Genomic DNA, 72,089 nt, shown 5'->3' on the forward strand with positions numbered 1-72,089 from the left:
ACCCTGAGATTAAATCTTATGACTTTAACCCTAAGACTTAATATTAATACTTAACCTTAAGACAACACCCTAAGACTTAACCCTAAGACAATAAACCTAAGACGTAACCTTAAATACTTAACTCTAAGTCTTAACCTTAAGACTTAACCCTAAGACATAACTCTAAGACTTAATCTTAAGTCTCAACCTTAAGACCTAACCCTAAGATTTAACCTTAAGACGTGATCTTTAGGACATAACCCTAAGAATTAACCCTAAGACTTAAATTTAATACTTAACCCTAAGACTTAATCCTAAGACATAACCCTGAGACTGAAACCTAAGACTTAACCTTAATGCTTAACCCTAAGTCATAACCCTGAGACTTAACATTGAAACTTAGCCTTGAAACTTAACCCTGAGACTTAACCCTAAGCCATATCCCCAAGACTTAACTCTAAGACGTAAACCTAAGACTCAATCCATAAGACTTAACCTTAAGACTTAACCCTAAGTCTCAGCCTTAAGACAGAACCTTACGACTTAACCCTGGGACTTAACCTTGAGACCTTACCTTGAGCCTTAACCCTGAGACTTATCCCTAAGACTTAACCATGAGACTTAACCTTCAGATTTACCGTTAAGTCTTAACTACAAGACTAAACCTTAAAACATAACCTTAAGACTTAACCGTAAGACATAAACCTGAGACTTAACCCTAAGACTTGACTAGAAGACTTAACCCTAAAACTTAACCTTAAGACTTAACCATAAAAATTAAGCCTAAGACTTAACCCTAAAACTTAACCTTAAGGCTCAACCTTAAGACTTGACGTTAAGACTTAAGTTTAAGACTTAACCTTAATACTTTACCCTAAGACGTAAGCCAAAAACTTAACCCTAAGACTTAACCCTAAAGACTTAACTATAAGACTTAACCCTAAGTCTTAACCTTAAGACCTAACTTTAATATTCAAACTTAACACTTAACCTTAGGAGTTAACCCTTAGACTTAACCTTATAACTTAACCCTAAGACATAACATTAAGAGGTAACCATAAGACTTAACTGTAAGACTTAACCTGACACTTAACATTAAGACTTAACCCTAAGAAACAATCCTAAAACTTAACCCTAAGGATTAACATAATGACTTCACCTTAAGACTTGATCCTAAGACTTCACCTTAAGACTTATCCCTAAGACATAACCCTAAGACTTAAATTTACGACTTAACCATAAGACTTAACCCTAAGACTTATCCCTAAGACATAACCCTAAGACTTAAATTTAGGACTTAACCACAAGACTTAACCCTAAGACTTAATACTAATACTTAACCTAAGACTTAACCCTGAGACTTAACCTTAAGACTTAACCCTAAGATTTAACCTTAAGACTTAACCCTAAGACTTATCCCTGAGACTTAACCCTAAGACTTATCCCTGAGACTTAACCCTAAGACTTATCCCCAAACCTTAACCTTAAGACTTATTATTAAGATTTAAATTTAAGACTGAATCTTAAGACATAATACTAAGGCTTAACCTTAAGACTTATCCCTAAGACTTAACCCTGAGAATTTAATATAAGACTGAACCTTAGGATGTAACCCTAAGACTTAACACTATAACTTAACCGAAGACAACACTAAGACTTAAATTTAAGACTAAACTTTTAGACTTAACCCTAAGACGTAAACTTAAGAATTAAACATAAATCTTAACCCTGACACTTAACCCTAAGACGTATCCCAAAGACTTAAATTTAAGACTTAAACCTAAGACTCAAACCCTAGGACTTAAGATTTAACCTTAAGACTTAACACAAAGATTTAACCCTAAGATTTAGATTTATGAGTTAACCTTAAGACTTAATCCTAAGACTTAACACTAAGACTTAACCTTAAGACATAACCATAACACTTAAATCTAAGACTTAACCTTAACACTTAACCGTAAGACATAACCTTAAGATTTAACGCTAAGACTCAAATTTACGTCTTATCCTTAAGGCTTAACCCTAAGACTTAAATTTAGGTCTTAACCTTAACAGTTAACCCTAAGACTTAACCCTGAGACTTAAACCTAAGACTTAACCCTAAGACATAACCCTGAGACTTAACCTTAAGACTTAACCTTAAAACTTAACCCTAGGACTTGAATTTAAGACTTAACCTTAAGACTTATCCCTAAGACTTAACCCTGAGACTTAAACCTAATACTTAATCTTAGAGACTTAACCCTTAGACTTAACCTTAAGACTTAACCCTAACACTTATAATTAAGACTTAACCTTAAGACTTAACCTTGTGACTTAACCTTAAAAACTAAACCTGAGACTTAACCCTAAGACTTAAACTTAAAACTTAACCCTAAGACTTAACCCTATGATTTAAACCTAAGACTTAACTTAAACATAAGACTTAACCCTAAGGCATAACCCTGAGACTTAACCCTACGACTGAACCCTAAGACTAAACCCTAAGACTTAACCTTAAGACTTAACCCTAAGTCTTAACCCTGAGATTAACCGTGAGACTTAACCCAAGGATTTATCCCCAAGACTTAAAATTAAGACTTAAACTTATGACATAACCATAAGAGTTAACCCTGAGATTAAATCTTATGACTTTAACCCTAAGACTTAATATTAATACTTAACCTTAAGACAACACCCTAAGACTTAACCCTAAGACAATAAACCTAAGACGTAACCTTAAATACTTAACTCTAAGTCTTAACCTTAAGACTTAACCCTAAGACATAACTCTAAGACTTAATCTTAAGTCTCAACCTTAAGACCTAACCCTAAGATTTAACCTTAAGACGTGATCTTTAGGACATAACCCTAAGAATTAACCCTAAGACTTAAATTTAATACTTAACCCTAAGACTTAACCCTAAGACTTAATCCTAAGACATAACCCTGAGACTGAAACCTAAGACTTAACCTTAATGCTTAACCCTAAGTCATAACCCTGAGACTTAACATTGAAACTTAGCCTTGAAACTTAACCCTGAGACTTAACCCTAAGCCATATCCCCAAGACTTAACTCTAAGACGTAAACCTAAGACTCAATCCATAAGACTTAACCTTAAGACTTAACCCTAAGTCTCAGCCTTAAGACAGAACCTTACGACTTAACCCTGGGACTTAACCTTGAGACCTTACCTTGAGCCTTAACCCTGAGACTTATCCCTAAGACTTAACCATGAGACTTAACCTTCAGATTTACCGTTAAGTCTTAACTACAAGACTAAACCTTAAGACTTAACCGTAAGACATAAACCTGAGACTTAACCCTAAGACTTAACTAGAAGACTTAACCCTAAAACTTAACCTTAAGACTTAACCATAAAAATTAAGCCTAAGACTTAACCCTAAAACTTAACCTTAAGGCTCAACCTTAAGACTTGACGTTAAGACTTAAGTTTAAGACTTAACCTTAATACTTTACCCTAAGACGTAAGCCAAAAACTTAACCCTAAGACTTAACCCTAAAGACTTAACTATAAGACTTAACCCTAAGTCTTAACCTTAAGACCTAACTTTAATATTCAAACTTAACACTTAACCTTAGGAGTTAACCCTTAGACTTAACCTTATAACTTAACCCTAAGACATAACATTAAGAGGTAACCATAAGACTTAACTGTAAGACTTAACCTGACACTTAACATTAAGACTTAACCCTAAGAAACAATCCTAAAACTTAACCCTAAGGATTAACATAATGACTTCACCTTAAGACTTGATCCTAAGACTTCACCTTAAGACTTATCCCTAAGACATAACCCTAAGACTTAAATTTACGACTTAACCATAAGACTTAACCCTAAGACTTATCCCTAAGACATAACCCTAAGACTTAAATTTAGGACTTAACCACAAGACTTAACCCTAAGACTTAATACTAATACTTAACCTAAGACTTAACCCTGAGACTTAACCTTAAGACTTAACCCTAAGATTTAACCTTAAGACTTAACCCTAAGACTTATCCCTGAGACTTAACCCTAAGACTTATCCCTGAGACTTAACCCTAAGACTTATCCCCAAACCTTAACCTTAAGACTTATTATTAAGATTTAAATTTAAGACTGAATCTTAAGACATAATACTAAGGCTTAACCTTAAGACTTATCCCTAAGACTTAACCCTGAGAATTTAATATAAGACTGAACCTTAGGATGTAACCCTAAGACTTAACACTATAACTTAACCGAAGACAACACTAAGACTTAAATTTAAGACTAAACTTTTAGACTTAACCCTAAGACGTAAACTTAAGAATTAAACATAAATCTTAACCCTGACACTTAACCCTAAGACGTATCCCAAAGACTTAAATTTAAGACTTAAACCTAAGACTCAAACCCTAGGACTTAAGATTTAACCTTAAGACTTAACACAAAGATTTAACCCTAAGATTTAGATTTATGAGTTAACCTTAAGACTTAATCCTAAGACTTAACACTAAGACTTAACCTTAAGACATAACCATAACACTTAAATCTAAGACTTAACCTTAACACTTAACCGTAAGACATAACCTTAAGATTTAACGCTAAGACTCAAATTTACGTCTTATCCTTAAGGCTTAACCCTAAGACTTAAATTTAGGTCTTAACCTTAACAGTTAACCCTAAGACTTAACCCTGAGACTTAAACCTAAGACTTAACCCTAAGACATAACCCTGAGACTTAACCTTAAGACTTAACCTTAAAACTTAACCCTAGGACTTGAATTTAAGACTTAACCTTAAGACTTATCCCTAAGACTTAACCCTGAGACTTAAACCTAATACTTAATCTTAGAGACTTAACCCTTAGACTTAACCTTAAGACTTAACCCTAACACTTATAATTAAGACTTAACCTTAAGACTTAACCTTGTGACTTAACCTTAAAAACTAAACCTGAGACTTAACCCTAAGACTTAAACTTAAAACTTAACCCTAAGACTTAACCCTATGATTTAAACCTAAGACTTAACTTAAACATAAGACTTAACCCTAAGGCATAACCCTGAGACTTAACCCTACGACTGAACCCTAAGACTAAACCCTAAGACTTAACCTTAAGACTTAACCCTAAGTCTTAACCCTGAGATTAACCGTGAGACTTAACCCAAGGATTTATCCCCAAGACTTAAAATTAAGACTTAAACTTATGACATAACCATAAGAGTTAACCCTGAGATTAAATCTTATGACTTTAACCCTAAGACTTAATATTAATACTTAACCTTAAGACAACACCCTAAGACTTAACCCTAAGACAATAAACCTAAGACGTAACCTTAAATACTTAACTCTAAGTCTTAACCTTAAGACTTAACCCTAAGACATAACTCTAAGACTTAATCTTAAGTCTTAACCTTAAGACCTAACCCTAAGATTTAACCTTAAGACGTGATCTTTAGGACATAACCCTAAGAATTAACCCTAAGACTTAAATTTAATACTTAACCCTAAGACTTAACCCTAAGACTTAATCCTAAGACATAACCCTGAGACTGAAACCTAAGACTTAACCTTAATGCTTAACCCTAAGTCATAACCCTGAGACTTAACATTGAAACTTAGCCTTGAAACTTAACCCTGAGACTTAACCCTAAGCCATATCCCCAAGACTTAACTCTAAGACGTAAACCTAAGACTCAATCCATAAGACTTAACCTTAAGACTTAACCCTAAGTCTCAGCCTTAAGACAGAACCTTACGACTTAACCCTGGGACTTAACCTTGAGACCTTACCTTGAGCCTTAACCCTGAGACTTATCCCTAAGACTTAACCATGAGACTTAACCTTCAGATTTACCGTTAAGTCTTAACTACAAGACTAAACCTTAAGACTTAACCGTAAGACATAAACCTGAGACTTAACCCTAAGACTTAACTAGAAGACTTAACCCTAAAACTTAACCTTAAGACTTAACCATAAAAATTAAGCCTAAGACTTAACCCTAAAACTTAACCTTAAGGCTCAACCTTAAGACTTGACGTTAAGACTTAAGTTTAAGACTTAACCTTAATACTTTACCCTAAGACGTAAGCCAAAAACTTAACCCTAAGACTTAACCCTAAAGACTTAACTATAAGACTTAACCCTAAGTCTTAACCTTAAGACCTAACTTTAATATTCAAACTTAACACTTAACCTTAGGAGTTAACCCTTAGACTTAACCTTATAACTTAACCCTAAGACATAACATTAAGAGGTAACCATAAGACTTAACTGTAAGACTTAACCTGACACTTAACATTAAGACTTAACCCTAAGAAACAATCCTAAAACTTAACCCTAAGGATTAACATAATGACTTCACCTTAAGACTTGATCCTAAGACTTCACCTTAAGACTTATCCCTAAGACATAACCCTAAGACTTAAATTTACGACTTAACCACAAGACTTAACCCTAAGACTTAATACTAATACTTAACCTAAGACTTAACCCTGAGACTTAACCTTAAGACTTAACCCTAAGATTTAACCTTAAGACTTAACCCTAAGACTTATCCCTGAGACTTAACCCTAAGACTTATCCCTGAGACTTAACCCTAAGACTTATCCCCAAACCTTAACCTTAAGACTTATTATTAAGATTTAAATTTAAGACTGAATCTTAAGACATAATACTAAGGCTTAACCTTAAGACTTATCCCTAAGACTTAACCCTGAGAATTTAATATAAGACTGAACCTTAGGATGTAACCCTAAGACTTAACACTATAACTTAACCGAAGACAACACTAAGACTTAAATTTAAGACTAAACTTTTAGACTTAACCCTAAGACGTAAACTTAAGAATTAAACATAAATCTTAACCCTGACACTTAACCCTAAGACGTATCCCAAAGACTTAAATTTAAGACTTAAACCTAAGACTCAAACCCTAGGACTTAAGATTTAACCTTAAGACTTAACACAAAGATTTAACCCTAAGATTTAGATTTATGAGTTAACCTTAAGACTTAATCCTAAGACTTAACACTAAGACTTAACCTTAAGACATAACCATAACACTTAAATCTAAGACTTAACCTTAACACTTAACCGTAAGACATAACCTTAAGATTTAACGCTAAGACTCAAATTTACGTCTTATCCTTAAGGCTTAACCCTAAGACTTAAATTTAGGTCTTAACCTTAACAGTTAACCCTAAGACTTAACCCTGAGACTTAAACCTAAGACTTAACCCTAAGACATAACCCTGAGACTTAACCTTAAGACTTAACCTTAAAACTTAACCCTAGGACTTGAATTTAAGACTTAACCTTAAGACTTATCCCTAAGACTTAACCCTGAGACTTAAACCTAATACTTAATCTTAGAGACTTAACCCTTAGACTTAACCTTAAGACTTAACCCTAACACTTATAATTAAGACTTAACCTTAAGACTTAACCTTGTGACTTAACCTTAAAAACTAAACCTGAGACTTAACCCTAAGACTTAAACTTAAAACTTAACCCTAAGACTTAACCCTATGATTTAAACCTAAGACTTAACTTAAACATAAGACTTAACCCTAAGGCATAACCCTGAGACTTAACCCTACGACTGAACCCTAAGACTAAACCCTAAGACTTAACCTTAAGACTTAACCCTAAGTCTTAACCCTGAGATTAACCGTGAGACTTAACCCAAAGATTTATCCCCAAGACTTAAAATTAAGACTTAAACTTATGACATAGCCATAAGAGTTAACCCTGAGATTAAATCTTATGACTTTAACCCTAAGACTTAATATTAATACTTAACCTTAAGACAACACCCTAAGACTTAACCCTAAGACAATAAACCTAAGACGTAACCTTAAATACTTAACTCTAAGTCTTAACCTTAAGACTTAACCCTAAGACATAACTCTAAGACTTAATCTTAAGTCTTAACCTTAAGACCTAACCCTAAGATTTAACCTTAAGACGTGATCTTTAGGACATAACCCTAAGAATTAACCCTAAGACTTAAATTTAATACTTAACCCTGAGACTTAAGCCTAAGCCATATCCCCAAGACTTAACTCTAAGACGTAAACCTAAGACTCAATCCATAAGACTTAACCTTAAGACTTAACCCTAAGTCTCAGCCTTAAGACAGAACCTTACGACTTAACCCTGGGACTTAACCTTGAGACCTTACCTTGAGCCTTAACCCTGAGACTTATCCCTAAGACTTAACCATGAGACTTAACCTTCAGATTTACCGTTAAGTCTTAACTACAAGACTAAACCTTAAAACATAACCTTAAGACTTAACCGTAAGACATAAACCTGAGACTTAACCCTAAGACTTAACTAGAAGACTTAACCCTAAAACTTAACCTTAAGACTTAACCATAAAAATTAAGCCTAAGACTTAACCCTAAAACTTAACCTTAAGGCTCAACCTTAAGACTTGACGTTAAGACTTAAGTTTAAGACTTAACCTTAATACTTTACCCTAAGACGTAAGCCAAAAACTTAACCCTAAGACTTAACCCTAAAGACTTAACTATAAGACTTAACCCTAAGTCTTAACCTTAAGACCTAACTTTAATATTCAAACTTAACACTTAACCTTAGGAGTTAACCCTTAGACTTAACCTTATAACTTAACCCTAAGACATAACATTAAGAGGTAACCATAAGACTTAACTGTAAGACTTAACCTGACACTTAACATTAAGACTTAACCCTAAGAAACAATCCTAAAACTTAACCCTAAGGATTAACATAATGACTTCACCTTAAGACTTATCCCTAAGACATAACCCTAAGACTTAAATTTACGACTTAACCATAAGACTTAACCCTAAGACTTATCCCTAAGACATAACCCTAAGACTTAAATTTAGGACTTAACCACAAGACTTAACCCTAAGACTTAATACTAATACTTAACCTAAGACTTAACCCTGAGACTTAACCTTAAGACTTAACCCTAAGATTTAACCTTAAGACTTAACCCTAAGACTTATCCCTGAGACTTAACCCTAAGACTTATCCCTGAGACTTAACCCTAAGACTTATCCCCAAACCTTAACCTTAAGACTTATTATTAAGATTTAAATTTAAGACTGAATCTTAAGACATAATACTAAGGCTTAACCTTAAGACTTATCCCTAAGACTTAACCCTGAGAATTTAATATAAGACTGAACCTTAGGATGTAACCCTAAGACTTAACACTATAACTTAACCGAAGACAACACTAAGACTTAAATTTAAGACTAAACTTTTAGACTTAACCCTAAGACGTAAACTTAAGAATTAAACATAAATCTTAACCCTGACACTTAACCCTAAGACGTATCCCAAAGACTTAAATTTAAGACTTAAACCTAAGACTCAAACCCTAGGACTTAAGATTTAACCTTAAGACTTAACACAAAGATTTAACCCTAAGATTTAGATTTATGAGTTAACCTTAAGACTTAATCCTAAGACTTAACACTAAGACTTAACCTTAAGACATAACCATAACACTTAAATCTAAGACTTAACCTTAACACTTAACCGTAAGACATAACCTTAAGATTTAACGCTAAGACTCAAATTTACGTCTTATCCTTAAGGCTTAACCCTAAGACTTAAATTTAGGTCTTAACCTTAACAGTTAACCCTAAGACTTAACCCTGAGACTTAAACCTAAGACTTAACCCTAAGACATAACCCTGAGACTTAACCTTAAGACTTAACCTTAAAACTTAACCCTAGGACTTGAATTTAAGACTTAACCTTAAGACTTATCCCTAAGACTTAACCCTGAGACTTAAACCTAATACTTAATCTTAGAGACTTAACCCTTAGACTTAACCTTAAGACTTAACCCTAACACTTATAATTAAGACTTAACCTTAAGACTTAACCTTGTGACTTAACCTTAAAAACTAAACCTGAGACTTAACCCTAAGACTTAAACTTAAAACTTAACCCTAAGACTTAACCCTATGATTTAAACCTAAGACTTAACTTAAACATAAGACTTAACCCTAAGGCATAACCCTGAGACTTAACCCTACGACTGAACCCTAAGACTAAACCCTAAGACTTAACCTTAAGACTTAACCCTAAGTCTTAACCCTGAGATTAACCGTGAGACTTAACCCAAGGATTTATCCCCAAGACTTAAAATTAAGACTTAAACTTATGACATAACCATAAGAGTTAACCCTGAGATTAAATCTTATGACTTTAACCCTAAGACTTAATATTAATACTTAACCTTAAGACAACACCCTAAGACTTAACCCTAAGACAATAAACCTAAGACGTAACCTTAAATACTTAACTCTAAGTCTTAACCTTAAGACTTAACCCTAAGACATAACTCTAAGACTTAATCTTAAGTCTTAACCTTAAGACCTAACCCTAAGATTTAACCTTAAGACGTGATCTTTAGGACATAACCCTAAGAATTAACCCTAAGACTTAAATTTAATACTTAACCCTAAGACTTAACCCTAAGACTTAATCCTAAGACATAACCCTGAGACTGAAACCTAAGACTTAACCTTAATGCTTAACCCTAAGTCATAACCCTGAGACTTAACATTGAAACTTAGCCTTGAAACTTAACCCTGAGACTTAACCCTAAGCCATATCCCCAAGACTTAACTCTAAGACGTAAACCTAAGACTCAATCCATAAGACTTAACCTTAAGACTTAACCCTAAGTCTCAGCCTTAAGACAGAACCTTACGACTTAACCCTGGGACTTAACCTTGAGACCTTACCTTGAGCCTTAACCCTGAGACTTATCCCTAAGACTTAACCATGAGACTTAACCTTCAGATTTACCGTTAAGTCTTAACTACAAGACTAAACCTTAAAACATAACCTTAAGACTTAACCGTAAGACATAAACCTGAGACTTAACCCTAAGACTTAACTAGAAGACTTAACCCTAAAACTTAACCTTAAGACTTAACCATAAAAATTAAGCCTAAGACTTAACCCTAAAACTTAACCTTAAGGCTCAACCTTAAGACTTGACGTTAAGACTTAAGTTTAAGACTTAACCTTAATACTTTACCCTAAGACGTAAGCCAAAAACTTAACCCTAAGACTTAACCCTAAAGACTTAACTATAAGACTTAACCCTAAGTCTTAACCTTAAGACCTAACTTTAATATTCAAACTTAACACTTAACCTTAGGAGTTAACCCTTAGACTTAACCTTATAACTTAACCCTAAGACATAACATTAAGAGGTAACCATAAGACTTAACTGTAAGACTTAACCTGACACTTAACATTAAGACTTAACCCTAAGAAACAATCCTAAAACTTAACCCTAAGGATTAACATAATGACTTCACCTTAAGACTTGATCCTAAGACTTCATCTTAAGACTTATCCCTAAGACATAACCCTAAGACTTATCCCTAAGACATAACCCTAAGACTTAAATTTAGGACTTAACCACAAGACTTAACCCTAAGACTTAATACTAATACTTAACCTAAGACTTAACCCTGAGACTTAACCTTAAGACTTAACCCTAAGATTTAACCTTAAGACTTAACCCTAAGACTTATCCCTGAGACTTAACCCTAAGACTTATCCCTGAGACTTAACCCTAAGACTTATCCCCAAACCTTAACCTTAAGACTTATTATTAAGATTTAAATTTAAGACTGAATCTTAAGACATAATACTAAGGCTTAACCTTAAGACTTATCCCTAAGACTTAACCCTGAGAATTTAATATAAGACTGAACCTTAGGATGTAACCCTAAGACTTAACACTATAACTTAACCGAAGACAACACTAAGACTTAAATTTAAGACTAAACTTTTAGACTTAACCCTAAGACGTAAACTTAAGAATTAAACATAAATCTTAACCCTGACACTTAACCCTAAGACGTATCCCAAAGACTTAAATTTAAGACTTAAACCTAAGACTCAAACCCTAGGACTTAAGATTTAACCTTAAGACTTAACACAAAGATTTAACCCTAAGATTTAGATTTATGAGTTAACCTTAAGACTTAATCCTAAGACTTAACACTAAGACTTAACCTTAAGACATAACCATAACACTTAAATCTAAGACTTAACCTTAACACTTAACCGTAAGACATAACCTTAAGATTTAACGCTAAGACTCAAATTTACGTCTTATCCTTAAGGCTTAACCCTAAGACTTAAATTTAGGTCTTAACCTTAACAGTTAACCCTAAGACTTAACCCTGAGACTTAACCCTAAGACATAACCCTGAGACTTAACCTTAAGACTTAACCTTAAAACTTAACCCTAGGACTTGAATTTAAGACTTAACCTTAAGACTTATCCCTAAGACTTAACCCTGAGACTTAAACCTAATACTTAATCTTAGAGACTTAACCCTTAGACTTAACCTTAAGACTTAACCCTAACACTTATAATTAAGACTTAACCTTAAGACTTAACCTTGTGACTTAACCTTAAAAACTAAACCTGAGACTTAACCCTAAGACTTAAACTTAAAACTTAACCCTAAGACTTAACCCTATGATTTAAACCTAAGACTTAACTTAAACATAAGACTTAACCCTAAGGCATAACCCTGAGACTTAACCCTACGACTGAACCCTAAGACTAAACCCTAAGACTTAACCTTAAGACTTAACCCTAAGTCTTAACCCTGAGATTAACCGTGAGACTTAACCCAAGGATTTATCCCCAAGACTTAAAATTAAGACTTAAACTTATGACATAACCATAAGAGTTAACCCTGAGATTAAATCTTATGACTTTAACCCTAAGACTTAATATTAATACTTAACCTTAAGACAACACCCTAAGACTTAACCCTAAGACAATAAACCTAAGACGTAACCTTAAATACTTAACTCTAAGTCTTAACCTTAAGACTTAACCCTAAGACATAACTCTAAGACTTAATCTTAAGTCTTAACCTTAAGACCTAACCCTAAGATTTAACCTTAAGACGTGATCTTTAGGACATAACCCTAAGAATTAACCCTAAGACTTAAATTTAATACTTAACCCTAAGACTTAACCCTAAGACTTAATCCTAAGACATAACCCTGAGACTGAAACCTAAGACTTAACCTTAATGCTTAACCCTAAGTCATAACCCTGAGACTTAACATTGAAACTTAGCCTTGAAACTTAACCCTGAGACTTAACCCTAAGCCATATCCCCAAGACTTAACTCTAAGACGTAAACCTAAGACTCAATCCATAAGACTTAACCTTAAGACTTAACCCTAAGTCTCAGCCTTAAGACAGAACCTTACGACTTAACCCTGGGACTTAACCTTGAGACCTTACCTTGAGCCTTAACCCTGAGACTTATCCCTAAGACTTAACCATGAGACTTAACCTTCAGATTTACCGTTAAGTCTTAACTACAAGACTAAACCTTAAAACATAACCTTAAGACTTAACCGTAAGACATAAACCTGAGACTTAACCCTAAGACTTAACTAGAAGACTTAACCCTAAAACTTAACCTTAAGACTTAACCATAAAAATTAAGCCTAAGACTTAACCCTAAAACTTAACCTTAAGGCTCAACCTTAAGACTTGACGTTAAGACTTAAGTTTAAGACTTAACCTTAATACTTTACCCTAAGACGTAAGCCAAAAACTTAACCCTAAGACTTAACCCTAAAGACTTAACTATAAGACTTAACCCTAAGTCTTAACCTTAAGACCTAACTTTAATATTCAAACTTAACACTTAACCTTAGGAGTTAACCCTTAGACTTAACCTTATAACTTAACCCTAAGACATAACATTAAGAGGTAACCATAAGACTTAACTGTAAGACTTAACCTGACACTTAACATTAAGACTTAACCCTAAGAAACAATCCTAAAACTTAACCCTAAGGATTAACATAATGACTTCACCTTAAGACTTGATCCTAAGACTTCATCTTAAGACTTATCCCTAAGACATAACCCTAAGACTTATCCCTAAGACATAACCCTAAGACTTAAATTTAGGACTTAACCACAAGACTTAACCCTAAGACTTAATACTAATACTTAACCTAAGACTTAACCCTGAGACTTAACCTTAAGACTTAACCCTAAGATTTAACCTTAAGACTTAACCCTAAGACTTATCCCTGAGACTTAACCCTAAGACTTATCCCCAAACCTTAACCTTAAGACTTATTATTAAGATTTAAATTTAAGACTGAATCTTAAGACATAATACTAAGGCTTAACCTTAAGACTTATCCCTAAGACTTAACCCTGAGAATTTAATATAAGACTGAACCTTAGGATGTAACCCTAAGACTTAACACTATAACTTAACCGAAGACAACACTAAGACTTAAATTTAAGACTAAACTTTTAGACTTAACCCTAAGACGTAAACTTAAGAATTAAACATAAATCTTAACCCTGACACTTAACCCTAAGACGTATCCCAAAGACTTAAATTTAAGACTTAAACCTAAGACTCAAACCCTAGGACTTAAGATTTAACCTTAAGACTTAACACAAAGATTTAACCCTAAGATTTAGATTTATGAGTTAACCTTAAGACTTAATCCTAAGACTTAACACTAAGACTTAACCTTAAGACATAACCATAACACTTAAATCTAAGACTTAACCTTAACACTTAACCGTAAGACATAACCTTAAGATTTAACGCTAAGACTCAAATTTACGTCTTATCCTTAAGGCTTAACCCTAAGACTTAAATTTAGGTCTTAACCTTAACAGTTAACCCTAAGACTTAACCCTGAGACTTAACCCTAAGACATAACCCTGAGACTTAACCTTAAGACTTAACCTTAAAACTTAACCCTAGGACTTGAATTTAAGACTTAACCTTAAGACTTATCCCTAAGACTTAACCCTGAGACTTAAACCTAATACTTAATCTTAGAGACTTAACCCTTAGACTTAACCTTAAGACTTAACCCTAACACTTATAATTAAGACTTAACCTTAAGACTTAACCTTGTGACTTAACCTTAAAAACTAAACCTGAGACTTAACCCTAAGACTTAAACTTAAAACTTAACCCTAAGACTTAACCCTATGATTTAAACCTAAGACTTAACTTAAACATAAGACTTAACCCTAAGGCATAACCCTGAGACTTAACCCTACGACTGAACCCTAAGACTAAACCCTAAGACTTAACCTTAAGACTTAACCCTAAGTCTTAACCCTGAGATTAACCGTGAGACTTAACCCAAAGATTTATCCCCAAGACTTAAAATTAAGACTTAAACTTATGACATAGCCATAAGAGTTAACCCTGAGATTAAATCTTATGACTTTAACCCTAAGACTTAATATTAATACTTAACCTTAAGACAACACCCTAAGACTTAACCCTAAGACAATAAACCTAAGACGTAACCTTAAATACTTAACTCTAAGTCTTAACCTTAAGACTTAACCCTAAGACATAACTCTAAGACTTAATCTTAAGTCTTAACCTTAAGACCTAACCCTAAGATTTAACCTTAAGACGTGATCTTTAGGACATAACCCTAAGAATTAACCCTAAGACTTAAATTTAATACTTAACCCTAAGACTTAATCCTAAGACATAACCCTGAGACTGAAACCTAAGACTTAACCTTAATGCTTAACCCTAAGTCATAACCCTGAGACTTAACATTGAAACTTAGCCTTGAAACTTAACCCTGAGACTTAACCCTAAGCCATATCCCCAAGACTTAACTCTAAGACGTAAACCTAAGACTCAATCCATAAGACTTAACCTTAAGACTTAACCCTAAGTCTCAGCCTTAAGACAGAACCTTACGACTTAACCCTGGGACTTAACCTTGAGACCTTACCTTGAGCCTTAACCCTGAGACTTATCCCTAAGACTTAACCATGAGACTTAACCTTCAGATTTACCGTTAAGTCTTAACTACAAGACTAAACCTTAAGACTTAACCGTAAGACATAAACCTGAGACTTAACCCTAAGACTTAACTAGAAGACTTAACCCTAAAACTTAACCTTAAGACTTAACCATAAAAATTAAGCCTAAGACTTAACCCTAAAACTTAACCTTAAGGCTCAACCTTAAGACTTGACGTTAAGACTTAAGTTTAAGATTTAACCTTAATACTTTACCCTAAGACGTAAGCCAAAAACTTAACCCTAAGACTTAACCCTAAAGACTTAACTATAAGACTTAACCCTAAGTCTTAACCTTAAGACCTAACTTTAATATTCAAACTTAACACTTAACCTTAGGAGTTAACCCTTAGACTTAACCTTATAACTTAACCCTAAGACATAACATTAAGAGGTAACCATAAGACTTAACTGTAAGACTTAACCTGACACTTAACATTAAGACTTAACCCTAAGAAACAATCCTAAAACTTAACCCTAAGGATTAACATAATGACTTCACCTTAAGACTTGATCCTAAGACTTCACCTTAAGACTTATCCCTAAGACATAACCCTAAGACTTAAATTTACGACTTAACCATAAGACTTAACCCTAAGACTTATCCCTAAGACATAACCCTAAGACTTAAATTTAGGACTTAACCACAAGACTTAACCCTAAGACTTAATACTAATACTTAACCTAATACTTAACCCTGAGACTTAACCTTAAGACTTAACCCTAAGATTTAACCTTAAGACTTAACCCTAAGACTTATCCCTGAGACTTAACCCTAAGACTTATCCCCAAACCTTAACCTTAAGACTTATTATTAAGATTTAAATTTAAGACTGAATCTTAAGACATAATACTAAGGCTTAACCTTAAGACTTATCCCTAAGACTTAACCCTGAGAATTTAATATAAGACTGAACCTTAGGATGTAACCCTAAGACTTAACACTATAACTTAACCGAAGACAACACTAAGACTTAAATTTAAGACTAAACTTTTAGACTTAACCCTAAGACGTAAACTTAAGAATTAAACATAAATCTTAACCCTGACACTTAACCCTAAGACGTATCCCAAAGACTTAAATTTAAGACTTAAACCTAAGACTCAAACCCTAGGACTTAAGATTTAACCTTAAGACTTAACACAAAGATTTAACCCTAAGATTTAGATTTATGAGTTAACCTTAAGACTTAATCCTAAGACTTAACACTAAGACTTAACCTTAAGACATAACCATAACACTTAAATCTAAGACTTAACCTTAACACTTAACCGTAAGACATAACCTTAAGATTTAACGCTAAGACTCAAATTTACGTCTTATCCTTAAGGCTTAACCCTAAGACTTAAATTTAGGTCTTAACCTTAACAGTTAACCCTAAGACTTAACCCTGAGACTTAACCCTAAGACATAACCCTGAGACTTAACCTTAAGACTTAACCTTAAAACTTAACCCTAGGACTTGAATTTAAGACTTAACCTTAAGACTTATCCCTAAGACTTAACCCTGAGACTTAAACCTAATACTTAATCTTAGAGACTTAACCCTTAGACTTAACCTTAAGACTTAACCCTAACACTTATAATTAAGACTTAACCTTAAGACTTAACCTTGTGACTTAACCTTAAAAACTAAACCTGAGACTTAACCCTAAGACTTAAACTTAAAACTTAACCCTAAGACTTAACCCTATGATTTAAACCTAAGACTTAACTTAAACATAAGACTTAACCCTAAGGCATAACCCTGAGACTTAACCCTACGACTGAACCCTAAGACTAAACCCTAAGACTTAACCTTAAGACTTAACCCTAAGTCTTAACCCTGAGATTAACCGTGAGACTTAACCCAAAGATTTATCCCCAAGACTTAAAATTAAGACTTAAACTTATGACATAGCCATAAGAGTTAACCCTGAGATTAAATCTTATGACTTTAACCCTAAGACTTAATATTAATACTTAACCTTAAGACAACACCCTAAGACTTAACCCTAAGACAATAAACCTAAGACGTAACCTTAAATACTTAACTCTAAGTCTTAACCTTAAGACTTAACCCTAAGACATAACTCTAAGACTTAATCTTAAGTCTTAACCTTAAGACCTAACCCTAAGATTTAACCTTAAGACGTGATCTTTAGGACATAACCCTAAGAATTAACCCTAAGACTTAAATTTAATACTTAACCCTAAGACTTAATCCTAAGACATAACCCTGAGACTGAAACCTAAGACTTAACCTTAATGCTTAACCCTAAGTCATAACCCTGAGACTTAACATTGAAACTTAGCCTTGAAACTTAACCCTGAGACTTAACCCTAAGCCATATCCCCAAGACTTAACTCTAAGACGTAAACCTAAGACTCAATCCATAAGACTTAACCTTAAGACTTAACCCTAAGTCTCAGCCTTAAGACAGAACCTTACGACTTAACCCTGGGACTTAACCTTGAGACCTTACCTTGAGCCTTAACCCTGAGACTTATCCCTAAGACTTAACCATGAGACTTAACCTTCAGATTTACCGTTAAGTCTTAACTACAAGACTAAACCTTAAGACTTAACCGTAAGACATAAACCTGAGACTTAACCCTAAGACTTAACTAGAAGACTTAACCCTAAAACTTAACCTTAAGACTTAACCATAAAAATTAAGCCTAAGACTTAACCCTAAAACTTAACCTTAAGGCTCAACCTTAAGACTTGACGTTAAGACTTAAGTTTAAGATTTAACCTTAATACTTTACCCTAAGACGTAAGCCAAAAACTTAACCCTAAGACTTAACCCTAAAGACTTAACTATAAGACTTAACCCTAAGTCTTAACCTTAAGACCTAACTTTAATATTCAAACTTAACACTTAACCTTAGGAGTTAACCCTTAGACTTAACCTTATAACTTAACCCTAAGACATAACATTAAGAGGTAACCATAAGACTTAACTGTAAGACTTAACCTGACACTTAACATTAAGACTTAACCCTAAGAAACAATCCTAAAACTTAACCCTAAGGATTAACATAATGACTTCACCTTAAGACTTGATCCTAAGACTTCACCTTAAGACTTATCCCTAAGACATAACCCTAAGACTTAAATTTACGACTTAACCATAAGACTTAACCCTAAGACTTATCCCTAAGACATAACCCTAAGACTTAAATTTAGGACTTAACCACAAGACTTAACCCTAAGACTTAATACTAATACTTAACCTAATACTTAACCCTGAGACTTAACCTTAAGACTTAACCCTAAGATTTAACCTTAAGACTTAACCCTAAGACTTATCCCTGAGACTTAACCCTAAGACTTATCCCCAAACCTTAACCTTAAGACTTATTATTAAGATTTAAATTTAAGACTGAATCTTAAGACATAATACTAAGGCTTAACCTTAAGACTTATCCCTAAGACTTAACCCTGAGAATTTAATATAAGACTAAACCTTAGGATGTAACCCTAAGACTTAACACTATAACTTAACCGAAGACAACACTAAGACTTAAATTTAAGACTAAACTTTTAGACTTAACCCTAAGACGTAAACTTAAGAATTAAACATAAATCTTAACCCTGACACTTAACCCTAAGACGTATCCCAAAGACTTAAATTTAAGACTTAAACCTAAGACTCAAACCCTAGGACTTAAGATTTAACCTTAAGACTTAACACAAAGATTTAACCCTAAGATTTAGATTTATGAGTTAACCTTAAGACTTAATCCTAAGACTTAACACTAAGACTTAACCTTAAGACATAACCATAACACTTAAATCTAAGACTTAACCTTAACACTTAACCGTAAGACATAACCTTAAGATTTAACGCTAAGACTCAAATTTACGTCTTATCCTTAAGGCTTAACCCTAAGACTTAAATTTAGGTCTTAACCTTAACAGTTAACCCTAAGACTTAACCCTGAGACTTAAACCTAAGACTTAACCCTAAGACATAACCCTGAGACTTAACCTTAAGACTTAACCTTAAAACTTAACCCTAGGACTTGAATTTAAGACTTAACCTTAAGACTTATCCCTAAGACTTAACCCTGAGACTTAAACCTAATACTTAATCTTAGAGACTTAACCCTTAGACTTAACCTTAAGACTTAACCCTAACACTTATAATTAAGACTTAACCTTAAGACTTAACCTTGTGACTTAACCTTAAAAACTAAACCTGAGACTTAACCCTAAGACTTAAACTTAAAACTTAACCCTAAGACTTAACCCTATGATTTAAACCTAAGACTTAACTTAAACATAAGACTTAACCCTAAGGCATAACCCTGAGACTTAACCCTACGACTGAACCCTAAGACTAAACCCTAAGACTTAACCTTAAGACTTAACCCTAAGTCTTAACCCTGAGATTAACCGTGAGACTTAACCCAAAGATTTATCCCCAAGACTTAAAATTAAGACTTAAACTTATGACATAGCCATAAGAGTTAACCCTGAGATTAAATCTTATGACTTTAACCCTAAGACTTAATATTAATACTTAACCTTAAGACAACACCCTAAGACTTAACCCTAAGACAATAAACCTAAGACGTAACCTTAAATACTTAACTCTAAGTCTTAACCTTAAGACTTAACCCTAAGACATAACTCTAAGATTTAATCTTAAGTCTTAACCTTAAGACCTAACCCTAAGATTTAACCTTAAGACGTGATCTTTAGGACATAACCCTAAGAATTAACCCTAAGACTTAAATTTAATACTTAACCCTAAGACTTAACCCTAAGACTTAATCCTAAAACATAACCCTGAGACTGAAACCTAAGACTTAACCTTAATGCTTAACCCTAAGTCATAACCCTGAGACTTAACATTGAAACTTAGCCTTGAAACTTAACCCTGAGACTTAACCCTAAGCCAAATCCCCAAGACTTAACCCTAAGACGTAAACCTAAGACTCAATCCATAAGACTTAACCTTAAGACTTAACCCTAAGTTTCAGCCTTAAGACAGAACCTTACGACTTAACCCTGGGACTTAACCTTGAGACCTTACCTTGAGCCTTAACCCTGAGACTTATCCCTAAGACTTAACCATGAGACTTAACCTTCAGATTTACCGTTAAGTCTTAACTACAAGACTAAACCTTAAAACATAACCTTAAGACTTAACCGTAAGACATAAACCTGAGACTTAACCCTAAGACTTAACTAGAAGACTTAACCCTAAAACTTAACCTTAAGACTTAACCATAAAAATTAAGCGTAAGACTTAACCCTAAAACTTAACCTTAAGGCTCAACCTTAAGACTTGACGTTAAGACTTAAGTTTAAGACTTAACCTTAATACTTTACCCTAAGACGTAAGCCAAAAACTTAACCCTAAGACTTAACCCTAAAGACTTAACTATAAGACTTAACCCTAAGTCTTAACCTTAAGACCTAACTTTAATATTCAAACTTAACACTTAACCTTAGGAGTTAACCCTTAGACTTAACCTTATAACTTAACCCTAAGACATAACATTAAGAGGTAACCATAAGACTTAACTGTAAGACTTAACCTGACACTTAACATTAAGACTTAACCCTAAGAAACAATCCTAAAACTTAACCCTAAGGATTAACATAATGACTTCACCTTAAGACTTGATCCTAAGACTTCACCTTAAGACTTATCCCTAAGACATAACCCTAAGACTTAAATTTACGACTTAACCATAAGACTTAACCCTAAGACTTATCCCTAAGACATAACCCTAAGACTTAAATTTAGGACTTAACCACAAGACTTAACCCTAAGACTTAATACTAATACTTAACCTAAGACTTAACCCTGAGACTTAACCTTAAGACTTAACCCTAAGATTTAACCTTAAGACTTAACCCTAAGACTTATCCCTGAGACTTAACCCTAAGACTTATCCCTGAGACTTAACCCTAAGACTTATCCCCAAACCTTAACCTTAAGACTTATTATTAAGATTTAAATTTAAGACTGAATCTTAAGACATAATACTAAGGCTTAACCTTAAGACTTATCCCTAAGACTTAACCCTGAGAATTTAATATAAGACTGAACCTTAGGATGTAACCCTAAGACTTAACACTATAACTTAACCGAAGACAACACTAAGACTTAAATTTAAGACTAAACTTTTAGACTTAACCCTAAGACGTAAACTTAAGAATTAAACATAAATCTTAACCCTGACACTTAACCCTAAGACGTATCCCAAAGACTTAAATTTAAGACTTAAACCTAAGACTCAAACCCTAGGACTTAAGATTTAACCTTAAGACTTAACACAAAGATTTAACCCTAAGATTTAGATTTATGAGTTAACCTTAAGACTTAATCCTAAGACTTAACACTAAGACTTAACCTTAAGACATAACCATAACACTTAAATCTAAGACTTAACCTTAACACTTAACCGTAAGACATAACCTTAAGATTTAACGCTAAGACTCAAATTTACGTCTTATCCTTAAGGCTTAACCCTAAGACTTAAATTTAGGTCTTAACCTTAACAGTTAACCCTAAGACTTAACCCTGAGACTTAAACCTAAGACTTAACCCTAAGACATAACCCTGAGACTTAACCTTAAGACTTAACCTTAAAACTTAACCCTAGGACTTGAATTTAAGACTTAACCTTAAGACTTATCCCTAAGACTTAACCCTGAGACTTAAACCTAATACTTAATCTTAGAGACTTAACCCTTAGACCTAACCTTAAGACTTAACCTAACACTTATAATTAAGACTTAACCTTAAGACTTAACCTTGTGACTTAACCTTAAAAACTAAACCTGAGACTTAACCCTAAGACTTAAACTTAAAACTTAACCCTAAGACTTAACCCTATGATTTAAACCTAAGACTTAACTTAAACATAAGACTTAACCCTAAGGCATAACCCTGAGACTTAACCCTACGACTGAACCCTAAGACTAAACCCTAAGACTTAACCTTAAGACTTAACCCTAAGTCTTAACCCTGAGATTAACCGTGAGACTTAACCCAAAGATTTATCCCCAAGACTTAAAATTAAGACTTAAATTTATGACATAGCCATAAGAGTTAACCCTGAGATTAAATCTTATGACTTTAACCCTAAGACTTAATATTAATACTTAACCTTAAGACAACACCCTAAGACTTAACCCTAAGACAATAAACCTAAGACGTAACCTTAAATACTTAACTCTAAGTCTTAACCTTAAGACTTAACCCTAAGACATAACTCCAAGGCTTAATCTTAAGTCTTAACCTTAAGACCTAACCCTAAGATTTAACCTTAAGACGTGATCTTTAGGACATAACCCTAAGAATTAACCCTAAGACTTAAATTTAATACTTAACCCTAAGACTTAACCCTAAGACTTAATCCTAAGACATAACCCTGAGACTGAAACCTAAGACTTAACCTTAATGCTTAACCCTAAGTCATAACCCTGAGACTTAACATTGAAACTTAGCCTTGAAACTTAACCCTGAGACTTAACCCTAAGCCATATCCCCAAGACTTAACTCTAAGACGTAAACCTAAGACTCAATCCATAAGACTTAACCTTAAGACTTAACCCTAAGTCTCAGCCTTAAGACAGAACCTTACGACTTAACCCTGGGACTTAACCTTGAGACCTTACCTTGAGCCTTAACCCTGAGACTTATCCCTAAGACTTAACCATGAGACTTAACCTTCAGATTTACCGTTAAGTCTTAACTACAAGACTAAACCTTAAAACATAACCTTAAGACTTAACCGTAAGACATAAACCTGAGACTTAACCCTAAGACTTAACTAGAAGACTTAACCCTAAAACTTAACCTTAAGACTTAACCATAAAAATTAAGCCTAAGACTTAACCCTAAAACTTAACCTTAAGGCTCAACCTTAAGACTTGACGTTAAGACTTAAGTTTAAGACTTAACCTTAATACTTTACCCTAAGACGTAAGCCAAAAACTTAACCCTAAGACTTAACCCTAAAGACTTAACTATAAGACTTAACCCTAAGTCTTAACCTTAAGACCTAACTTTAATATTCAAACTTAACACTTAACCTTAGGAGTTAACCCTTAGACTTAACCTTATAACTTAACCCTAAGACATAACATTAAGAGGTAACCATAAGACTTAACTGTAAGACTTAACCTGACACTTAACATTAAGACTTAACCCTAAGAAACAATCCTAAAACTTAACCCTAAGGATTAACATAATGACTTCACCTTAAGACTTGATCCTAAGACTTCACCTTAAGACTTATCCCTAAGACATAACCCTAAGACTTAAATTTACGACTTAACCATAAGACTTAACCCTAAGACTTATCCCTAAGACATAACCCTAAGACTTAAATTTAGGACTTAACCACAAGACTTAACCCTAAGACTTAATACTAATACTTAACCTAAGACTTAACCCTGAGACTTAACCTTAAGACTTAACCCTAAGATTTAACCTTAAGACTTAACCCTAAGACTTATCCCTGAGACTTAACCCTAAGACTTATCCCTGAGACTTAACCCTAAGACTTATCCCCAAACCTTAACCTTAAGACTTATTATTAAGATTTAAATTTAAGACTGAATCTTAAGACATAATACTAAGGCTTAACCTTAAGACTTATCCCTAAGACTTAACCCTGAGAATTTAATATAAGACTGAACCTTAGGATGTAACCCTAAGACTTAACACTATAACTTAACCGAAGACAACACTAAGACTTAAATTTAAGACTAAACTTTTAGACTTAACCCTAAGACGTAAACTTAAGAATTAAACATAAATCTTAACCCTGACACTTAACCCTAAGACGTATCCCAAAGACTTAAATTTAAGACTTAAACCTAAGACTCAAACCCTAGGACTTAAGATTTAACCTTAAGACTTAACACAAAGATTTAACCCTAAGATTAAATTTATGAGTTAACCTTAAGACTTAATCCTAAGACTTAACACTAAGACTTAACCTTAAGACATAACCATAACACTTAAATCTAAGACTTAACCTTAACACTTAACCGTAAGACATAACCTTAAGATTTAACGCTAAAGCTCAAATTTACGTCTTATCCTTAAGGCTTAACCCTAAGACTTAAATTTAGGTCTTAACCTTAACAGTTAACCCTAAGACTTAACCCTGAGACTTAAACCTAAGACTTAACCCTAAGACATAACCCTGAGACTTAACCTTAAGACTTAACCTTAAAACTTAACCCTAGGACTTGAATTTAAGACTTAACCTTAAGACTTATCCCTAAGACTTAACCCTGAGACTTAAACCTAATACTTAATCTTAGAGACTTAACCCTTAGACTTAACCTTAAGACTTAACCCTAACACTTATAATTAAGACTTAACCTTAAGACTTAACCTTGTGACTTAACCTTAAAAACTAAACCTGAGACTTAACCCTAAGACTTAAACTTAAAACTTAACCCTAAGACTTAACCCTATGATTTAAACCTAAGACTTAACTTAAACATAAGACTTAACCCTAAGGCATAACCCTGAGACTTAACCCTACGACTGAACCCTAAGACTAAACCCTAAGACTTAACCTTAAGACTTAACCCTAAGTCTTAACCCTGAGATTAACCGTGAGACTTAACCCAAAGATTTATCCCCAAGACTTAAAATTAAGACTTAAACTTATGACATAGCCATAAGAGTTAACCCTGAGATTAAATCTTATGACTTTAACCCTAAGACTTAATATTAATACTTAACCTTAAGACAACACCCTAAGACTTAACCCTAAGACAATAAACCTAAGACGTAACCTTAAATACTTAACTCTAAGTCTTAACCTTAAGACTTAACCCTAAGACATAACTCCAAGGCTTAATCTTAAGTCTTAACCTTAAGACCTAACCCTAAGATTTAACCTTAAGACGTGATCTTTAGGACATAACCCTAAGAATTAACCCTAAGACTTAAATTTAATACTTAACCCTAAGACTTAACCCTAAGACTTAATCCTAAGACATAACCCTGAGACTGAAACCTAAGACTTAACCTTAATGCTTAACCCTAAGTCATAACCCTGAGACTTAACATTGAAACTTAGCCTTGAAACTTAACCCTGAGACTTAACCCTAAGCCATATCCCCAAGACTTAACTCTAAGACGTAAACCTAAGACTCAATCCATAAGACTTAACCTTAAGACTTAACCCTAAGTCTCAGCCTTAAGACAGAACCTTACGACTTAACCCTGGGACTTAACCTTGAGACCTTACCTTGAGCCTTAACCCTGAGACTTATCCCTAAGACTTAACCATGAGACTTAACCTTCAGATTTACCATTAAGTCTTAACTACAAGACTAAACCTTAAAACATAACCTTAAGACTTAACCGTAAGACATAAACCTGAGACTTAACCCTAAGACTTAACTAGAAGACTTAACCCTAAAACTTAACCTTAAGACTTAACCATAAAAATTAAGCCTAAGACTTAACCCTAAAACTTAACCTTAAGGCTCAACCTTAAGACTTGACGTTAAGACTTAAGTTTAAGACTTAACCTTAATACTTTACCCTAAGACGTAAGCCAAAAACTTAACCCTAAGACTTAACCCTAAAGACTTAACTATAAGACTTAACCCTAAGTCTTAACCTTAAGACCTAACTTTAATATTCAAACTTAACACTTAACCTTAGGAGTTAACCCTTAGACTTAACCTTATAACTTAACCCTAAGACATAACATTAAGAGGTAACCATAAGACTTAACTGTAAGACTTAACCTGACACTTAACATTAAGACTTAACCCTAAGAAACAATCCTAAAACTTAACCCTAAGGATTAACATAATGACTTCACCTTAAGACTTGATCCTAAGACTTCACCTTAAGACTTATCCCTAAGACATAACCCTAAGACTTAAATTTACGACTTAACCACAAGACTTAACCCTAAGACTTAATACTAATACTTAACCTAAGACTTAACCCTGAGACTTAACCTTAAGACTTAACCCTAAGATTTAACCTTAAGACTTAACCCTAAGACTTATCCCTGAGACTTAACCCTAAGACTTATCCCTGAGACTTAACCCTAAGACTTATCCCCAAACCTTAACCTTAAGACTTATTATTAAGATTTAAATTTAAGACTGAATCTTAAGACATAATACTAAGGCTTAACCTTAAGACTTATCCCTAAGACTTAACCCTGAGAATTTAATATAAGACTGAACCTTAGGATGTAACCCTAAGACTTAACACTATAACTTAACCGAAGACAACACTAAGACTTAAATTTAAGACTAAACTTTTAGACTTAACCCTAAGACGTAAACTTAAGAATTAAACATAAATCTTAACCCTGACACTTAACCCTAAGACGTATCCCAAAGACTTAAATTTAAGACTTAAACCTAAGACTCAAACCCTAGGACTTAAGATTTAACCTTAAGACTTAACACAAAGATTTAACCCTAAGATTAAATTTATGAGTTAACCTTAAGACTTAATCCTAAGACTTAACACTAAGACTTAACCTTAAGACATAACCATAACACTTAAATCTAAGACTTAACCTTAACACTTAACCGTAAGACATAACCTTAAGATTTAACGCTAAAGCTCAAATTTACGTCTTATCCTTAAGGCTTAACCCTAAGACTTAAATTTAGGTCTTAACCTTAACAGTTAACCCTAAGACTTAACCCTGAGACTTAAACCTAAGACTTAACCCTAAGACATAACCCTGAGACTTAACCTTAAGACTTAACCTTAAAACTTAACCCTAGGACTTGAATTTAAGACTTAACCTTAAGACTTATCCCTAAGACTTAACCCTGAGACTTAAACCTAATACTTAATCTTAGAGACTTAACCCTTAGACTTAACCTTAAGACTTAACCCTAACACTTATAATTAAGACTTAACCTTAAGACTTAACCTTGTGACTTAACCTTAAAAACTAAACCTGAGACTTAACCCTAAGACTTAAACTTAAAACTTAACCCTAAGACTTAACCCTATGATTTAAACCTAAGACTTAACTTAAACATAAGACTTAACCCTAAGGCATAACCCTGAGACTTAACCCTACGACTGAACCCTAAGACTAAACCCTAAGACTTAACCTTAAGACTTAACCCTAAGTCTTAACCCTGAGATTAACCGTGAGACTTAACCCAAAGATTTATCCCCAAGACTTAAAATTAAGACTTAAATTTATGACATAGCCATAAGAGTTAACCCTGAGATTAAATCTTATGACTTTAACCCTAAGACTTAATATTAATACTTAACCTTAAGACAACACCCTAAGACTTAACCCTAAGACAATAAACCTAAGACGTAACCTTAAATACTTAACTCTAAGTCTTAACCTTAAGACTTAACCCTAAGACATAACTCTAAGACTTAATCTTAAGTCTTAACCTTAAGACCTAACCCTAAGATTTAACCTTAAGACGTGATCTTTAGGACATAACCCTAAGAATTAACCCTAAGACTTAAATTTAATACTTAACCCTAAGACTTAACCCTAAGACTTAATCCTAAGACATAACCCTGAGACTGAAACCTAAGACTTAACCTTAATGCTTAACCCTAAGTCATAACCCTGAGACTTAACATTGAAACTTAGCCTTGAAACTTAACCCTGAGACTTAACCCTAAGCCATATCCCCAAGACTTAACTCTAAGACGTAAACCTAAGACTCAATCCATAAGACTTAACCTTAAGACTTAACCCTAAGTCTCAGCCTTAAGACAGAACCTTACGACTTAACCCTGGGACTTAACCTTGAGACCTTACCTTGAGCCTTAACCCTGAGACTTATCCCTAAGACTTAACCATGAGACTTAACCTTCAGATTTACCGTTAAGTCTTAACTACAAGACTAAACCTTAAAACATAACCTTAAGACTTAACCGTAAGACATAAACCTGAGACTTAACCCTAAGACTTGACTAGAAGACTTAACCCTAAAACTTAACCTTAAGACTTAACCATAAAAATTAAGCCTAAGACTTAACCCTAAAACTTAACCTTAAGGCTCAACCTTAAGACTTGACGTTAAGACTTAAGTTTAAGACTTAACCTTAATACTTTACCCTAAGACGTAAGCCAAAAACTTAACCCTAAGACTTAACCCTAAAGACTTAACTATAAGACTTAACCCTAAGTCTTAACCTTAAGACCTAACTTTAATATTCAAACTTAACACTTAACCTTAGGAGTTAACCCTTAGACTTAACCTTATAACTTAACCCTAAGACATAACATTAAGAGGTAACCATAAGACTTAACTGTAAGACTTAACCTGACACTTAACATTAAGACTTAACCCTAAGAAACAATCCTAAAACTTAACCCTAAGGATTAACATAATGACTTCACCTTAAGACTTGATCCTAAGACTTCACCTTAAGACTTATCCCTAAGACATAACCCTAAGACTTAAATTTACGACTTAACCATAAGACTTAACCCTAAGACTTATCCCTAAGACATAACCCTAAGACTTAAATTTAGGACTTAACCACAAGACTTAACCCTAAGACTTAATACTAATACTTAACCTAAGACTTAACCCTGAGACTTAACCTTAAGACTTAACCCTAAGATTTAACCTTAAGACTTAACCCTAAGACTTATCCCTGAGACTTAATCCTAAGACATAACCCTGAGACTGAAACCTAAGACTTAACCTTAATGCTTAACCCTAAGTCATAACCCTGAGACTTAACATTGAAACTTAGCCTTGAAACTTAACCCTGAGACTTAACCCTAAGCCATATCCCCAAGACTTAACTCTAAGACGTAAACCTAAGACTCAATCCATAAGACTTAACCTTAAGACTTAACCCTAAGTCTCAGCCTTAAGACAGAACCTTACGACTTAACCCTGGGACTTAACCTTGAGACCTTACCTTGAGCCTTAACCCTGAGACTTATCCCTAAGACTTAACCATGAGACTTAACCTTCAGATTTACCGTTAAGTCTTAACTACAAGACTAAACCTTAAAACATAACCTTAAGACTTAACCGTAAGACATAAACCTGAGACTTAACCCTAAGACTTGACTAGAAGACTTAACCCTAAAACTTAACCTTAAGACTTAACCATAAAAATTAAGCCTAAGACTTAACCCTAAAACTTAACCTTAAGGCTCAACCTTAAGACTTGACGTTAAGACTTAAGTTTAAGACTTAACCTTAATACTTTACCCTAAGACGTAAGCCAAAAACTTAACCCTAAGACTTAACCCTAAAGACTTAACTATAAGACTTAACCCTAAGTCTTAACCTTAAGACCTAACTTTAATATTCAAACTTAACACTTAACCTTAGGAGTTAACCCTTAGACTTAACCTTATAACTTAACCCTAAGACATAACATTAAGAGGTAACCATAAGACTTAACTGTAAGACTTAACCTGACACTTAACATTAAGACTTAACCCTAAGAAACAATCCTAAAACTTAACCCTAAGGATTAACATAATGACTTCACCTTAAGACTTGATCCTAAGACTTCACCTTAAGACTTATCCCTAAGACATAACCCTAAGACTTAAATTTACGACTTAACCATAAGACTTAACCCTAAGACTTATCCCTAAGACATAACCCTAAGACTTAAATTTAGGACTTAACCACAAGACTTAACCCTAAGACTTAATACTAATACTTAACCTAAGACTTAACCCTGAGACTTAACCTTAAGACTTAACCCTAAGATTTAACCTTAAGACTTAACCCTAAGACTTATCCCTGAGACTTAACCCTAAGACTTATCCCTGAGACTTAACCCTAAGACTTATCCCCAAACCTTAACCTTAAGACTTATTATTAAGATTTAAATTTAAGACTGAATCTTAAGACATAATACTGAGGCTTAACCTTAAGACTTATCCCTAAGACTTAACCCTGAGAATTTAATATAAGACTGAACCTTAGGATGTAACCCTAAGACTTAACACTATAACTTAACCGAAGACAACACTAAGACTTAAATTTAAGACTAAACTTTTAGACTTAACCCTAAGACGTAAACTTAAGAATTAAACATAAATCTTAACCCTGACACTTAACCCTAAGACGTATCCCAAAGACTTAAATTTAAGACTTAAACCTAAGACTCAAACCCTAGGACTTAAGATTTAACCTTAAGACTTAACACAAAGATTTAACCCTAAGAATAAATTTATGAGTTAACCTTAAGACTTAATCCTAAGACTTAACACTAAGACTTAACCTTAAGACATAACCATAACACTTAAATCTAAGACTTAACCTTAACACTTAACCGTAAGACATAACCTTAAGATTTAACGCTAAAGCTCAAATTTACGTCTTATCCTTAAGGCTTAACCCTAAGACTTAAATTTAGGTCTTAACCTTAACAGTTAACCCTAAGACTTAACCCTGAGACTTAAACCTAAGACTTAACCCTAAGACATAACCCTGAGACTGAACCTTAAGACTTAACCTTAAAACTTAACCCTAGGACTTGAATTTAAGACTTAACCTTAAGACTTATCCCTAAGACTTAACCCTGAGACTTAAACCTAATACTTAATCTTAGAGACTTAACCCTTAGACTTAACCTTAAGACTTAACCCTAACACTTATAATTAAGACTTAACCTTAAGACTTAACCTTGTGACTTAACCTTAAAAACTAAACCTGAGACTTAACCCTAAGACTTAAACTTAAAACTTAACCCTAAGACTTAACCCTATGATTTAAACCTAAGACTTAACTTAAACATAAGACTTAACCCTAAGGCATAACCCTGAGACTTAACCCTACGACTGAACCCTAAGACTAAACCCTAAGACTTAACCTTAAGACTTAACCCTAAGTCTTAACCCTGAGATTAACCGTGAGACTTAACCCAAAGATTTATCCCCAAGACTTAAAATTAAGACTTAAATTTATGACATAGCCATAAGAGTTAACCCTGAGATTAAATCTTATGACTTTAACCCTAAGACTTAATATTAATACTTAACCTTAAGACAACACCCTAAGACTTAACCCTAAGACAATAAACCTAAGACGTAACCTTAAATACTTAACTCTAAGTCTTAACCTTAAGACTTAACCCTAAGACATAACTCTAAGACTTAATCTTAAGTCTTAACCTTAAGACCTAACCCTAAGATTTAACCTTAAGACGTGATCTTTAGGACATAACCCTAAGAATTAACCCTAAGACTTAAATTTAATACTTAACCCTAAGACTTAACCCTAAGACTTAATCCTAAGACATAACCCTGAGACTGAAACCTAAGACTTAACCTTAATGCTTAACCCTAAGTCATAACCCTGAGACTTAACATTGAAACTTAGCCTTGAAACTTAACCCTGAGACTTAAGCCTAAGCCATATCCCCAAGACTTAACTCTAAGACGTAAACCTAAGACTCAATCCATAAGACTTAACCTTAAGACTTAACCCTAAGTCTCAGCCTTAAGACAGAACCTTACGACTTAACCCTGGGACTTAACCTTGAGACCTTACCTTGAGCCTTAACCCTGAGACTTATCCCTAAGACTTAACCATGAGACTTAACCTTCAGATTTACCGTTAAGTCTTAACTACAAGACTAAACCTTAAAACATAACCTTAAGACTTAACCGTAAGACATAAACCTGAGACTTAACCCTAAGACTTGACTAGAAGACTTAACCCTAAAACTTAACCTTAAGACTTAACCATAAAAATTAAGCCTAAGACTTAACCCTAAAACTTAACCTTAAGGCTCAACCTTAAGACTTGACGTTAAGACTTAAGTTTAAGACTTAACCTTAATACTTTACCCTAAGACGTAAGCCAAAAACTTAACCCTAAGACTTAACCCTAAAGACTTAACTATAAGACTTAACCCTAAGTCTTAACCTTAAGACCTAACTTTAATATTCAAACTTAACACTTAACCTTAGGAGTTAACCCTTAGACTTAACCTTATAACTTAACCCTAAGACATAACATTAAGAGGTAACCATAAGACTTAACTGTAAGACTTAACCTGACACTTAACATTAAGACTTAACCCTAAGAAACAATCCTAAAACTTAACCCTAAGGATTAACATAATGACTTCACCTTAAGACTTGATCCTAAGACTTCACCTTAAGACTTATCCCTAAGACATAACCCTAAGACTTAAATTTACGACTTAACCACAAGACTTAACCCTAAGACTTAATACTAATACTTAACCTAAGACTTAACCCTGAGACTTAACCTTAAGACTTAACCCTAAGATTTAACCTTAAGACTTAACCCTAAGACTTATCCCTGAGACTTAACCCTAAGACTTATCCCTGAGACTTAACCCTAAGACTTATCCCCAAACCTTAACCTTAAGACTTATTATTAAGATTTAAATTTAAGACTGAATCTTAAGACATAATACTAAGGCTTAACCTTAAGACTTATCCCTAAGACTTAACCCTGAGAATTTAATATAAGACTGAACCTTAGGATGTAACCCTAAGACTTAACACTATAACTTAACCGAAGACAACACTAAGACTTAAATTTAAGACTAAACTTTTAGACTTAACCCTAAGACGTAAACTTAAGAATTAAACATAAATCTTAACCCTGACACTTAACCCTAAGACGTATCCCAAAGACTTAAATTTAAGACTTAAACCTAAGACTCAAACCCTAGGACTTAAGATTTAACCTTAAGACTTAACACAAAGATTTAACCCTAAGATTTAGATTTATGAGTTAACCTTAAGACTTAATCCTAAGACTTAACACTAAGACTTAACCTTAAGACATAACCATAACACTTAAATCTAAGACTTAATCTTAACACTTAACCGTAAGACATAACCTTAAGATTTAACGCTAAGACTCAAATTTACGTCTTATCCTTAAGGCTTAACCCTAAGACTTAAATTTAGGTCTTAACCTTAACAGTTAACCCTAAGACTTAACCCTGAGACTTAAACCTAAGACTTAACCCTAAGACATAACCCTGAGACTTAACCTTAAGACTTAACCTTAAAACTTAACCCTAGGACTTGAATTTAAGACTTAACCTTAAGACTTATCCCTAAGACTTAACCCTGAGACTTAAACCTAATACTTAATCTTAGAGACTTAACCCTTAGACTTAACCTTAAGACTTAACCCTAACACTTATAATTAAGACTTAACCTTAAGACTTAACCTTGTGACTTAACCTTAAAAACTAAACCTGAGACTTAACCCTAAGACTTAAACTTAAAACTTAACCCTAAGACTTAACCCTATGATTTAAACCTAAGACTTAACTTAAACATAAGACTTAACCCTAAGGCATAACCCTGAGACTTAACCCTACGACTGAACCCTAAGACTAAACCCTAAGACTTAACCTTAAGACTTAACCCTAAGTCTTAACCCTGAGATTAACCGTGAGACTTAACCCAAAGATTTATCCCCAAGACTTAAAATTAAGACTTAAACTTATGACATAGCCATAAGAGTTAACCCTGAGATTAAATCTTATGACTTTAACCCTAAGACTTAATATTAATACTTAACCTTAAGACAACACCCTAAGACTTAACCCTAAGACAATAAACCTAAGACGTAACCTTAAATACTTAACTCTAAGTCTTAACCTTAAGACTTAACCCTAAGACATAACTCCAAGGCTTAATCTTAAGTCTTAACCTTAAGACCTAACCCTAAGATTTAACCTTAAGACGTGATCTTTAGGACATAACCCTAAGAATTAACCCTAAGACTTAAATTTAATACTTAACCCTAAGACTTAACCCTAAGACTTAATCCTAAGACATAACCCTGAGACTGAAACCTAAGACTTAACCTTAATGCTTAACCCTAAGTCATAACCCTGAGACTTAACATTGAAACTTAGCCTTGAAACTTAACCCTGAGACTTAACCCTAAGCCATATCCCCAAGACTTAACTCTAAGACGTAAACCTAAGACTCAATCCATAAGACTTAACCTTAAGACTTAACCCTAAGTCTCAGCCTTAAGACAGAACCTTACGACTTAACCCTGGGACTTAACCTTGAGACCTTACCTTGAGCCTTAACCCTGAGACTTATCCCTAAGACTTAACCATGAGACTTAACCTTCAGATTTACCGTTAAGTCTTAACTACAAGACTAAACCTTAAAACATAACCTTAAGACTTAACCGTAAGACATAAACCTGAGACTTAACCCTAAGACTTGACTAGAAGACTTAACCCTAAAACTTAACCTTAAGACTTAACCATAAAAATTAAGCCTAAGACTTAACCCTAAAACTTAACCTTAAGGCTCAACCTTAAGACTTGACGTTAAGACTTAAGTTTAAGACTTAACCTTAATACTTTACCCTAAGACGTAAGCCAAAAACTTAACCCTAAGACTTAACCCTAAAGACTTAACTATAAGACTTAACCCTAAGTCTTAACCTTAAGACCTAACTTTAATATTCAAACTTAACACTTAACCTTAGGAGTTAACCCTTAGACTTAACCTTATAACTTAACCCTAAGACATAACATTAAGAGGTAACCATAAGACTTAACTGTAAGACTTAACCTGACACTTAACATTAAGACTTAACCCTAAGAAACAATCCTAAAACTTAACCCTAAGGATTAACATAATGACTTCACCTTAAGACTTGATCCTAAGACTTCACCTTAAGACTTATCCCTAAGACATAACCCTAAGACTTAAATTTACGACTTAACCACAAGACTTAACCCTAAGACTTAATACTAATACTTAACCTAAGACTTAACCCTGAGACTTAACCTTAAGACTTAACCCTAAGATTTAACCTTAAGACTTAACCCTAAGACTTATCCCTGAGACTTAACCCTAAGACTTATCCCTGAGACTTAACCCTAAGACTTATCCCCAAACCTTAACCTTAAGACTTATTATTAAGATTTAAATTTAAGACTGAATCTTAAGACATAATACTAAGGCTTAACCTTAAGACTTATCCCTAAGACTTAACCCTGAGAATTTAATATAAGACTGAACCTTAGGATGTAACCCTAAGTCTTAACACTATAACTTAACCGAAGACAACACTAAGACTTAAATTTAAGACTAAACTTTTAGACTTAACCCTAAGACGTAAACTTAAGAATTAAACATAAATCTTAACCCTGACACTTAACCCTAAGACGTATCCCAAAGACTTAAATTTAAGACTTAAACCTAAGACTCAAACCCTAGGACTTAAGATTTAACCTTAAGACTTAACACAAAGATTTAACCCTAAGATTTAGATTTATGAGTTAACCTTAAGACTTAATCCTAAGACTTAACACTAAGACTTAACCTTAAGACATAACCATAACACTTAAATCTAAGACTTAACCTTAACACTTAACCGTAAGACATAACCTTAAGATTTAACGCTAAGACTCAAATTTACGTCTTATCCTTAAGGCTTAACCCTAAGACTTAAATTTAGGTCTTAACCTTAACAGTTAACCCTAAGACTTAACCCTGAGACTTAAACCTAAGACTTAACCCTAAGACATAACCCTGAGACTTAACCTTAAGACTTAACCTTAAAACTTAACCCTAGGACTTGAATTTAAGACTTAACCTTAAGACTTATCCCTAAGACTTAACCCTGAGACTTAAACCTAATACTTAATCTTAGAGACTTAACCCTTAGACTTAACCTTAAGACTTAACCCTAACACTTATAATTAAGACTTAACCTTAAGACTTAACCTTGTGACTTAACCTTAAAAACTAAACCTGAGACTTAACCCTAAGACTTAAACTTAAAACTTAACCCTAAGACTTAACCCTATGATTTAAACCTAAGACTTAACTTAAACATAAGACTTAACCCTAAGGCATAACCCTGAGACTTAACCCTACGACTGAACCCTAAGACTAAACCCTAAGACTTAACCTTAAGACTTAACCCTAAGTCTTAACCCTGAGATTAACCGTGAGACTTAACCCAAAGATTTATCCCCAAGACTTAAAATTAAGACTTAAACTTATGACATAGCCATAAGAGTTAACCCTGAGATTAAATCTTATGGCTTTAACCCTAAGACTTAATATTAATACTTAACCTTAAGACAACACCCTAAGACTTAACCCTAAGACAATAAACCTAAGACGTAACCTTAAATACTTAACTCTAAGTCTTAACCTTAAGACTTAACCCTAAGACATAACTCTAAGACTTAATCTTAAGTCTTAACCTTAAGACCTAACCCTAAGATTTAACCTTAAGACGTGATCTTTAGGACATAACCCTAAGAATTAACCCTAAGACTTAAATTTAATACTTAACCCTAAGACTTAACCCTAAGACTTAATCCTAAGACATAACCCTGAGACTGAAACCTAAGACTTAACCTTAATGCTTAACCCTAAGTCATAACCCTGAGACTTAACATTGAAACTTAGCCTTGAAACTTAACCCTGAGACTTAACCCTAAGCCATATCCCCAAGACTTAACTCTAAGACGTAAACCTAAGACTCAATCCATAAGACTTAACCTTAAGACTTAACCCTAAGTCTCAGCCTTAAGACAGAACCTTACGACTTAACCCTGGGACTTAACCTTGAGACCTTACCTTGAGCCTTAACCCTGAGACTTATCCCTAAGACTTAACCATGAGACTTAACCTTCAGATTTACCGTTAAGTCTTAACTACAAGACTAAACCTTAAAACATAACCTTAAGACTTAACCGTAAGACATAAACCTGAGACTTAACCCTAAGACTTGACTAGAAGACTTAACCCTAAAACTTAACCTTAAGACTTAACCATAAAAATTAAGCCTAAGACTTAACCCTAAAACTTAACCTTAAGGCTCAACCTTAAGACTTGACATTAAGACTTAAGTTTAAGACTTAACCTTAATACTTTACCCTAAGACGTAAGCCAAAAACTTAACCCTAAGACTTAACCCTAAAGACTTAACTATAAGACTTAACCCTAAGTCTTAACCTTAAGACCTAACTTTAATATTCAAACTTAACACTTAACCTTAGGAGTTAACCCTTAGACTTAACCTTATAACTTAACCCTAAGACATAACATTAAGAGGTAACCATAAGACTTAACTGTAAGACTTAACCTGACACTTAACATTAAGACTTAACCCTAAGAAACAATCCTAAAACTTAACCCTAAGGATTAACATAATGACTTCACCTTAAGACTTGATCCTAAGACTTCACCTTAAGACTTATCCCTAAGACATAACCCTAAGACTTAAATTTACGACTTAACCACAAGACTTAACCCTAAGACTTAATACTAATACTTAACCTAAGACTTAACCCTGAGACTTAACCTTAAGACTTAACCCTAAGATTTAACCTTAAGACTTAACCCTAAGACTTATCCCTGAGACTTAACCCTAAGACTTATCCCTGAGACTTAACCCTAAGACTTATCCCCAAACCTTAACCTTAAGACTTATTATTAAGATTTAAATTTAAGACTGAATCTTAAGACATAATACTAAGGCTTAACCTTAAGACTTATCCCTAAGACTTAACCCTGAGAATTTAATATAAGACTGAACCTTAGGATGTAACCCTAAGACTTAACACTATAACTTAACCGAAGACAACACTAAGACTTAAATTTAAGACTAAACTTTTAGACTTAACCCTAAGACGTAAACTTAAGAATTAAACATAAATCTTAACCCTGACACTTAACCCTAAGACGTATCCCAAAGACTTAAATTTAAGACTTAAACCTAAGACTCAAACCCTAGGACTTAAGATTTAACCTTAAGACTTAACACAAAGATTTAACCCTAAGATTTAGATTTATGAGTTAACCTTAAGACTTAATCCTAAGACTTAACACTAAGACTTAACCTTAAGACATAACCATAACACTTAAATCTAAGACTTAATCTTAACACTTAACCGTAAGACATAACCTTAAGATTTAACGCTAAGACTCAAATTTACGTCTTATCCTTAAGGCTTAACCCTAAGACTTAAATTTAGGTCTTAACCTTAACAGTTAACCCTAAGACTTAACCCTGAGACTTAAACCTAAGACTTAACCCTAAGACATAACCCTGAGACTTAACCTTAAGACTTAACCTTAAAACTTAACCCTAGGACTTGAATTTAAGACTTAACCTTAAGACTTATCCCTAAGACTTAACCCTGAGACTTAAACCTAATACTTAATCTTAGAGACTTAACCCTTAGACTTAACCTTAAGACTTAACCCTAACACTTATAATTAAGACTTAACCTTAAGACTTAACCTTGTGACTTAACCTTAAAAACTAAACCTGAGACTTAACCCTAAGACTTAAACTTAAAACTTAACCCTAAGACTTAACCCTATGATTTAAACCTAAGACTTAACTTAAACATAAGACTTAACCCTAAGGCATAACCCTGAGACTTAACCCTACGACTGAACCCTAAGACTAAACCCTAAGACTTAACCTTAAGACTTAACCCTAAGTCTTAACCCTGAGATTAACCGTGAGACTTAACCCAAAGATTTATCCCCAAGACTTAAAATTAAGACTTAAACTTATGACATAGCCATAAGAGTTAACCCTGAGATTAAATCTTATGACTTTAACCCTAAGACTTAATATTAATACTTAACCTTAAGACAACACCCTAAGACTTAACCCTAAGACAATAAACCTAAGACGTAACCTTAAATACTTAACTCTAAGTCTTAACCTTAAGACTTAACCCTAAGACATAACTCCAAGGCTTAATCTTAAGTCTTAACCTTAAGACCTAACCCTAAGATTTAACCTTAAGACGTGATCTTTAGGACATAACCCTAAGAATTAACCCTAAGACTTAAATTTAATACTTAACCCTAAGACTTAACCCTAAGACTTAATCCTAAGACATAACCCTGAGACTGAAACCTAAGACTTAACCTTAATGCTTAACCCTAAGTCATAACCCTGAGACTTAACATTGAAACTTAGCCTTGAAACTTAACCCTGAGACTTAAGCCTAAGCCATATCCCCAAGACTTAACTCTAAGACGTAAACCTAAGACTCAATCCATAAGACTTAACCTTAAGACTTAACCCTAAGTCTCAGCCTTAAGACAGAACCTTACGACTTAACCCTGGGACTTAACCTTGAGACCTTACCTTGAGCCTTAACCCTGAGACTTATCCCTAAGACTTAACCATGAGACTTAACCTTCAGATTTACCGTTAAGTCTTAACTACAAGACTAAACCTTAAAACATAACCTTAAGACTTAACCGTAAGACATAAACCTGAGACTTAACCCTAAGACTTGACTAGAAGACTTAACCCTAAAACTTAACCTTAAGACTTAACCATAAAAATTAAGCCTAATACTTAACCCTAAAACTTAACCTTAAGGCTCAACCTTAAGACTTGACGTTAAGACTTAAGTTTAAGACTTAACCTTAATACTTTACCCTAAGACGTAAGCCAAAAACTTAACCCTAAGACTTAACCCTAAAGACTTAACTATAAGACTTAACCCTAAGTCTTAACCTTAAGACCTAACTTTAATATTCAAACTTAACACTTAACCTTAGGAGTTAACCCTTAGACTTAACCTTATAACTTAACCCTAAGACATAACATTAAGAGGTAACCATAAGACTTAACTGTAAGACTTAACCTGACACTTAACATTAAGACTTAACCCTAAGAAACAATCCTAAAACTTAACCCTAAGGATTAACATAATGACTTCACCTTAAGACTTGATCCTAAGACTTCACCTTAAGACTTATCCCTAAGACATAACCCTAAGACTTAAATTTACGACTTAACCACAAGACTTAACCCTAAGACTTAATACTAATACTTAACCTAAGACTTAACCCTGAGACTTAACCTTAAGACTTAACCCTAAGATTTAACCTTAAGACTTAACCCTAAGACTTATCCCTGAGACTTAACCCTAAGACTTATCCCTGAGACTTAACCCTAAGACTTATCCCCAAACCTTAACCTTAAGACTTATTATTAAGATTTAAATTTAAGACTGAATCTTAAGACATAATACTAAGGCTTAACCTTAAGACTTATCCCTAAGACTTAACCCTGAGAATTTAATATAAGACTGAACCTTAGGATGTAACCCTAAGTCTTAACACTATAACTTAACCGAAGACAACACTAAGACTTAAATTTAAGACTAAACTTTTAGACTTAACCCTAAGACGTAAACTTAAGAATTAAACATAAATCTTAACCCTGACACTTAACCCTAAGACGTATCCCAAAGACTTAAATTTAAGACTTAAACCTAAGACTCAAACCCTAGGACTTAAGATTTAACCTTAAGACTTAACACAAAGATTTAACCCTAAGATTTAGATTTATGAGTTAACCTTAAGACTTAATCCTAAGACTTAACACTAAGACTTAACCTTAAGACATAACCATAACACTTAAATCTAAGACTTAATCTTAACACTTAACCGTAAGACATAACCTTAAGATTTAACGCTAAGACTCAAATTTACGTCTTATCCTTAAGGCTTAACCCTAAGACTTAAATTTAGGTCTTAACCTTAACAGTTAACCCTAAGACTTAACCCTGAGACTTAAACCTAAGACTTAACCCTAAGACATAACCCTGAGACTTAACCTTAAGACTTAACCTTAAAACTTAACCCTAGGACTTGAATTTAAGACTTAACCTTAAGACTTATCCCTAAGACTTAACCCTGAGACTTAAACCTAATACTTAATCTTAGAGACTTAACCCTTAGACTTAACCTTAAGACTTAACCCTAACACTTATAATTAAGACTTAACCTTAAGACTTAACCTTGTGACTTAACCTTAAAAACTAAACCTGAGACTTAACCCTAAGACTTAAACTTAAAACTTAACCCTAAGACTTAACCCTATGATTTAAACCTAAGACTTAACTTAAACATAAGACTTAACCCTAAGGCATAACCCTGAGACTTAACCCTACGACTGAACCCTAAGACTAAACCCTAAGACTTAACCTTAAGACTTAACCCTAAGTCTTAACCCTGAGATTAACCGTGAGACTTAACCCAAAGATTTATCCCCAAGACTTAAAATTAAGACTTAAACTTATGACATAGCCATAAGAGTTAACCCTGAGATTAAATCTTATGACTTTAACCCTAAGACTTAATATTAATACTTAACCTTAAGACAACACCCTAAGACTTAACCCTAAGACAATAAACCTAAGACGTAACCTTAAATACTTAACTCTAAGTCTTAACCTTAAGACTTAACCCTAAGACATAACTCCAAGGCTTAATCTTAAGTCTTAACCTTAAGACCTAACCCTAAGATTTAACCTTAAGACGTGATCTTTAGGACATAACCCTAAGAATTAACCCTAAGACTTAAATTTAATACTTAACCCTAAGACTTAACCCTAAGACTTAATCCTAAGACATAACCCTGAGACTGAAACCTAAGACTTAACCTTAATGCTTAACCCTAAGTCATAACCCTGAGACTTAACATTGAAACTTAGCCTTGAAACTTAACCCTGAGACTTAACCCTAAGCCATATCCCCAAGACTTAACTCTAAGACGTAAACCTAAGACTCAATCCATAAGACTTAACCTTAAGACTTAACCCTAAGTCTCAGCCTTAAGACAGAACCTTACGACTTAACCCTGGGACTTAACCTTGAGACCTTACCTTGAGCCTTAACCCTGAGACTTATCCCTAAGACTTAACCATGAGACTTAACCTTCAGATTTACCGTTAAGTCTTAACTACAAGACTAAACCTTAAAACATAACCTTAAGACTTAACCGTAAGACATAAACCTGAGACTTAACCCTAAGACTTGACTAGAAGACTTAACCCTAAAACTTAACCTTAAGACTTAACCATAAAAATTAAGCCTAATACTTAACCCTAAAACTTAACCTTAAGGCTCAACCTTAAGACTTGACGTTAAGACTTAAGTTTAAGACTTAACCTTAATACTTTACCCTAAGACGTAAGCCAAAAACTTAACCCTAAGACTTAACCCTAAAGACTTAACTATAAGACTTAACCCTAAGTCTTAACCTTAAGACCTAACTTTAATATTCAAACTTAACACTTAACCTTAGGAGTTAACCCTTAGACTTAACCTTATAACTTAACCCTAAGACATAACATTAAGAGGTAACCATAAGACTTAACTGTAAGACTTAACCTGACACTTAACATTAAGACTTAACCCTAAGAAACAATCCTAAAACTTAACCCTAAGGATTAACATAATGACTTCACCTTAAGACTTGATCCTAAGACTTCACCTTAAGACTTATCCCTAAGACATAACCCTAAGACTTAAATTTACGACTTAACCACAAGACTTAACCCTAAGACTTAATACTAATACTTAACCTAAGACTTAACCCTGAGACTTAACCTTAAGACTTAACCCTAAGATTTAACCTTAAGACTTAACCCTAAGACTTATCCCTGAGACTTAACCCTAAGACTTATCCCTGAGACTTAACCCTAAGACTTATCCCCAAACCTTAACCTTAAGACTTATTATTAAGATTTAAATTTAAGACTGAATCTTAAGACATAATACTAAGGCTTAACCTTAAGACTTATCCCTAAGACTTAACCCTGAGAATTTAATATAAGACTGAACCTTAGGATGTAACCCTAAGTCTTAACACTATAACTTAACCGAAGACAACACTAAGACTTAAATTTAAGACTAAACTTTTAGACTTAACCCTAAGACGTAAACTTAAGAATTAAACATAAATCTTAACCCTGACACTTAACCCTAAGACGTATCCCAAAGACTTAAATTTAAGACTTAAACCTAAGACTCAAACCCTAGGACTTAAGATTTAACCTTAAGACTTAACACAAAGATTTAACCCTAAGATTTAGATTTATGAGTTAACCTTAAGACTTAATCCTAAGACTTAACACTAAGACTTAACCTTAAGACATAACCATAACACTTAAATCTAAGACTTAACCTTAACACTTAACCGTAAGACATAACCTTAAGATTTAACGCTAAGACTCAAATTTACGTCTTATCCTTAAGGCTTAACCCTAAGACTTAAATTTAGGTCTTAACCTTAACAGTTAACCCTAAGACTTAACCCTGAGACTTAAACCTAAGACTTAACCCTAAGACATAACCCTGAGACTTAACCTTAAGACTTAACCTTAAAACTTAACCCTAGGACTTGAATTTAAGACTTAACCTTAAGACTTATCCCTAAGACTTAACCCTGAGACTTAAACCTAATACTTAATCTTAGAGACTTAACCCTTAGACTTAACCTTAAGACTTAACCCTAACACTTATAATTAAGACTTAACCTTAAGACTTAACCTTGTGACTTAACCTTAAAAACTAAACCTGAGACTTAACCCTAAGACTTAAACTTAAAACTTAACCCTAAGACTTAACCCTATGATTTAAACCTAAGACTTAACTTAAACATAAGACTTAACCCTAAGGCATAACCCTGAGACTTAACCCTACGACTGAACCCTAAGACTAAACCCTAAGACTTAACCTTAAGACTTAACCCTAAGTCTTAACCCTGAGATTAACCGTGAGACTTAACCCAAAGATTTATCCCCAAGACTTAAAATTAAGACTTAAACTTATGACATAGCCATAAGAGTTAACCCTGAGATTAAATCTTATGGCTTTAACCCTAAGACTTAATATTAATACTTAACCTTAAGACAACACCCTAAGACTTAACCCTAAGACAATAAACCTAAGACGTAACCTTAAATACTTAACTCTAAGTCTTAACCTTAAGACTTAACCCTAAGACATAACTCTAAGACTTAATCTTAAGTCTTAACCTTAAGACCTAACCCTAAGATTTAACCTTAAGACGTGATCTTTAGGACATAACCCTAAGAATTAACCCTAAGACTTAAATTTAATACTTAACCCTAAGACTTAACCCTAAGACTTAATCCTAAGACATAACCCTGAGACTGAAACCTAAGACTTAACCTTAATGCTTAACCCTAAGTCATAACCCTGAGACTTAACATTGAAACTTAGCCTTGAAACTTAACCCTGAGACTTAACCCTAAGCCATATCCCCAAGACTTAACTCTAAGACGTAAACCTAAGACTCAATCCATAAGACTTAACCTTAAGACTTAACCCTAAGTCTCAGCCTTAAGACAGAACCTTACGACTTAACCCTGGGACTTAACCTTGAGACCTTACCTTGAGCCTTAACCCTGAGACTTATCCCTAAGACTTAACCATGAGACTTAACCTTCAGATTTACCGTTAAGTCTTAACTACAAGACTAAACCTTAAAACATAACCTTAAGACTTAACCGTAAGACATAAACCTGAGACTTAACCCTAAGACTTAACTAGAAGACTTAACCCTAAAACTTAACCTTAAGACTTAACCATAAAAATTAAGCCTAAGACTTAACCCTAAAACTTAACCTTAAGGCTCAACCTTAAGACTTGACGTTAAGACTTAAGTTTAAGACTTAACCTTAATACTTTACCCTAAGACGTAAGCCAAAAACTTAACCCTAAGACTTAACCCTAAAGACTTAACTATAAGACTTAACCCTAAGTCTTAACCTTAAGACCTAACTTTAATATTCAAACTTAACACTTAACCTTAGGAGTTAACCCTTAGACTTAACCTTATAACTTAACCCTAAGACATAACATTAAGAGGTAACCATAAGACTTAACTGTAAGACTTAACCTGACACTTAACATTAAGACTTAACCCTAAGAAACAATCCTAAAACTTAACCCTAAGGATTAACATAATGACTTCACCTTAAGACTTGATCCTAAGACTTCACCTTAAGACTTATCCCTAAGACATAACCCTAAGACTTAAATTTACGACTTAACCATAAGACTTAACCCTAAGACTTATCCCTAAGACATAACCCTAAGACTTAAATTTAGGACTTAACCACAAGACTTAACCCTAAGACTTAATACTAATACTTAACCTAAGACTTAACCCTGAGACTTAACCTTAAGACTTAACCCTAAGATTTAACCTTAAGACTTAACCCTAAGACTTATCCCTGAGACTTAACCCTAAGACTTATCCCCAAACCTTAACCTTAAGACTTATTATTAAGATTTAAATTTAAGACTGAATCTTAAGACATAATACTAAGGCTTAACCTTAAGACTTATCCCTAAGACTTAACCCTGAGAATTTAATATAAGACTGAACCTTAGGATGTAACCCTAAGACTTAACACTATAACTTAACCGAAGACAACACTAAGACTTAAATTTAAGACTAAACTTTTAGACTTAACCCTAAGACGTAAACTTAAGAATTAAACATAAATCTTAACCCTGACACTTAACCCTAAGACGTATCCCAAAGACTTAAATTTAAGACTTAAACCTAAGACTCAAACCCTAGGACTTAAGATTTAACCTTAAGACTTAACACAAAGATTTAACCCTAAGATTTAGATTTATGAGTTAACCTTAAGACTTAATCCTAAGACTTAACACTAAGACTTAACCTTAAGACATAACCATAACACTTAAATCTAAGACTTAACCTTAACACTTAACCGTAAGACATAACCTTAAGATTTAACGCTAAGACTCAAATTTACGCCTTATCCTTAAGGCTTAACCCTAAGACTTAAATTTAGGTCTTAACCTTAACAGTTAACCCTAAGACTTAACCCTGAGACTTAAACCTAAGACTTAACCCTAAGACATAACCCTGAGACTTAACCTTAAGACTTAACCTTAAAACTTAACCCTAGGACTTGAATTTAAGACTTAACCTTAAGACTTATCCCTAAGACTTAACCCTGAGACTTAAACCTAATACTTAATCTTAGAGACTTAACCCTTAGACTTAACCTTAAGACTTAACCCTAACACTTATAATTAAGACTTAACCTTAAGACTTAACCTTGTGACTTAACCTTAAAAACTAAACCTGAGACTTAACCCTAAGACTTAAACTTAAAACTTAACCCTAAGACTTAACCCTATGATTTAAACCTAAGACTTAACTTAAACATAAGACTTAACCCTAAGGCATAACCCTGAGACTTAACCCTACGACTGAACCCTAAGACTAAACCCTAAGACTTAACCTTAAGACTTAACCCTAAGTCTTAACCCTGAGATTAACCGTGAGACTTAACCCAAAGATTTATCCCCAAGACTTAAAATTAAGACTTAAACTTATGACATAGCCATAAGAGTTAACCCTGAGATTAAATCTTATGACTTTAACCCTAAGACTTAATATTAATACTTAACCTTAAGACAACACCCTAAGACTTAACCCTAAGACAATAAACCTAAGACGTAACCTTAAATACTTAACTCTAAGTCTTAACCTTAAGACTTAACCCTAAGACATAACTCTAAGACTTAATCTTAAGTCTTAACCTTAAGACCTAACCCTAAGATTTAACCTTAAGACGTGATCTTTAGGACATAACCCTAAGAATTAACCCTAAGACTTAAATTTAATACTTAACCCTAAGACTTAACCCTAAGACTTAATCCTAAGACATAACCCTGAGACTGAAACCTAAGACTTAACCTTAATGCTTAACCCTAAGTCATAACCCTGAGACTTAACATTGAAACTTAGCCTTGAAACTTAACCCTGAGACTTAAGCCTAAGCCATATCCCCAAGACTTAACTCTAAGACGTAAACCTAAGACTCAATCCATAAGACTTAACCTTAAGACTTAACCCTAAGTCTCAGCCTTAAGACAGAACCTTACGACTTAACCCTGGGACTTAACCTTGAGACCTTACCTTGAGCCTTAACCCTGAGACTTATCCCTAAGACTTAACCATGAGACTTAACCTTCAGATTTACCGTTAAGTCTTAACTACAAGACTAAACCTTAAAACATAACCTTAAGACTTAACCGTAAGACATAAACCTGAGACTTAACCCTAAGACTTAACTAGAAGACTTAACCCTAAAACTTAACCTTAAGACTTAACCATAAAAATTAAGCCTAAGACTTAACCCTAAAACTTAACCTTAAGGCTCAACCTTAAGACTTGACGTTAAGACTTAAGTTTAAGACTTAACCTTAATACTTTACCCTAAGACGTAAGCCAAAAACTTAACCCTAAGACTTAACCCTAAAGACTTAACTATAAGACTTAACCCTAAGTCTTAACCTTAAGACCTAACTTTAATATTCAAACTTAACACTTAACCTTAGGAGTTAACCCTTAGACTTAACCTTATAACTTAACCCTAAGACATAACATTAAGAGGTAACCATAAGACTTAACTGTAAGACTTAACCTGACACTTAACATTAAGACTTAACCCTAAGAAACAATCCTAAAACTTAACCCTAAGGATTAACATAATGACTTCACCTTAAGACTTGATCCTAAGACTTCACCTTAAGACTTATCCCTAAGACATAACCCTAAGACTTAAATTTACGACTTAACCATAAGACTTAACCCTAAGACTTATCCCTAAGACATAACCCTAAGACTTAAATTTAGGACTTAACCACAAGACTTAACCCTAAGACTTAATACTAATACTTAACCTAAGACTTAACCCTGAGACTTAACCTTAAGACTTAACCCTAAGATTTAACCTTAAGACTTAACCCTAAGACTTATCCCTGAGACTTAACCCTAAGACTTATCCCCAAACCTTAACCTTAAGACTTATTATTAAGATTTAAATTTAAGACTGAATCTTAAGACATAATACTAAGGCTTAACCTTAAGACTTATCCCTAAGACTTAACCCTGAGAATTTAATATAAGACTGAACCTTAGGATGTAACCCTAAGACTTAACACTATAACTTAACCGAAGACAACACTAAGACTTAAATTTAAGACTAAACTTTTAGACTTAACCCTAAGACGTAAACTTAAGAATTAAACATAAATCTTAACCCTGACACTTAACCCTAAGACGTATCCCAAAGACTTAAATTTAAGACTTAAACCTAAGACTCAAACCCTAGGACTTAAGATTTAACCTTAAGACTTAACACAAAGATTTAACCCTAAGATTTAGATTTATGAGTTAACCTTAAGACTTAATCCTAAGACTTAACACTAAGACTTAACCTTAAGACATAACCATAACACTTAAATCTAAGACTTAACCTTAACACTTAACCGTAAGACATAACCTTAAGATTTAACGCTAAGACTCAAATTTACGTCTTATCCTTAAGGCTTAACCCTAAGACTTAAATTTAGGTCTTAACCTTAACAGTTAACCCTAAGACTTAACCCTGAGACTTAAACCTAAGACTTAACCCTAAGACATAACCCTGAGACTTAACCTTAAGACTTAACCTTAAAACTTAACCCTAGGACTTGAATTTAAGACTTAACCTTAAGACTTATCCCTAAGACTTAACCCTGAGACTTAAACCTAATACTTAATCTTAGAGACTTAACCCTTAGACTTAACCTTAAGACTTAACCCTAACACTTATAATTAAGACTTAACCTTAAGACTTAACCTTGTGACTTAACCTTAAAAACTAAACCTGAGACTTAACCCTAAGACTTAAACTTAAAACTTAACCCTAAGACTTAACCCTATGATTTAAACCTAAGACTTAACTTAAACATAAGACTTAACCCTAAGGCATAACCCTGAGACTTAACCCTACGACTGAACCCTAAGACTAAACCCTAAGACTTAACCTTAAGACTTAACCCTAAGTCTTAACCCTGAGATTAACCGTGAGACTTAACCCAAAGATTTATCCCCAAGACTTAAAATTAAGACTTAAATTTATGACATAGCCATAAGAGTTAACCCTGAGATTAAATCTTATGACTTTAACCCTAAGACTTAATATTAATACTTAACCTTAAGACAACACCCTAAGACTTAACCCTAAGACAATAAACCTAAGACGTAACCTTAAATACTTAACTCTAAGTCTTAACCTTAAGACTTAACCCTAAGACATAACTCTAAGACTTAATCTTAAGTCTTAACCTTAAGACCTAACCCTAAGATTTAACCTTAAGACGTGATCTTTAGGACATAACCCTAAGAATTAACCCTAAGACTTAAATTTAATACTTAACCCTAAGACTTAACCCTAAGACTTAATCCTAAGACATAACCCTGAGACTGAAACCTAAGACTTAACCTTAATGCTTAACCCTAAGTCATAACCCTGAGACTTAACATTGAAACTTAGCCTTGAAACTTAACCCTGAGACTTAACCCTAAGCCATATCCCCAAGACTTAACTCTAAGACGTAAACCTAAGACTCAATCCATAAGACTTAACCTTAAGACTTAACCCCAAGTCTCAGCCTTAAGACAGAACCTTACGACTTAACCCTGGGACTTAACCTTGAGACCTTACCTTGAGCCTTGACCCTGAGACTTATCCCTAAGACTTAACCATGAGACTTAACCTTCAGATTTACCGTTAAGTCTTAACTACAAGACTAAACCTTAAAACATAACCTTAAGACTTAACCGTAAGACATAAACCTGAGACTTAACCCTAAGACTTAACTAGAAGACTTAACCCTAAAACTTAACCTTAAGACTTAACCATAAAAATTAAGCCTAAGACTTAACCATAAAAATTAAGCCTAAGACTTAACCCTAAAACTTAACCTTAAGGCTCAACCTTAAGACTTGACGTTAAGACTTTACCCTAAGACGTAAGCCAAAAACTTAACCCTAAGACTTAACCCTAAAGACTTAACTATAAGACTTAACCCTAAGTCTTAACCTTAAGACCTAACTTTAATATTCAAACTTAACACTTAACCTTAGGAGTTAACCCTTAGACTTAACCTTATAACTTAACCCTAAGACATAACATTAAGAGGTAACCATAAGACTTAACTGTAAGACTTAACCTGACACTTAACATTAAGACTTAACCCTAAGAAACAATCCTAAAACTTAACCCTAAGGATTAACATAATGACTTCACCTTAAGACTTGATCCTAAGACTTCACCTTAAGACTTATCCCTAAGACATAACCCTAAGACTTAAATTTAGGACTTAACCAGAAGACTTAACCCTAAGACTTATCCCTAAGACATAACCCTAAGACTTAAATTTAGGACTTAACCACAAGACTTAACCCTAAGACTTAATACTAATACTTAACCTAAGACTTAACCCTGAGACTTAACCTTAAGACTTAACCCTAAGATTTAACCTTAAGACTTAACCCTAAGACTTATCCCTGAGACTTAACCCTAAGACTTATCCCTGAGACTTAACCCTAAGACTTATCCCCAAACCTTAACCTTAAGACTTATTATTAAGATTTAAATTTAAGACTGAATCTTAAGACATAATACTAAGGCTTAACCTTAAGACTTATCCCTAAGACTTAACCCTGAGAATTTAATATAAGACTGAACCTTAGGATGTAACCCTAAGACTTAACACTATAACTTAACCGAAGACAACACTAAGACTTAAATTTAAGACTAAACTTTTAGACTTAACCCTAAGACGTAAACTTAAGAATTAAACATAAATCTTAACCCTGACACTTAACCCTAAGACGTATCCCAAAGACTTAAATTTAAGACTTAAACCTAAGACTCAAACCCTAGGACTTAAGATTTAACCTTAAGACTTAACACAAAGATTTAACCCTAAGATTTAGATTTATGAGTTAACCTTAAGACTTAATCCTAAGACTTAACACTAAGACTTAACCTTAAGACATAACCATAACACTTAAATCTAAGACTTAACCTTAACACTTAACCGTAAGACATAACCTTAAGATTTAACGCTAAGACTCAAATTTACGTCTTATCCTTAAGGCTTAACCCTAAGACTTAAATTTAGGTCTTAACCTTAACAGTTAACCCTAAGACTTAACCCTGAGACTTAAACCTAAGACTTAACCCTAAGACATAACCCTGAGACTTAACCTTAAGACTTAACCTTAAAACTTAACCCTAGGACTTGAATTTAAGACTTAACCTTAAGACTTATCCCTAAGACTTAACCCTGAGACTTAAACCTAATACTTAATCTTAGAGACTTAACCCTTAGACTTAACCTTAAGACTTAACCCTAACACTTATAATTAAGACTTAACCTTAAGACTTAACCTTGTGACTTAACCTTAAAAACTAAACCTGAGACTTAACCCTAAGACTTAAACTTAAAACTTAACCCTAAGACTTAACCCTATGATTTAAACCTAAGACTTAACTTAAACATAAGACTTAACCCTAAGGCATAACCCTGAGACTTAACCCTACGACTGAACCCTAAGACTAAACCCTAAGACTTAACCTTAAGACTTAACCCTAAGTCTTAACCCTGAGATTAACCGTGAGACTTAACCCAAAGATTTATCCCCAAGACTTAAAATTAAGACTTAAACTTATGACGTAGCCATAAGAGTTAACCCTGAGATTAAATCTTATGACTTTAACCCTAAGACTTAATATTAATACTTAACCTTAAGACAACACCCTAAGACTTAACCCTAAGACAATAAACCTAAGACGTAACCTTAAATACTTAACTCTAAGTCTTAACCTTAAGACTTAACCCTAAGACATAACTCTAAGACTTAATCTTAAGTCTTAACCTTAAGACCTAACCCTAAGATTTAACCTTAAGACGTGATCTTTAGGACATAACCCTAAGAATTAACCCTAAGACTTAAATTTAATACTTAACCCTAAGACTTAACCCTAAGACTTAATCCTAAGACATAACCCTGAGACTGAAACCTAAGACTTAACCTTAATGCTTAACCCTAAGTCATAACCCTGAGACTTAACATTGAAACTTAGCCTTGAAACTTAACCCTGAGACTTAACCCTAAGCCATATCCCCAAGACTTAACTCTAAGACGTAAACCTAAGACTCAATCCATAAGACTTAACCTTAAGACTTAACCCTAAGTCTCAGCCTTAAGACAGAACCTTACGACTTAACCCTGGGACTTAACCTTGAGACCTTACCTTGAGCCTTAACCCTGAGACTTATCCCTAAGACTTAACCATGAGACTTAACCTTCAGATTTACCGTTAAGTCTTAACTACAAGACTAAACCTTAAAACATAACCTTAAGACTTAACCGTAAGACATAAACCTGAGACTTAACCCTAAGACTTGACTAGAAGACTTAACCCTAAAACTTAACCTTAAGACTTAACCATAAAAATTAAGCCTAAGACTTAACCCTAAAACTTAACCTTAAGGCTCAACCTTAAGACTTGACGTTAAGACTTAAGTTTAAGACTTAACCTTAATACTTTACCCTAAGACGTAAGCCAAAAACTTAACCCTAAGACTTAACCCTAAAGACTTAACTATAAGACTTAACCCTAAGTCTTAACCTTAAGACCTAACTTTAATATTCAAACTTAACACTTAACCTTAGGAGTTAACCCTTAGACTTAACCTTATAACTTAACCCTAAGACATAACATTAAGAGGTAACCATAAGACTTAACTGTAAGACTTAACCTGACACTTAACATTAAGACTTAACCCTAAGAAACAATCCTAAAACTTAACCCTAAGGATTAACATAATGACTTCACCTTAAGACTTGATCCTAAGACTTCACCTTAAGACTTATCCCTAAGACATAACCCTAAGACTTAAATTTACGACTTAACCATAAGACTTAACCCTAAGACTTATCCCTAAGACATAACCCTAAGACTTAAATTTAGGACTTAACCACAAGACTTAACCCTAAGACTTAATACTAATACTTAACCTAAGACTTAACCCTGAGACTTAACCTTAAGACTTAACCCTAAGATTTAACCTTAAGACTTAACCCTAAGACTTATCCCTGAGACTTAACCCTAAGACTTATCCCTGAGACTTAACCCTAAGACTTATCCCCAAACCTTAACCTTAAGACTTATTATTAAGATTTAAATTTAAGACTGAATCTTAAGACATAATACTAAGGCTTAACCTTAAGACTTATCCCTAAGACTTAACCCTGAGAATTTAATATAAGACTGAACCTTAGGATGTAACCCTAAGACTTAACACTATAACTTAACCGAAGACAACACTAAGACTTAAATTTAAGACTAAACTTTTAGACTTAACCCTAAGACGTAAACTTAAGAATTAAACATAAATCTTAACCCTGACACTTAACCCTAAGACGTATCCCAAAGACTTAAATTTAAGACTTAAACCTAAGACTCAAACCCTAGGACTTAAGATTTAACCTTAAGACTTAACACAAAGATTTAACCCTAAGATTTAGATTTATGAGTTAACCTTAAGACTTAATCCTAAGACTTAACACTAAGACTTAACCTTAAGACATAACCATAACACTTAAATCTAAGACTTAACCTTAACACTTAACCGTAAGACATAACCTTAAGATTTAACGCTAAGACTCAAATTTACGTCTTATCCTTAAGGCTTAACCCTAAGACTTAAATTTAGGTCTTAACCTTAACAGTTAACCCTAAGACTTAACCCTGAGACTTAAACCTAAGACTTAACCCTAAGACATAACCCTGAGACTTAACCTTAAGACTTAACCTTAAAACTTAACCCTAGGACTTGAATTTAAGACTTAACCTTAAGACTTATCCCTAAGACTTAACCCTGAGACTTAAACCTAATACTTAATCTTAGAGACTTAACCCTTAGACTTAACCTTAAGACTTAACCCTAACACTTATAATTAAGACTTAACCTTAAGACTTAACCTTGTGACTTAACCTTAAAAACTAAACCTGAGACTTAACCCTAAGACTTAAACTTAAAACTTAACCCTAAGACTTAACCCTATGATTTAAACCTAAGACTTAACTTAAACATAAGACTTAACCCTAAGGCATAACCCTGAGACTTAACCCTACGACTGAACCCTAAGACTAAACCCTAAGACTTAACCTTAAGACTTAACCCTAAGTCTTAACCCTGAGATTAACCGTGAGACTTAACCCAAGGATTTATCCCCAAGACTTAAAATTAAGACTTAAACTTATGACATAACCATAAGAGTTAACCCTGAGATTAAATCTTATGACTTTAACCCTAAGACTTAATATTAATACTTAACCTTAAGACAACACCCTAAGACTTAACCCTAAGACAATAAACCTAAGACGTAACCTTAAATACTTAACTCTAAGTCTTAACCTTAAGACTTAACCCTAAGACATAACTCTAAGACTTAATCTTAAGTCTTAACCTTAAGACCTAACCCTAAGATTTAACCTTAAGACGTGATCTTTAGGACATAACCCTAAGAATTAACCCTAAGACTTAAATTTAATACTTAACCCTAAGACTTAACCCTAAGACTTAATCCTAAGACATAACCCTGAGACTGAAACCTAAGACTTAACCTTAATGCTTAACCCTAAGTCATAACCCTGAGACTTAACATTGAAACTTAGCCTTGAAACTTAACCCTGAGACTTAACCCTAAGCCATATCCCCAAGACTTAACTCTAAGACGTAAACCTAAGACTCAATCCATAAGACTTAACCTTAAGACTTAACCCTAAGTCTCAGCCTTAAGACAGAACCTTACGACTTAACCCTGGGACTTAACCTTGAGACCTTACCTTGAGCCTTAACCCTGAGACTTATCCCTAAGACTTAACCATGAGACTTAACCTTCAGATTTACCGTTAAGTCTTAACTACAAGACTAAACCTTAAAACATAACCTTAAGACTTAACCGTAAGACATAAACCTGAGACTTAACCCTAAGACTTAACTAGAAGACTTAACCCTAAAACTTAACCTTAAGACTTAACCATAAAAATTAAGCCTAAGACTTAACCCTAAAACTTAACCTTAAGGCTCAACCTTAAGACTTGACGTTAAGACTTAAGTTTAAGACTTAACCTTAATACTTTACCCTAAGACGTAAGCCAAAAACTTAACCCTAAGACTTAACCCTAAAGACTTAACTATAAGACTTAACCCTAAGTCTTAACCTTAAGACCTAACTTTAATATTCAAACTTAACACTTAACCTTAGGAGTTAACCCTTAGACTTAACCTTATAACTTAACCCTAAGACATAACATTAAGAGGTAACCATAAGACTTAACTGTAAGACTTAACCTGACACTTAACATTAAGACTTAACCCTAAGAAACAATCCTAAAACTTAACCCTAAGGATTAACATAATGACTTCACCTTAAGACTTGATCCTAAGACTTCACCTTAAGACTTATCCCTAAGACATAACCCTAAGACTTAAATTTACGACTTAACCATAAGACTTAACCCTAAGACTTATCCCTAAGACATAACCCTAAGACTTAAATTTAGGACTTAACCACAAGACTTAACCCTAAGACTTAATACTAATACTTAACCTAAGACTTAACCCTGAGACTTAACCTTAAGACTTAACCCTAAGATTTAACCTTAAGACTTAACCCTAAGACTTATCCCTGAGACTTAACCCTAAGACTTATCCCTGAGACTTAACCCTAAGACTTATCCCCAAACCTTAACCTTAAGACTTATTATTAAGATTTAAATTTAAGACTGAATCTTAAGACATAATACTAAGGCTTAACCTTAAAACTTATCCCTAAGACTTAACCCTGAGAATTTAATATAAGACTGAACCTTAGGATGTAACCCTAAGACTTAACACTATAACTTAACCGAAGACAACACTAAGACTTAAATTTAAGACTAAACTTTTAGACTTAACCCTAAGACGTAAACTTAAGAATTAAACATAAATCTTAACCCTGACACTTAACCCTAAGACGTATCCCAAAGACTTAAATTTAAGACTTAAACCTAAGACTCAAACCCTAGGACTTAAGATTTAACCTTAAGACTTAACACAAAGATTTAACCCTAAGATTTAGATTTATGAGTTAACCTTAAGACTTAATCCTAAGACTTAACACTAAGACTTAACCTTAAGACATAACCATAACACTTAAATCTAAGACTTAACCTTAACACTTAACCGTAAGACATAACCTTAAGATTTAACGCTAAGACTCAAATTTACGTCTTATCCTTAAGGCTTAACCCTAAGACTTAAATTTAGGTCTTAACCTTAACAGTTAACCCTAAGACTTAACCCTGAGACTTAAACCTAAGACTTAACCCTAAGACATAACCCTGAGACTTAACCTTAAGACTTAACCTTAAAACTTAACCCTAGGACTTGAATTTAAGACTTAACCTTAAGACTTATCCCTAAGACTTAACCCTGAGACTTAAACCTAATACTTAATCTTAGAGACTTAACCCTTAGACTTAACCTTAAGACTTAACCCTAACACTTATAATTAAGACTTAACCTTAAGACTTAACCTTGTGACTTAACCTTAAAAACTAAACCTGAGACTTAACCCTAAGACTTAAACTTAAAACTTAACCCTAAGACTTAACCCTATGATTTAAACCTAAGACTTAACTTAAACATAAGACTTAACCCTAAGGCATAACCCTGAGACTTAACCCTACGACTGAACCCTAAGACTAAACCCTAAGACTTAACCTTAAGACTTAACCCTAAGTCTTAACCCTGAGATTAACCGTGAGACTTAACCCAAGGATTTATCCCCAAGACTTAAAATTAAGACTTAAACTTATGACATAACCATAAGAGTTAACCCTGAGATTAAATCTTATGACTTTAACCCTAAGACTTAATATTAATACTTAACCTTAAGACAACACCCTAAGACTTAACCCTAAGACAATAAACCTAAGACGTAACCTTAAATACTTAACTCTAAGTCTTAACCTTAAGACTTAACCCTAAGACATAACTCTAAGACTTAATCTTAAGTCTTAACCTTAAGACCTAACCCTAAGATTTAACCTTAAGACGTGATCTTTAGGACATAACCCTAAGAATTAACCCTAAGACTTAAATTTAATACTTAACCCTAAGACTTAATCCTAAGACATAACCCTGAGACTGAAACCTAAGACTTAACCTTAATGCTTAACCCTAAGTCATAACCCTGAGACTTAACATTGAAACTTAGCCTTGAAACTTAACCCTGAGACTTAACCCTAAGCCATATCCCCAAGACTTAACTCTAAGACGTAAACCTAAGACTCAATCCATAAGACTTAACCTTAAGACTTAACCCTAAGTCTCAGCCTTAAGACAGAACCTTACGACTTAACCCTGGGACTTAACCTTGAGACCTTACCTTGAGCCTTAACCCTGAGACTTATCCCTAAGACTTAACCATGAGACTTAACCTTCAGATTTACCGTTAAGTCTTAACTACAAGACTAAACCTTAAAACATAACCTTAAGACTTAACCGTAATACATAAACCTGAGACTTAACCCTAAGACTTAACTAGAAGACTTAACCCTAAAACTTAACCTTAAGACTTAACCATAAAAATTAAGCCTAAGACTTAACCCTAAAACTTAACCTTAAGGCTCAACCTTAAGACTTGACGTTAAGACTTAAGTTTAAGACTTAACCTTAATACTTTACCCTAAGACGTAAGCCAAAAACTTAACCCTAAGACTTAACCCTAAAGACTTAACTATAAGACTTAACCCTAAGTCTTAACCTTAAGACCTAACTTTAATATTCAAACTTAACACTTAACCTTAGGAGTTAACCCTTAGACTTAACCTTATAACTTAACCCTAAGACATAACATTAAGAGGTAACCATAAGACTTAACTGTAAGACTTAACCTGACACTTAACATTAAGACTTAACCCTAAGAAACAATCCTAAAACTTAACCCTAAGGATTAACATAATGACTTCACCTTAAGACTTGATCCTAAGACTTAACCCTAAGACTTATCCCTAAGACATAACCCTAAGACTTAAATTTAGGACTTAACCACAAGACTTAACCCTAAGACTTAATACTAATACTTAACCTAAGACTTAACCCTGAGACTTAACCTTAAGACTTAACCCTAAGATTTAACCTTAAGACTTAACCCTAAGACTTATCCCTGAGACTTAACCCTAAGACTTATCCCTGAGACTTAACCCTAAGACTTATCCCCAAACCTTAACCTTAAGACTTATTATTAAGATTTAAATTTAAGACTGAATCTTAAGACATAATACTAAGGCTTAACCTTAAGACTTATCCCTAAGACTTAACCCTGAGAATTTAATATAAGACTGAACCTTAGGATGTAACCCTAAGACTTAACACTATAACTTAACCGAAGACAACACTAAGACTTAAATTTAAGACTAAACTTTTAGACTTAACCCTAAGACGTAAACTTAAGAATTAAACATAAATCTTAACCCTGACACTTAACCCTAAGACGTATCCCAAAGACTTAAATTTAAGACTTAAACCTAAGACTCAAACCCTAGGACTTAAGATTTAACCTTAAGACTTAACACAAAGATTTAACCCTAAGATTTAGATTTATGAGTTAACCTTAAGACTTAATCCTAAGACTTAACACTAAGACTTAACCTTAAGACATAACCATAACACTTAAATCTAAGACTTAACCTTAACACTTAACCGTAAGACATAACCTTAAGATTTAACGCTAAGACTCAAATTTACGTCTTATCCTTAAGGCTTAACCCTAAGACTTAAATTTAGGTCTTAACCTTAACAGTTAACCCTAAGACTTAACCCTGAGACTTAAACCTAAGACTTAACCCTAAGACATAACCCTGAGACTTAACCTTAAGACTTAACCTTAAAACTTAACCCTAGGACTTGAATTTAAGACTTAACCTTAAGACTTATCCCTAAGACTTAACCCTGAGACTTAAACCTAATACTTAATCTTAGAGACTTAACCCTTAGACTTAACCTTAAGACTTAACCCTAACACTTATAATTAAGACTTAACCTTAAGACTTAACCTTGTGACTTAACCTTAAAAACTAAACCTGAGACTTAACCCTAAGACTTAAACTTAAAACTTAACCCTAAGACTTAACCCTATGATTTAAACCTAAGACTTAACTTAAACATAAGACTTAACCCTAAGGCATAACCCTGAGACTTAACCCTACGACTGAACCCTAAGACTAAACCCTAAGACTTAACCTTAAGACTTAACCCTAAGTCTTAACCCTGAGATTAACCGTGAGACTTAACCCAAAGATTTATCCCCAAGACTTAAAATTAAGACTTAAACTTATGACATAGCCATAAGAGTTAACCCTGAGATTAAATCTTATGACTTTAACCCTAAGACTTAATATTAATACTTAACCTTAAGACAACACCCTAAGACTTAACCCTAAGACAATAAACCTAAGACGTAACCTTAAATACTTAACTCTAAGTCTTAACCTTTAAGACTTAACCCTAAGACATAACTCTAAGACTTAATCTTAAGTCTTAACCTTAAGACCTAACCCTAAGATTTAACCTTAAGACGTGATCTTTAGGACATAACCCTAAGAATTAACCCTAAGACTTAAATTTAATACTTAACCCTAAGACTTAACCCTAAGACTTAATCCTAAGACATAACCCTGAGACTGAAACCTAAGACTTAACCTTAATGCTTAACCCTAAGTCATAACCCTGAGACTTAACATTGAAACTTAGCCTTGAAACTTAACCCTGAGACTTAAGCCTAAGCCATATCCCCAAGACTTAACTCTAAGACGTAAACCTAAGACTCAATCCATAAGACTTAACCTTAAGACTTAACCCTAAGTCTCAGCCTTAAGACAGAACCTTACGACTTAACCCTGGGACTTAACCTTGAGACCTTACCTTGAGCCTTAACCCTGAGACTTATCCCTAAGACTTAACCATGAGACTTAACCTTCAGATTTACCGTTAAGTCTTAACTACAAGACTAAACCTTAAAACATAACCTTAAGACTTAACCGTAAGACATAAACCTGAGACTTAACCCTAAGACTTAACTAGAAGACTTAACCCTAAAACTTAACCTTAAGACTTAACCATAAAAATTAAGCCTAAGACTTAACCCTAAAACTTAACCTTAAGGCTCAACCTTAAGACTTGACGTTAAGACTTAAGTTTAAGACTTAACCTTAATACTTTACCCTAAGACGTAAGCCAAAAACTTAACCCTAAGACTTAACCCTAAAGACTTAACTATAAGACTTAACCCTAAGTCTTAACCTTAAGACCTAACTTTAATATTCAAACTTAACACTTAACCTTAGGAGTTAACCCTTAGACTTAACCTTATAACTTAACCCTAAGACATAACATTAAGAGGTAACCATAAGACTTAACTGTAAGACTTAACCTGACACTTAACATTAAGACTTAACCCTAAGAAACAATCCTAAAACTTAACCCTAAGGATTAACATAATGACTTCACCTTAAGACTTGATCCTAAGACTTCACCTTAAGACTTATCCCTAAGACATAACCCTAAGACTTAAATTTACGACTTAACCACAAGACTTAACCCTAAGACTTAATACTAATACTTAACCTAAGACTTAACCCTGAGACTTAACCTTAAGACTTAACCCTAAGATTTAACCTTAAGACTTAACCCTAAGACTTATCCCTGAGACTTAACCCTAAGACTTATCCCTGAGACTTAACCCTAAGACTTATCCCCAAACCTTAACCTTAAGACTTATTATTAAGATTTAAATTTAAGACTGAATCTTAAGACATAATACTAAGGCTTAACCTTAAGACTTATCCCTAAGACTTAACCCTGAGAATTTAATATAAGACTGAACCTTAGGATGTAACCCTAAGACTTAACACTATAACTTAACCGAAGACAACACTAAGACTTAAATTTAAGACTAAACTTTTAGACTTAACCCTAAGACGTAAACTTAAGAATTAAACATAAATCTTAACCCTGACACTTAACCCTAAGACGTATCCCAAAGACTTAAATTTAAGACTTAAACCTAAGACTCAAACCCTAGGACTTAAGATTTAACCTTAAGACTTAACACAAAGATTTAACCCTAAGATTTAGATTTATGAGTTAACCTTAAGACTTAATCCTAAGACTTAACACTAAGACTTAACCTTAAGACATAACCATAACACTTAAATCTAAGACTTAACCTTAACACTTAACCGTAAGACATAACCTTAAGATTTAATGCTAAGACTCAAATTTACGTCTTATCCTTAAGGCTTAACCCTAAGACTTAAATTTAGGTCTTAACCTTAACAGTTAACCCTAAGACTTAACCCTGAGACTTAAACCTAAGACTTAACCCTAAGACATAACCCTGAGACTTAACCTTAAGACTTAACCTTAAAACTTAACCCTAGGACTTGAATTTAAGACTTAACCTTAAGACTTATCCCTAAGACTTAACCCTGAGACTTAAACCTAATACTTAATCTTAGAGACTTAACCCTTAGACTTAACCTTAAGACTTAACCCTAACACTTATAATTAAGACTTAACCTTAAGACTTAACCTTGTGACTTAACCTTAAAAACTAAACCTGAGACTTAACCCTAAGACTTAAACTTAAAACTTAACCCTAAGACTTAACCCTATGATTTAAACCTAAGACTTAACTTAAACATAAGACTTAACCCTAAGGCATAACCCTGAGACTTAACCCTACGACTGAACCCTAAGACTAAACCCTAAGACTTAACCTTAAGACTTAACCCTAAGTCTTAACCCTGAGATTAACCGTGAGACTTAACCCAAAGATTTATCCCCAAGACTTAAAATTAAGACTTAAACTTATGACATAGCCATAAGAGTTAACCCTGAGATTAAATCTTATGACTTTAACCCTAAGACTTAATATTAATACTTAACCTTAAGACAACACCCTAAGACTTAACCCTAAGAAAATAAACCTAAGACGTAACCTTAAATACTTAACTCTAAGTCTTAACCTTAAGACTTAACCCTAAGACATAACTCTAAGACTTAATCTTAAGTCTTAACCTTAAGACCTAACCCTAAGATTTAACCTTAAGACGTGATCTTTAGGACATAACCCTAAGAATTAACCCTAAGACTTAAATTTAATACTTAACCCTAAGACTTAACCCTAAGACTTAATCCTAAGACATAACCCTGAGACTGAAACCTAAGACTTAACCTTAATGCTTAACCCTAAGTCATAACCCTGAGACTTAACATTGAAACTTAGCCTTGAAACTTAACCCTGAGACTTAACCCTAAGCCATATCCCCAAGACTTAACTCTAAGACGTAAACCTAAGACTCAATCCATAAGACTTAACCTTAAGACTTAACCCTAAGTCTCAGCCTTAAGACAGAACCTTACGACTTAACCCTGGGACTTAACCTTGAGACCTTACCTTGAGCCTTAACCCTGAGACTTATCCCTAAGACTTAACCATGAGACTTAACCTTCAGATTTACCGTTAAGTCTTAACTACAAGACTAAACCTTAAAACATAACCTTAAGACTTAACCGTAAGACATAAACCTGAGACTTAACCCTAAGACTTAACTAGAAGACTTAACCCTAAAACTTAACCTTAAGACTTAACCATAAAAATTAAGCCTAAGACTTAACCCTAAAACTTAACCTTAAGGCTCAACCTTAAGACTTGACGTTAAGACTTAAGTTTAAGACTTAACCTTAATACTTTACCCTAAGACGTAAGCCAAAAACTTAACCCTAAGACTTAACCCTAAAGACTTAACTATAAGACTTAACCCTAAGTCTTAACCTTAAGACCTAACTTTAATATTCAAACTTAACACTTAACCTTAGGAGTTAACCCTTAGACTTAACCTTATAACTTAACCCTAAGACATAACATTAAGAGGTAACCATAAGACTTAACTGTAAGACTTAACCTGACACTTAACATTAAGACTTAACCCTAAGAAACAATCCTAAAACTTAACCCTAAGGATTAACATAATGACTTCACCTTAAGACTTGATCCTAAGACTTAACCCTAAGACTTATCCCTAAGACATAACCCTAAGACTTAAATTTAGGACTTAACCACAAGACTTAACCCTAAGACTTAATACTAATACTTAACCTAAGACTTAACCCTGAGACTTAACCTTAAGACTTAACCCTAAGATTTAACCTTAAGACTTAACCCTAAGACTTATCCCTGAGACTTAACCCTAAGACTTATCCCTGAGACTTAACCCTAAGACTTATCCCCAAACCTTAACCTTAAGACTTATTATTAAGATTTAAATTTAAGACTGAATCTTAAGACATAATACTAAGGCTTAACCTTAAGACTTATCCCTAAGACTTAACCCTGAGAATTTAATATAAGACTGAACCTTAGGATGTAACCCTAAGACTTAACACTATAACTTAACCGAAGACAACACTAAGACTTAAATTTAAGACTAAACTTTTAGACTTAACCCTAAGACGTAAACTTAAGAATTAAACATAAATCTTAACCCTGACACTTAACCCTAAGACGTATCCCAAAGACTTAAATTTAAGACTTAAACCTAAGACTCAAACCCTAGGACTTAAGATTTAACCTTAAGACTTAACACAAAGATTTAACCCTAAGATTTAGATTTATGAGTTAACCTTAAGACTTAATCCTAAGACTTAACACTAAGACTTAACCTTAAGACATAACCATAACACTTAAATCTAAGACTTAACCTTAACACTTAACCGTAAGACATAACCTTAAGATTTAATGCTAAGACTCAAATTTACGTCTTATCCTTAAGGCTTAACCCTAAGACTTAAATTTAGGTCTTAACCTTAACAGTTAACCCTAAGACTTAACCCTGAGACTTAAACCTAAGACTTAACCCTAAGACATAACCCTGAGACTTAACCTTAAGACTTAACCTTAAAACTTAACCCTAGGACTTGAATTTAAGACTTAACCTTAAGACTTATCCCTAAGACTTAACCCTGAGACTTAAACCTAATACTTAATCTTAGAGACTTAACCCTTAGACTTAACCTTAAGACTTAACCCTAACACTTATAATTAAGACTTAACCTTAAGACTTAACCTTGTGACTTAACCTTAAAAACTAAACCTGAGACTTAACCCTAAGACTTAAACTTAAAACTTAACCCTAAGACTTAACCCTATGATTTAAACCTAAGACTTAACTTAAACATAAGACTTAACCCTAAGGCATAACCCTGAGACTTAACCCTACGACTGAACCCTAAGACTAAACCCTAAGACTTAACCTTAAGACTTAACCCTAAGTCTTAACCCTGAGATTAACCGTGAGACTTAACCCAAAGATTTATCCCCAAGACTTAAAATTAAGACTTAAACTTATGACATAGCCATAAGAGTTAACCCTGAGATTAAATCTTATGACTTTAACCCTAAGACTTAATATTAATACTTAACCTTAAGACAACACCCTAAGACTTAACCCTAAGACAATAAACCTAAGACGTAACCTTAAATACTTAACTCTAAGTCTTAACCTTAAGACTTAACCCTAAGACATAACTCTAAGACTTAATCTTAAGTCTTAACCTTAAGACCTAACCCTAAGATTTAACCTTAAGACGTGATCTTTAGGACATAACCCTAAGAATTAACCCTAAGACTTAAATTTAATACTTAACCCTAAGACTTAACCCTAAGACTTAATCCTAAGACATAACCCTGAGACTGAAACCTAAGACTTAACCTTAATGCTTAACCCTAAGTCATAACCCTGAGACTTAACATTGAAACTTAGCCTTGAAACTTAACCCTGAGACTTAACCCTAAGCCATATCCCCAAGACTTAACTCTAAGACGTAAACCTAAGACTCAATCCATAAGACTTAACCTTAAGACTTAACCCTAAGTCTCAGCCTTAAGACAGAACCTTACGACTTAACCCTGGGACTTAACCTTGAGACCTTACCTTGAGCCTTAACCCTGAGACTTATCCCTAAGACTTAACCATGAGACTTAACCTTCAGATTTACCGTTAAGTCTTAACTACAAGACTAAACCTTAAAACATAACCTTAAGACTTAACCGTAAGACATAAACCTGAGACTTAACCCTAAGACTTGACTAGAAGACTTAACCCTAAAACTTAACCTTAAGACTTAACCATAAAAATTAAGCCTAAGACTTAACCCTAAAACTTAACCTTAAGGCTCAACCTTAAGACTTGACGTTAAGACTTAAGTTTAAGACTTAACCTTAATACTTTACCCTAAGACGTAAGCCAAAAACTTAACCCTAAGACTTAACCCTAAAGACTTAACTATAAGACTTAACCCTAAGTCTTAACCTTAAGACCTAACTTTAATATTCAAACTTAACACTTAACCTTAGGAGTTAACCCTTAGACTTAACCTTATAACTTAACCCTAAGACATAACATTAAGAGGTAACCATAAGACTTAACTCTAAGACTTAACCTGACACTTAACATTAAGACTTAACCCTAAGAAACAATCCTAAAACTTAACCCTAAGGATTAACATAATGACTTCACCTTAAGACTTGATCCTAAGACTTCACCTTAAGACTTATCCCTAAGACATAACCCTAAGACTTAAATTTACGACTTAACCATAAGACTTAACCCTAAGACTTATCCCTAAGACATAACCCTAAGACTTAAATTTAGGACTTAACCACAAGACTTAACCCTAAGACTTAATACTAATACTTAACCTAAGACTTAACCCTGAGACTTAACCTTAAGACTTAACCCTAAGATTTAACCTTAAGACTTAACCCTAAGACTTATCCCTGAGACTTAACCCTAAGACTTATCCCTGAGACTTAACCCTAAGACTTATCCCCAAACCTTAACCTTAAGACTTATTATTAAGATTTAAATTTAAGACTGAATCTTAAGACATAATACTAAGGCTTAACCTTAAGACTTATCCCTAAGACTTAACCCTGAGAATTTAATATAAGACTGAACCTTAGGATGTAACCCTAAGACTTAACACTATAACTTAACCGAAGACAACACTAAGACTTAAATTTAAGACTAAACTTTTAGACTTAACCCTAAGACGTAAACTTAAGAATTAAACATAAATCTTAACCCTGACACTTAACCCTAAGACGTATCCCAAAGACTTAAATTTAAGACTTAAACCTAAGACTCAAACCCTAGGACTTAAGATTTAACCTTAAGACTTAACACAAAGATTTAACCCTAAGATTTAGATTTATGAGTTAACCTTAAGACTTAATCCTAAGACTTAACACTAAGACTTAACCTTAAGACATAACCATAACACTTAAATCTAAGACTTAACCTTAACACTTAACCGTAAGACATAACCTTAAGATTTAACGCTAAGACTCAAATTTACGTCTTATCCTTAAGGCTTAACCCTAAGACTTAAATTTAGGTCTTAACCTTAACAGTTAACCCTAAGACTTAACCCTGAGACTTAAACCTAAGACTTAACCCTAAGACATAACCCTGAGACTTAACCTTAAGACTTAACCTTAAAACTTAACCCTAGGACTTGAATTTAAGACTTAACCTTAAGACTTATCCCTAAGACTTAACCCTGAGACTTAAACCTAATACTTAATCTTAGAGACTTAACCCTTAGACTTAACCTTAAGACTTAACCCTAACACTTATAATTAAGACTTAACCTTAAGACTTAACCTTGTGACTTAACCTTAAAAACTAAACCTGAGACTTAACCCTAAGACTTAAACTTAAAACTTAACCCTAAGACTTAACCCTATGATTTAAACCTAAGACTTAACTTAAACATAAGACTTAACCCTAAGGCATAACCCTGAGACTTAACCCTACGACTGAACCCTAAGACTAAACCCTAAGACTTAACCTTAAGACTTAACCCTAAGTCTTAACCCTGAGATTAACCGTGAGACTTAACCCAAAGATTTATCCCCAAGACTTAAAATTAAGACTTAAACTTATGACATAGCCATAAGAGTTAACCCTGAGATTAAATCTTATGACTTTAACCCTAAGACTTAATATTAATACTTAACCTTAAGACAACACCCTAAGACTTAACCCTAAGACAATAAACCTAAGACGTAACCTTAAATACTTAACTCTAAGTCTTAACCTTAAGACTTAACCCTAAGACATAACTCTAAGACTTAATCTTATAGTCTTAACCTTAAGACCTAACCCTAAGATTTAACCTTAAGACGTGATCTTTAGGACATAACCCTAAGAATTAACCCTAAGACTTAAATTTAATACTTAACCCTAAGACTTAACCCTAAGACTTAATCCTAAGACATAACCCTGAGACTGAAACCTAAGACTTAACCTTAATGCTTAACCCTAAGTCATAACCCTGAGACTTAACATTGAAACTTAGCCTTGAAACTTAACCCTGAGACTTAACCCTAAGCCATATCCCCAAGACTTAACTCTAAGACGTAAACCTAAGACTCAATCCATAAGACTTAACCTTAAGACTTAACCCTAAGTCTCAGCCTTAAGACAGAACCTTACGACTTAACCCTGGGACTTAACCTTGAGACCTTACCTTGAGCCTTAACCCTGAGACTTATCCCTAAGACTTAACCATGAGACTTAACCTTCAGATTTACCGTTAAGTCTTAACTACAAGACTAAACCTTAAAACATAACCTTAAGACTTAACCGTAAGACATAAACCTGAGACTTAACCCTAAGACTTGACTAGAAGACTTAACCCTAAAACTCTAACCTTAAGACTTAACCATAAAAATTAAGCCTAAGACTTAACCCTAAAACTTAACCTTAAGGCTCAACCTTAAGACTTGACGTTAAGACTTAAGTTTAAGACTTAACCTTAATACTTTACCCTAAGACGTAAGCCAAAAACTTAACCCTAAGACTTAACCCTAAAGACTTAACTATAAGACTTAACCCTAAGTCTTAACCTTAAGACCTAACTTTAATATTCAAACTTAACACTTAACCTTAGGAGTTAACCCTTAGACTTAACCTTATAACTTAACCCTAAGACATAACATTAAGAGGTAACCATAAGACTTAACTGTAAGACTTAACCTGACACTTAACATTAAGACTTAACCCTAAGAAACAATCCTAAAACTTAACCCTAGGGATTAAGATAATGACTTCACCTTAAGACTTGATCCTAAGACTTCACCTTAAGACTTATCCCTAAGACATAACCCTAAGACTTAAATTTACGACTTAACCATAAGACTTAACCCTAAGACTTATCCCTAAGACATAACCCTAAGACTTAAATTTAGGACTTAACCACAAGACTTAACCCTAAGACTTAATACTAATACTTAACCTAAGACTTAACCCTGAGACTTAACCTTAAGACTTAACCCTAAGATTTAACCTTAAGACTTAACCCTAAGACTTATCCCTGAGACTTAACCCTAAGACTTATCCCTGAGACTTAACCCTAAGACTTATCCCCAAACCTTAACCTTAAGACTTATTATTAAGATTTAAATTTAAGACTGAATCTTAAGACATAATACTAAGGCTTAACCTTAAGACTTATCCCTAAGACTTAACCCTGAGAATTTAATATAAGACTGAACCTTAGGATGTAACCCTAAGACTTAACACTATAACTTAACCGAAGACAACACTAAGACTTAAATTTAAGACTAAACTTTTAGACTTAACCCTAAGACGTAAACTTAAGAATTAAACATAAATCTTAACCCTGACACTTAACCCTAAGACGTATCCCAAAGACTTAAATTTAAGACTTAAACCTAAGACTCAAACCCTAGGACTTAAGATTTAACCTTAAGACTTAACACAAAGATTTAACCCTAAGATTTAGATTTATGAGTTAACCTTAAGACTTAATCCTAAGACTTAACACTAAGACTTAACCTTAAGACATAACCATAACACTTAAATCTAAGACTTAACCTTAACACTTAACCGTAAGACATAACCTTAAGATTTAACGCTAAGACTCAAATTTACGTCTTATCCTTAAGGCTTAACCCTAAGACTTAAATTTAGGTCTTAACCTTAACAGTTAACCCTAAGACTTAACCCTGAGACTTAAACCTAAGACTTAACCCTAAGACATAACCCTGAGACTTAACCTTAAGACTTAACCTTAAAACTTAACCCTAGGACTTGAATTTAAGACTTAACCTTAAGACTTATCCCTAAGACTTAACCCTGAGACTTAAACCTAATACTTAATCTTAGAGACTTAACCCTTAGACTTAACCTTAAGACTTAACCCTAACACTTATAATTAAGACTTAACCTTAAGACTTAACCTTGTGACTTAACCTTAAAAACTAAACCTGAGACTTAACCCTAAGACTTAAACTTAAAACTTAACCCTAAGACTTAACCTTATGATTTAAACCTAAGACTTAACTTAAACATAAGACTTAACCCTAAGGCATAACCCTGAGACTTAACCCTACGACTGAACCCTAAGACTAAACCCTAAGACTTAACCTTAAGACTTAACCCTAAGTCTTAACCCTGAGATTAACCGTGAGACTTAACCCAAAGATTTATCCCCAAGACTTAAAATTAAGACTTAAACTTATGACATAGCCATAAGAGTTAACCCTGAGATTAAATCTTATGACTTTAACCCTAAGACTTAATATTAATACTTAACCTTAAGACAACACCCTAAGACTTAACCCTAAGACAATAAACCTAAGACGTAACCTTAAATACTTAACTCTAAGTCTTAACCTTAAGACTTAACCCTAAGACATAACTCTAAGACTTAATCTTAAGTCTTAACCTTAAGACCTAACCCTAAGATTTAACCTTAAGACGTGATCTTTAGGACATAACCCTAAGAATTAACCCTAAGACTTAAATTTAATACTTAACCCTAAGACTTAACCCTAAGACTTAATCCTAAGACATAACCCTGAGACTGAAACCTAAGACTTAACCTTAATGCTTAACCCTAAGTCATAACCCTGAGACTTAACATTGAAACTTAGCCTTGAAACTTAACCCTGAGACTTAACCCTAAGCCATATCCCCAAGACTTAACTCTAAGACGTAAACCTAAGACTCAATCCATAAGACTTAACCTTAAGACTTAACCCTAAGTCTCAGCCTTAAGACAGAACCTTACGACTTAACCCTGGGACTTAACCTTGAGACCTTACCTTGAGCCTTAACCCTGAGACTTATCCCTAAGACTTAACCATGAGACTTAACCTTCAGATTTACCGTTAAGTCTTAACTACAAGACTAAACCTTAAAACATAACCTTAAGACTTAACCGTAAGACATAAACCTGAGACTTAACCCTAAGACTTGACTAGAAGACTTAACCCTAAAACTCTAACCTTAAGACTTAACCATAAAAATTAAGCCTAAGACTTAACCCTAAAACTTAACCTTAAGGCTCAACCTTAAGACTTGACGTTAAGACTTAAGTTTAAGACTTAACCTTAATACTTTACCCTAAGACGTAAGCCAAAAACTTAACCCTAAGACTTAACCCTAAAGACTTAACTATAAGACTTAACCCTAAGTCTTAACCTTAAGACCTAACTTTAATATTCAAACTTAACACTTAACCTTAGGAGTTAACCCTTAGACTTAACCTTATAACTTAACCCTAAGACATAACATTAAGAGGTAACCATAAGACTTAACTGTAAGACTTAACCTGACACTTAACATTAAGACTTAACCCTAAGAAACAATCCTAAAACTTAACCCTAGGGATTAAGATAATGACTTCACCTTAAGACTTGATCCTAAGACTTCACCTTAAGACTTATCCCTAAGACATAACCCTAAGACTTAAATTTACGACTTAACCATAAGACTTAACCCTAAGACTTATCCCTAAGACATAACCCTAAGACTTAAATTTAGGACTTAACCACAAGACTTAACCCTAAGACTTAATACTAATACTTAACCTAAGACTTAACCCTGAGACTTAACCTTAAGACTTAACCCTAAGATTTAACCTTAAGACTTAACCCTAAGACTTATCCCTGAGACTTAACCCTAAGACTTATCCCTGAGACTTAACCCTAAGACTTATCCCCAAACCTTAACCTTAAGACTTATTATTAAGATTTAAATTTAAGACTGAATCTTAAGACATAATACTAAGGCTTAACCTTAAGACTTATCCCTAAGACTTAACCCTGAGAATTTAATATAAGACTGAACCTTAGGATGTAACCCTAAGACTTAACACTATAACTTAACCGAAGACAACACTAAGACTTAAATTTAAGACTAAACTTTTAGACTTAACCCTAAGACGTAAACTTAAGAATTAAACATAAATCTTAACCCTGACACTTAACCCTAAGACGTATCCCAAAGACTTAAATTTAAGACTTAAACCTAAGACTCAAACCCTAGGACTTAAGATTTAACCTTAAGACTTAACACAAAGATTTAACCCTAAGATTTAGATTTATGAGTTAACCTTAAGACTTAATCCTAAGACTTAACACTAAGACTTAACCTTAA

Source organism: Falco peregrinus, unplaced genomic scaffold (genome assembly GCF_023634155.1).
Source record: "Falco peregrinus isolate bFalPer1 unplaced genomic scaffold, bFalPer1.pri scaffold_22, whole genome shotgun sequence".
In the NCBI taxonomy this organism is placed as follows: Eukaryota; Metazoa; Chordata; class Aves; order Falconiformes; family Falconidae; genus Falco; species Falco peregrinus.